The sequence below is a fragment of the Phaethon aethereus genome, assembly GCF_964289735.1.
Source record: "Phaethon aethereus genome assembly, chromosome: 3".
NCBI lineage: Eukaryota > Metazoa > Chordata > Aves > Phaethontiformes > Phaethontidae > Phaethon > Phaethon aethereus.
In genome coordinates this window covers 47120252-47191170 of record NC_138576.1, presented here as the reverse complement: position 1 = coordinate 47191170, position 70919 = coordinate 47120252, and the positions used below count along the sequence as shown (strand labels likewise).

At 46.8% G+C, this 70919-nt stretch overlaps 3 protein-coding genes across 3 annotated transcripts; 1 reads left to right on the top strand and 2 right to left on the bottom strand.

Moving 5' to 3' along the window:
* Positions 1-14801: 14801 nt before the first annotated feature.
* On the bottom strand, positions 14802-22121 carry PRDM13 (PR/SET domain 13; the record flags this gene model as incomplete). Its single annotated transcript, XM_081997548.1, has 4 exons — positions 14802-16700; positions 19952-20072; positions 20172-20303; positions 21981-22121. The coding sequence occupies 4 exons, from the start codon at positions 22119-22121 to the stop codon at positions 15223-15225; spliced, it is 1872 nt and encodes a 623-aa protein (XP_081853674.1). The 3' UTR covers positions 14802-15222.
* A 17600-nt stretch (positions 22122-39721) lies between these two features.
* On the top strand, positions 39722-56213 carry CCNC (cyclin C; the record flags this gene model as incomplete). The annotated part of the gene is made up of 12 exons (XM_081997703.1): positions 39722-39753; positions 40531-40637; positions 44365-44449; positions 44693-44762; positions 46211-46262; positions 49121-49176; positions 50444-50479; positions 52217-52308; positions 53038-53105; positions 53369-53448; positions 55401-55519; positions 56159-56213. The coding sequence occupies 12 exons, from the start codon at positions 39722-39724 to the stop codon at positions 56211-56213; spliced, it is 852 nt and encodes a 283-aa protein (XP_081853829.1).
* Positions 56214-61015: 4802 nt separating this feature from the next.
* On the bottom strand, positions 61016-64064 carry TSTD1 (thiosulfate sulfurtransferase like domain containing 1). Its single transcript, XM_081997186.1, has 4 exons — positions 63415-64064; positions 63062-63232; positions 62688-62847; positions 61016-61346 (listed from the first exon to the last, which is right to left on the bottom strand). The coding sequence occupies exons 1-4, from the start codon at positions 63497-63499 to the stop codon at positions 61283-61285; spliced, it is 480 nt and encodes a 159-aa protein (XP_081853312.1). The 5' UTR covers positions 63500-64064; the 3' UTR covers positions 61016-61282.
* Between the last annotated feature and the right edge of the window lie 6855 nt (positions 64065-70919).

Below are 70919 nucleotides of genomic sequence, written 5' to 3'. Positions count from 1 at the left end.
CTGTAGTGCAGAGAAGTCAGTGTTACAGATTTTCAGTCTGTTAGTAGGAAAAAAATCACAACATATTGATGAGATTATATGATACATATACTAAATATTACAAATACATGAGTACCTGAAAAGGTATTCACAGGTTTGTATGGACCTCACAGATTCTTCAGCAAGAGCCTTTCACTGAGCTCACATCAAACACAGTATTAACTTACAAATTAATGTCTCTTTCTTTGTTTGATCACAAAATGCACCTTATTTACATGTTTGGTTTTGCACTGAATTATTTACCAGTCTTCTTTAGCTGGTATAAGCAATACCTGGTACTTGCTGTTTGACATAAGACACTTACCAGTGAGTACAGCTGAGGCTGGGGGGGAAGTTTTATGTAAGTGGAGCCTGGATACAGTAAGTAAGTGACAGAAAAAAATGAAACAGGAAAGGTGGCAAATCATTAACAAAATAATGTATATGTGAATATGAAGCTGTCTTTGAAAAATGCTCATTCTTGCTCTTGAGCCTAAGTGCCAGACTTCAGTTTTCCGATGAGTGTTCAGAGTGCACTTTTGCATGATCACTCCTTTTTCTGTTTCAGTTTGTGACCATTGCCTCTCGTCCCGTCACTGGGCACCACTGCGAAGAATCTGGCTTTACCTTTTTTACTCACTCCGATCAGGCATAGGTACACATTGATCAGATCCTCCTGAGTCTTCTCTTCTCCAGGTTGAACAACCCCAGCTCTTCTAGCCTCTACTCATATGCCAGATGCTCCAGTTTCTTAATCATCTTCATAGCCCTTCACTGGACTCACTCCAGTAAGTCCCTGTCTCTCTTGCACTGGGAGGCCCAGACCTGGACCAGATGTGCCTCACCAGGGCTGAGTAAAGAGGAAGGATTACCTCCCTGCTGGTGATGCTTCACCTAATCCAGCCCAGGAGACTGTTGGCCATCTTTGCTGTGAGGGCACACTGCTGGATCACATTCAATTTGCTGTCCACCAGGACTCCCAAGTCATTTTCTGTAAAACTGCTTTCCAGATAGTTGGTCCCCAGCATGTAGTGGTGCATGGAGTTATTCCTTCCCAGTGGCAGGACTTGACATTTTGTTTTGTTGAATTTCATGAGACTTCCCTCAAACCATTTCTTGCGCCTGCCAAAGTCCTTTTTAATGGCAGCACAACCACCTGGTCTATAACCACTCCTCCCAGTTTGTATCATCTGCAAACTTGCTGAGGGTGCACTCTACCCCATCATCCAGGTCATTAATGAAGATGTTATTGATGAACATTATTGGCCTCAGTATTAACCCTTGGGGCACACTGCTGGTCACTGGCCTCCAGCTGGATTTCAAGTTGCTGATCACAACCTTTTGAGATCATCAGTTCAGAAGGTTTTCCATTTATATAGTTCATTCTTCATCAGTTTCTCAATGAGAGTGTTGTAGGAGATGGTTTCAGATGCCTTGCTTATGTCAAGATAAACAACTACGCAAGACATTCTGTTCTCATTCTTTTAACTATGATCAGCCACAGCTCTATTGCATTTACCGTCTCCCAAGCCCTGGGCAACCTGGCCTGAACAACCCGGCACTGACCATGCTGTGAGCAGGAAATTTTTCTGGATGGCCTCCTGAATGATCCCATGATTCGTTATAGCAAAAACAGCTGAATATCTCCCCATCAAGAACAGGACCCAGGGTTAGGCTCCTCCTGCTATGGAAAGGAGCTGGCATGGGAGAGCCAGGGAACTGCCATTAAGGATCAGGCTTGCTTCTTCTGTTGGACAGAAGAAGGACAGGAGAGATGAGGGCAGTGAATGCTGCTGGTGGGAGGGTCATTTCCCACATTCAGCACTGAGCTACTGCACCAGCCCAGCTTCCCAACTCCCCAGCGCCCGCTACACCACGCATGGGAGCCTCTCATGTCAGCCTTGGCAGTCTGCTGCTCTGGGTGAGCCCACCCAATAATTATGAGCTCTGGCTTACAGTGCTCCTTTCCGGCTACCAAAGAACATTTCCTGGTTGCAGAAGTGAAGGTAAAGCAAAAGGATTAAATCTAGAAGAAAAAGGCCAGAAATGGGTGAACAACAAGAAAAGAACAGCTGGTCATGCAGACATAGCAGTTGCAAAAGCTTTTTTTTTCCTAGTATTTTTCTATTGTTTGCTCAGAGATGCTAGAGTTTCAATAGTCTACAGTGTAGTGGGGAAAGAATGCAGTTATTAGATTGTGCTAAAGAAACTTGACGGATATGAGATCTTAGAAAAAAAGGCATGATTTTAGTTCTTATAAAATCTCAAACTGGTAATTTCTTTTTATCGTTTAACATGCCTGAGATTGTTCAGGCAGATATGGAGCATTGTGGTGCCTGTGGCAACATTAACTCAAAATCCATTTATAATAAGGATCAGAAACACAAAATTTAAAAACTGTTAGACTGTTCTCATCTAGATTTCTAAAGGTTGCAGAACCAGACTGTAAGTTTTAAAGGGAATATAAATAATGGTACAGGGAATTGAAAGGCAAAGGCAGAGAAGTTGTTAGCCTGAGGAGTCCATAAATTGCAAAACTAGGTATCTGGTGAACAAATTAAAACATTACAGTGAAAGTCTCTATAAACATGACCAAGTTATTTTGAACACAGACAGATAAGACTGAGATAATGGAGAAGTCAATAAATCACTCCTTACTGTGGTAAGGTAAAATAAAATCTCAGAAATATAACATTTGTAAGAGTTTTGGGAAATGGAGCACTTCTTTGCAGGCTGAAAGTATACCAGATGTTAAATCCTGTTGGTCACTTTAATATTGTTATGATGTTGTTAATTTGAGTAGTCCTTGTGAGCGCATCCAGGACTAAATTGTCCTTCTCCATCCACACTGCATGGCGCTTTTGGAGGCTCCCAGTCACATCCATACTGCCCCAAATGTCTCTCACCTGTCCTGTGAGGTCTTACTGCACACTTGGCAAGCCTCCTTCTCCTGGGCTCCCCACAGTCATTGCTGTACCATGTGCATCCTTCACAGCCTTTATAACAGACATGTCATGACTTTTGTTATAAACCAGGGGCTAGGAAAGAGGACCTTGGAAACAGGACAGTTCAGTGGGTTATCAGCCTTTTCTGTGCTCTTTCCATGCTTTCAATTATTGACAAGATATACAGAGCGGTGAACATCTGCTCTGTAGGACCGGCTCATCCCAATGCAGGAGGCTCCTGCAGGGATGCGACACACTGTCACATCTCATGGTCTTCATTTGTCATGTTCCCAGCATGTGTCCTCAAGCCTGGGCTCCCTTTCCTCGGAGGGAGCCCGTGAGCTTGGCTCAGCATCAGTAGCACTCGCTGTTACCCAGGGACATGGCCAAGGCTGGTGGGGAATCAGGGGCCTTCTCTGATTAGTGTATGTTCGGTTGAATCTTGAAGCTAAGGTCCTTCCCCAGGGCACTGATTCAAGAGACAAGACACATGTCAACAAATAAGACATATTTTATTTTTGCCACAGACCTCTGCTGCAGTCTGATACCATAATTCCTCCTCAAAGGGATCATGGGCAAAGAGCAGGCCCTCTTAATATCCCATGATTATCTACCTCATTTCATAGAGTGATCTGCCTCTCAGTTTCTAACACCCTTGAAGTTGGCCGCTTACTTACAGTCAGAGTCAGGCTTAATCCACTGAGCTGAGGGCAGGAGACTCGGGGAAAGACAGCAATGTCCGGAAACGTCTCTCAAAAGAAACAGAACCCACAAAACCCAGACCTCTCCTGAGCCATTAAAACTGAGGACGAATTGCCTAGGCAGCCAGGAAAAAAAACTGTTAGAACAACCTCAGACAAGCTGCCCTCTTACCCAAAAACCCTGAAAAAACAATTTTCCTCAGACTTAGGAATCCTCAAATCTTTGGGCTGTTTTTTTCTAATTGAATCTACAAAGGAGAATGGGCTTCTCTTACGGGGAGGGGCAGGAATGGGCGTAAAGCAAAGGATGGAGCTGCAGAAGGGAAGAACTGAAAATTAATCATTCAAGCATAAAAAACTTCATTATTGTGAGGATTTAAGACATCTTCCTGAGTAGGCTAACTTTGAAGGCATCTGAGAAAACCAGAATGACAAAAAAGTGGTTATTGCAGTCACGTTTGCAGTGAAATTCTTGTGAATATAAAACAATTTTGTAAAAACAGTGTTAAAATTGTTTAAACAATGTTTAGAAAAGCTGGAGGGTCCGATATGGATCCCTACTCAATCCTATACAAGGCCAGAGCAAAATGCTCGATGCTGATGTCATCAGACATTCTGGAATATTTTGCAATATAAAATGTGGAAAGAGATCATCTGGCATGAAAAAGTTTAAAAAATGGTTTGGAAATAGATGAAAGGGGGCAAGTGCAAGCTGACTTTGGTTAAGAAGGTCTGTATGTGTATTGGCGATACAAAGGACCCAAATTAATATATCCTGCTCCTCAGGACTCAAAAGTTGACCCAATAACTCAAGTGAGGACTACAAACTGGCTTGGCTTCTTCAAAAGAGCTAACTCTACTGAAGAGTTAACTCAACTTAAGCTCTACTAAAGAGCTAAAACTCAAGTTAAACTCTACTAATGAATGAACTCAAGTTGAGAGCTCAAAAGAGCTAATTCTGCTAAAGAGCACTGAAGTCAGCTATCAGTGATTTCTATTTAGGATTTGAGAAATTTTTCACATATGACATCCAGGGTCTAATCAAATGATGCTGTAACTCCTCTACAACATCTCCACCAACTAGCTTCAGCTCAACATCGTTGCTGCTTACCATTTTTCTCATAACTTTTGTTTTCTTCTGCTTGATTCAGTTTCTGTGACACCTTCCCTGTACCCAAAGGCCAAGCCCCTAACAAGGACTCGGTCCAGCAAGGGGTACGATGCATTTCCTTTATTAGCAATATAATATGGTCCAACATGAATATGTTGCACAGTTATTTTACCCAGTAGGGAGGTGTTACTAACATACAGTTCATTCTCAGTATTCAGTCAAGGTCCATAGAGAGCACACAGAACTGGCACATTATTCTTATACGGTTTCTTTCTTTTTACAGTTTAATCTTTTCCACTAGGGAAAACAAGATGCTTGTGGTCCCATAAGGCTTTTAACTAGCGACTTGCAAAATTAAAAAAAAAAAAAAAGATTGCCAGAAAAGAAATTGGAGGTGGGGAGTAGGAAAAGAGGGCAGCTTGAGTCAAGCAAGCAGGCAAGAAATGGGCTAGAAGATGGAAAAAGAAAGACAGATGGGAGCTAATTTGCACAAGGCCTTGAAGGAAAGAACAAGGAGTCTGAACTGTATGTCAAAAGCTAAAATACAAGAGACTTCTCCATAAACATTCACACTGAAGGAATCATATTTAAAAGACTTAATAAGATATGAATTTTGGTAACACTTTAATTGTCTTTCTGAGAGAATGGCTCAGGTGATCCAATCTCAGGACTGTTCTTCATATTGTTTTCCCCATCTGCTGAGTCACTAAATAATTATACCATTATTGTGATCGAGGCCTCACTTCTGAGGAATTTCAGCAACACCTGGATATACTGACATTAACTGCGGTTCAGTGATTAAACTTCCTGCAGTTGCTTTAGTAACCACTTATTTGATAGGATTAAACAATTCTGTCATTCATTTGGAAAACCCACTAGTCTCTACTTTACTAATCCACTAATTTAGTTCTTCATACTTACCAATGCAGGGACCACCAGAAAACAGCACTGATCGCAGGACACGCCTTCCGGGGTGATATTTGAGAATGTCTTTGCAAACATAACCTGGTTTTCCTCAGTGTTTGAGCAGGCTTTTTTCCTCTATGGAATATCTAATCAGTACTGGATCAAAGACCCCAAAAGGGTATTTCTACATTCCAGAAAAGACCTCTGGAAAGGCTGTGGTGACACTGCCTCATTCATCGTCTGGGTCTTGGATAAGGCAAATGATCTATAAGTTTGCATGGCTCTTGATTTATGCCTTCCTAAAAGCAGAATTGTCTTTCCAGGATCTGAGCTAACAGACTCTAGCAAAGGTTCTTACCATCAAGGGACAAATCAGCCTGTTTTGCAAACTATTGCATCTGGAATTTTCCAAAGAGCCCCAAAAAGTTACACACCAAGAGTCCATTGTAATTCTTCAAGAGTCAGACACTGAGTTCCTTGAGTTCATCCAACAAATTCACTTCTGCTGAGATACAGGGGATGTGACTAGATCTGACTGTACTCTATCAATGTCTCATGCTGGATGTGGGCAGGAGAGCACAAGGGCAGGATAACATTAGAAGCCATGTAGCATGCTACGCTTTGATAGTTGTGTATGGTCACTTCTGCAGCTCTTTCACCTCTAGCAACTTTAGGTGCCAGGTTGCAAACAGGCACTTTAGGTGAGCCCAAAGACGTATTGAGAGGCAGTCCAAGTGCAGATCTAAAGATGCACCCTTCTGTGGATGCCCAAATACCTCTTTTTCATGGAAATGCATCATATAGCCAGCATATGGTAGACAAATTCACTCAAGAGCCCACTCCAGAAAGGACCCTGCCACATGTGAAAGGGGTAGATGGGATCTGTAGGCAGCTGGAGTCTGGCTTGTCTTTTTAGCAGCATGGCTGTGCCTGCCAAAGCTAAGTCCAGCAGTGTTGACATATAGACTTGGATTGGGAAAATTACCATGCTTTTGTGACAGAGGCTCTAGTACAAAAGATAAACTAAATTTGTGTAAACTCCTATTACCTCTGCTATACGTATTCTTTAGATAAAGGGTACCTTTTAGAACCGGCTGTAATTCTGTCACTCAATGCCTTGTTAATTTTGGCATCTTTCATAAGCATGACAGATAGAAGCAGTTCTGAAAGTCTTGGAAGGGTGCAGAGGAGACATCAGGAAAAGCATGCACACCACAGAAGACTGTGCCAAAACAAATGAGTTTATAACAATCACTTTGCTATGTAGTCTATTTGAACATTGTACATACCATGTCTTTCACCGTATATTCTTCAGACTATAAATAAATCAAATTGACATATATTCACAGTCTAGCACCATCTGCTGCATAAAAGAAGACTTTTTAAAAGTGAAAAAGGATCTGTTCCTTTTCTTACACGATACATCATATTCACTGAAATGTGTTCCTGTTTTTTCAAATGCATAGCTTGACTTTAAATATAACAAGCATTTGAAATGAATCATTTGAGGAAACCCTTCTAACTATGGATTCTCATTTACTATTAGATTCTGCACTGCATTAAAATTAATTTATTTCCAAAACACTAAACTGAAAGCAAGAAGCAGAAAGGTCTCATTTGAAGTGTGATGACTCAGACCTTTGTGGAAGAGATGCATATAATCAGAGATAAGGGTTATGTTTTATACATAATTTCATTTAATTTAAGAAAAATATTGTATTTAAAAATTGCGACTCATAATTCTGTGCATCATCATATAGTGTTTCAATTTGCAAATTATATTTTTCAACTGTTTTATATATATCTTTAAAAGAGGTCTTTTTTTTTCATTGTCTATCACAAAAGCATGAGATATTATTCCCAACAAATTTCATTCAGGAACAAAAGTTACACATTTCTTTCCAATTTATTACTCAATTAAATATATATATATATATTCCTGATATTCTAATTCTCTCTATCTCTTTTTAAAGTTTTTGGAAAATTATGGCAAATCATAGAGACATATTCTAAAATTAATGCAGGCTGCCTCAAAAAATTAAGCTTAAGCAACTTTGTTGCCCCACATAACACTAAAATTAACTCCTTCAGGAACTTAACTGTCCTTCATTTCTTCAATAGCTAAGCCACTTCATTTGATTTTAACATACAATCTGTTATGGAACCAGTGAAATCATTTAATACAACAAACTTGTTTACAGTTTCTTAAGTCTCTCACACTAAAGCACTGAAAAATTATTTTGCTTCCTCCCTCTGCTCTGTCCAAAAGACCTTATTCTTAGCAAGCTGGCTGTCAGCAACACAAAACAAAGGGATGTTAAATTAAGTTTGTACTTTAAAAACAGAAAGGAAAAAAAAGAAAAATAGTCCACAAAATTTCAGTGTATTGATGCTGTGAATTCTGGCCTGTGAAAAGCTGAAGTAGTTTTCAACATGGGCGGTGGCCCAAAGACAACTATCACTGTGGGCCACAGGGTGCTGTGAGCCCCAACCAGAATCCTGTCTGAACTCAGACAAGAGGCTGAAGACGGTCCCCAGAGTCCTTTGTTTTAATCAAAAATGTCTACTTTGCTTATTTCGACAAGGAGGGGCTTTCTCAACAGATAAAAAGCACAAACTGTAGGCCAACCATCAGTCACACAGAATCATAGAATCGTAGAATCACAGAATCATTTAGGTTGGAAAAGACCTTGAAGATCATCAAGTCCAACCATTAGCTCAGCACTGCCAAGTCCACCACTAAACAACATCTTTAAGCACCACATCTACATGTCTTTTAAATACCTTCAGGGATGGTGACTCCACCACTTCCCTGGGCAGCCTGTTCCAATGCTGGACAACTCTTCTGGTGAAGAAATTTTTCCTAATATCCAATCTAAACCTCCCCTGGCACAACTTGACGCCATTTCCTCTCATTCTATCACTAGTTATGTGGGAGAAGAGACCAACACCCACCTCATCACAACCCCCTTTCAGGTAGTTGTAGAGAGCGATGAGGTCTCCCCTCAGCCTCCTCTTCTCCAGACTGAACAACCCCAGTTCCCTCAGCCGCTCCTCATAAAACCTGTTCTCCAGACCCCTCATCAGCTTCATTGCCCTTCTCTGGACACGCTCCAGCACCTCAGCATCCTTCTTGTAGTGAAGGGTCCAAAACTGAACACAGAATTCAAGGTGTGGCCTCACCAGTGCCGAGTACAGGGGCACAATCACTTCCCTACTCCTCCTATTTCTGATACAGGCCAGGACGCTGTTGGCCTTCTTGGCCCCCTGGGCACACTGCCGGTTCTTATTCAGCCAGCTGCCAACCAGCACCCCCAGGTCCCTTTCCGCTGGGTAGCTCTCCAGCCACTCCTCCCCAAGCCTGTAGCGTTGCATGGGGTTGTTGTGGCCAAAGTGCAGGACCCAGCACTTGGCCTTGTTGAACCTCATACAGTTGATCTCGGCCCATCGATCCAGCCTGTCCAGATCCCTCTGCAGAGCCCTCCTACCCTCCAGCAGATCAACACTCCCACCCAACTTGGCATGTCTGCAAACTTACTGAGGGAGCACTCGATCCCCTTGTCCAGATCGTTGATAAAGATATTAAACAGAACTGGCCCCAATACTGAGCCCTGAGGAACGTAGCTGTTTGGACACAATTTTAAGTTGCTCCTTAGCTGCAAATGTACATTCTCAACAGGATGCTTTAGCCCTGTGCTGTGGCTAACAGGATCTTTGGTGAGGTATCTCTGAAAAATCTGGAGTATATAGCCTCTTTAATTTTTCAATAAATATCCCAGAAAAATACAGTCTGCTTTTTTGATCGTTTCTCTTGGTGAGCTATTGCATAGTTTAGAGTACTGGAAAATGGAAAAGTGGAAGTTCCACACAGAAAAATAGGACTTAGAGCTGAAATGTATTTTTAGTACTCTAATCTTCTGAATAGAGCTAAAAAAAAAAATTGCCCATGCTATCAAGAATCAGTCATATGCTCCAAAGTGAAAGATAGAATCCAGCTGTTCTGACTCACCAGCAGGTTTTACAAACTACGAAGGAATATAAAGGCTTCGCTTCTGCCCATTCTTCCTAATGTTTTCCCCATGCAACTGTTTATTCATCTGCAATGAGGCTAAAGTGATGCAAACAACAAAAAAGCTATGAATTATTCCTTAGCTCTCTGAACATTAGTTTATTGATGTTGTCTTTCGAAATCACATTTTCTCCATTTCAGATGAGGACTTCAAATTACCTGGTACCAAATCACTCTTCTTGGAAGCAAGCTAAAAAAGAATATATTCTTTCTAAAAAAGAATATAAATACAAGCCCTTGTATTTAATAAATAATTAATAAATATTTAATAAGTAAATATTATAAATAATGTATTTATTAAAATTAATAAATACATTACACTTGAAACAGGATAATACATTCCAAAGCAGGATAGATTATGAAAAATAATTATGAAACATTAAACATTATAAAACACACCCAGCTGTAATTCTACAGAAAAACCTTGTGAACTTTGCTCATAGATTTCCATAACATTTCAGAATATCAGCTCTAAACATAGCTGAATATGTACCTCAGATCTAGTGATCTGTTTCTTCAGCTATGATTTTTAAGAAACTTCTTTCTCCTGTTTCTTCTAAAACACAAGTTTATAACATCCGACATACTGTAAGGAATCATTCTTCATTGGATTGACTTTGAATATACCTGAAAGCATTTTGTTGCTCCTAGATTTTATCTGCTATGGTCCGATGAACTCCAGTGAGCTTGAGCCCGACCTTGACATGTTGCTCTTTACCTTCAGGTGATAATTCAGAAAGTCACTGCTCACAGTCAAGTTTAAAATCATTCTTTTCAGACAGTTTTGAGGAAAACAAAAAGATCAAAAACAATCCTTGACCTTCACCATTCCCTGACCTGAAGCCGAGTGCAGTTAGATTTCCTCCTATCTTCATGTCTCCCTGTCACATAGGAAGTTTGAATCCAAGGCTTGCTGCTCACTTCACCAGGTGCAGGTCTGGGGATTCTTTTTTGTATTGAAAATACAGCTTACAAATTCAGCGACTATTTCAAAAGGTACTTCCAATTCCAGGCACATAACTTCTAGTGAAAATAGAAAAACAGTTCCCTCAAAATATTTTCAGCATGAATGCACCCAAATAAATTCGTAGGCTTTTCTGAATCAATAAATCATTTCTTTGCCACATCAGAGTTGCGGCTGTAGAAAGGGACCCTTAAGAACATGCACATTTTCATACCTGTAGCAGAGCTTTCTGATCAGATCATATCTGTGCATGTGTGAACTTAAAATACGAGCTCAATGCAAAAAGCTTTGAAACTATATCTTTTTAATTATATAGAGACGTTGCCTTGCTCAGAAGTTATCGAGTCCTCCGTAAGTATTGTACTAGCAACCAGTTCAAAACCTGAACCCATTTGCATTAAAGCAGACTACATCTATCTCACCTGTATGTCACAGAACTTGGCAAACTTTAAATTAGTCCCACTAGCTTCACTAGGAAGAGCAAATATTCAATGCTTTTGCCAACTCAGGTAATTTGATGGGTTGTATAAAGCTGTAAACTCGAGTTTTGTGCTCAAACCCATTCAGCAAGCTTAGAAGAGTAAGACCTAGACCCTGCCCTACAGCTCGGTCATTCACAGCACCATTGATTTCCCATGCACATACTTGGACTCTGGACACGACAGCAATTTTACAGCATAACCTAGTAAGATGTATGGCAGAGTTTCAAACAGAAACCAAGATCAGTTGGAAACCAAAATTACCCCCAAGTTCCCTACAATCTGCTTCTTGGCAACAGTTTGCACCTCCTGCCAGATGCACCCAGACTTCTTGATGCTGTTTCTGTGAGCAGGCTAATATAGGGCAAGTCAAAAATCATCAGAACTGTTTCTCAAACTTAAAAAATGGGAGGTTGCTCAAATCAATTGTTCTTACAAGAATACCGGAGGCTGAGCATGCATTTTTGGAAGCTGAAAGACCAGTTTCCAAAATGTTTAGACTAATGTCTAATAATGTCCAAAAGCCATCCCAGTGTATGTATTCTTCTTTGCTCTTGACTTCCAGCAAGCAAATAATGTTCTACTCTTCACTTGCAAAATGCAGCTTTTCATTAGTCCTGTTCAACTTTACTCAGAAAACCTGAGCTCTCCCATAGACAATAAAATAGGGAAAGCTTGTCGTTTAATCTCTATGGCCCTTGAGCAAACCAGCCTCTCAAGCAGTAATATTTAAAGGAGATAATTCTTCTCCAACCTCACCACCACTCTTTCTGCCTATGCTTTCCACTCTGCATGGACCAAAACGGTATGGGATTTTTTCCCTCTCTTTTCCTGTAAGCGTAGTTAATTATTTTCCCCATGTTCTAAAACACGGAGGACATACTTGCTTTCCTGCAGCTATCAATAATTACATATCCAGAGACTAAAACCAGTTGTTGGTTTTGGGTTTTTTTTCCTAGTCACAAATGCTGATCACCGCGGCAGCCAGCAGTGGCGGACCTAGAGATGCGAAGGACGCAGAAGCCAGAGCACGTTGTGCCAAGGCTGCGTCTGCAGTCGGCCCCGCACGCAACCCACCACCTGCGGGTTTTCCATCTACTTTCAGACCCAAACTTGCCTCCAGGGAAACCGAAGGAGGCAGGAACCGCCATGACTGGCATAGGACTTAATGACCCCACGGGCTGCAGTCCACCAGGCCACTGGCAAACCCGCCGAGCCTACGGGAGGGGACGCTCCCCGGCCTCCCCCCGCGCGCGCCCGCCGCTGCCCCCGCGCCGCCCCGCTGCGTCCCGCACCGCCCCGGCTCCGCCGGCACATCGCGGGGGCGGGGCGCGGGCTGGCCAATAGGAGCCCGGGCCGCGGGAGAGCTCAGCCAATCAGCGTCCGCGCCGGCGGTCCGGGCCCGTGCTGCGGAAGGGCGCGGAGGCGGCCAGCGGAGCCCGGGACCCGCTGCCCGCCCTTGGCCCCCGCCCCGGGACCCGCCGCCCGCCAGGGCCCGCGGCCAAGGAAAGGGCGATCCCCGAGCTCCGCCCCGCGCCCGGCTGCGCGGTGCGAGGGGCGTGCCGGAGCCCCGGTGCGTCCCCCGGGCCGCTTCTTTCCCCCGGCCACGGCTGCAACCCGGCTTCCCACGCTGCCCCCATCATTTCCCCCTGTATTTTCTATTTCCACTTAGCCGCTGCATAGCAGTTTAAAAAAAAAAAAGAAAGGCAAAACACGTTTTGTTCTATTTTTTTTTCTCTTGCCGACTTTCGTTGTTCACAGTTGGTTTTAGTTCGGTTTGTGTTTTGTTTCCCAACTCAAAGACTACACTAAATTTTAGATGCGCAGACCGTTAGTTCACACCAGTGACCGCCCGGGATACTTTTTTTTTTTTTTTTTTTGCAAAGGTAGCCCAAATATTACGATTTGATGGGACACTTCTATTAAAACACACGAACTCCAGTGACCTGTAAATAATTCCCGGATTACAGTTTTATTATTCTACCCTTTGCCACGACCTCATAGCGTACATGACACAGCTCTCCCCGGCAGCAGCTCCATGGCGGGTGCCTTCCTTTGGGAAGGCAACGGATAAATATTGAAATAAAGAATTGGCCGGCTAAATCCCGGGTCCGGTTGCTGGTACTATAAGGGGCAACAGGATTTTCGACAGATGAACGTTCTCTGCAGGAGAGACCTTTTCCATTTACTTTCATGACAGAAACATAACCTGCATCCTGGGATAAAAAGCAAATCAAGTAGGTGGGTATTTAGTGCACTATCCCAGAAAAAAAAAAAAAATCTTAATTCCTACAGCTTTTGAATCTAAATTAAGCCTTTAAAGGAAATCCAAGCCTGGCATTTGAATTTCCACTTCCTATTACTGTCAAGCGCGTTTAGCCTTCAGTGAACAAGAGGAGGATCAGTTTTGTATCTGAGGTTCTTTCAGTTTTGTACCTGAGACTCTTTCCGACGCTGGAAGTAATGTGTATTTTACATTGCTTCACCTTTACACCGGACTGAAATAGGGCTCGATCCTGGAAACTCACAGCCTTCTGACTATCCGCATCGATCGAAGAGATTAATCATCTACTTGAGAGCTGGGGGCCATGCAGAAGAGAGGGGGGTCTCTCCTGTTTATTGTGCCTTCCCGAGTGCAAGCTCCCTCCGAAAGCACCAGCTCGGACCAGGGCGGGGAGAGCCGCGCAGCCAGCGGGTCACTGTCGGCAGCGTTGCACCGTTTCGCGGTGTGACTGGGAGGATTTTCCAGGGGAAACAGATACTTTTCTGACAGTTCTTTTTAAGTTGAAGGCGTTTCAGGCTTTCATACCAACAGTACAATGAGATTTTTCCCTCCGATAAAAGAAATAACGATTCTAAAGAAGAATGTGTGCAAAAGGGGCACCTGGTACAGAACACAATTAAAGCAGACTAATAACGGGCAGCCTTTAACATCTCTGCGCTGGTCCTGTTAAAAAAAAAAAAAAAATGTTCTCCAAAAGGCTTAGACATAGGGAAGAACGGATCGGAATTTGTTTGTGGTTTGCTGGTTTGCTTTGCTGAGTGAGAGAAGGTAAATACTCAGACAGCAAATTCTTTAGAGCTTGGTCCAAAGATGCTGAATACAGCGGGATCTGGGCTGGGCTCCCGATCATCAGAAGCGTTATGGAGAAAAAGGAGATCCTGCTGATAGCACTTCAGTGAACAGCTAGACAAACTACTGTTTGTCTGTAACTTTATTTAAAAAAAAAAAATCGCATGACAAACTGGAACCAAGACCAAAATACTGTATCCACTGTACATCATTCATTAGAAAACAAACATACACCACATTTGTATTCTACCAAACAGAGAGTGTATCTCCTTTAAAATTATATAGTGCGTGCTTTTAGATTCATGCTTTTCAATATTTATTTTACATTTGTTACTCAAATATTATCTGTTATAAATAATTGCAACGTGATGAAATGGTGCACCTGTTATCATATGCGAACCTCTTCAGTGCTGCAAGTGTGGCTTTTTCTTGCCTTTTTTTTTTCTTTCCCAAAAGCTGTTGGTATTGCTTTATTAGGACCCGAGAAAGCACATCTGAGGTGTCAGATAAAGTGTACAGATGCCAGAGGCGCTTGCAGACCCGTGCCTGCTGCTGAGCCCCAGGGCTCGGGCCGCTGGAACAAGTGACGGGAGAGCACATGGAAAAAAATCGTTTCCAAAAGGCACAATTTCCTCGACACAAAGTTACAATAAAAATATATGGCCAGTGAAATACGGGCGCCTGTGGGGAAGCGGTGCCTGTCCGGTGGGATCCCGGGCCCGCCAGGGTTTCAGTAACGCCCCGCCCTCTCCCGGCACGACGGGTGCAGCGCCAGGGGTCCGGGGACGCCGGCAAGGAGCGCTCGCTCCCGGCTGCCCCGCCACCAGCGGGGGCCTGCCAGCCCGCGCTCCCCGCGCGGCACGACCTCCCGTGGGACCGACCCGGGAGGCCGGGAGCTCAGACTAGGTGGGAGTGGGGGCTGCAAGCGCGTCCCCCGCCCCCGGCCGGCTCCTGCATCACTGCTCGCGGTTTCTGCTGCCGCTCTCCGGGTCGCTCTGGTCGTCGGTGAAGCAGACGTCCACGTCGCTGTCATTGTCAGTCTTTTGCTCCTGCTCGGGGTGCGCATAGCCAGAGTCACTCTTGTCCTCGGCCGCCTTGCCGAGGCTCTGCCCCGGGTGCCGGGACTTGACGTGCCGCTCCAGGTCGCGACGCCGCACCAACACCTTGCCGCAGTACTCGCAGCGGTAGGGCGTGTTGCCCTCGGCGTGCAGGCGGATGTGCTTATTGAGGTTGCTGGGGTCCCCGAAGGGCCGCAGGCAGACCTTGCACTTGAGCGGCTTGTAGCCGGTGTGAGTCCGCATGTGGATCTTCAGCCCGTACTTGCGGGAGTACAGCTTCCCGCAGTAGAGGCACAGGTGCCCGGTCTTGGGCTTCCCGCCGGCCGCCCCCGCCGCCCCCGCCGGCAGCGCCTCCAGCCGCCCGCGGCCCTTCTCGGCCGCCAGCTCGGAGAGCTGCTGGGTGTGCATGGCGATCTCCCGGTCGATGCTGGCCAGCGAGCCCAGCTCGGCGGCGTGCAGCCCCGCCGCCGGCCCCCCGAAGTACGACACGGACTCGGGGTACTTGAGGAGGCCGCCGAGGTGCAGCTTCAGCGGGTAGTAGGGCGCGGCGCCGTAGACCAGCTCCCCGTTGTAGACGGTGAGCGGCATCACCGGCAGCCCGCACTCCCCCGCGTACGCCTTCAGCCCTTCGAAGGGCGGTGGCAGTGCGAAGCGCTCCAGCGCGCCGCCGGGCAGCGGCGGGTAGCGGGCGGGCGGCAGCGCGGCGGCGGGCAGCGCCCGTTCCACCTGCCGGAAGGCCGAGGCCTCCTCCAGGGGCGACAGCAGCGGGAAGGCGCGCAGCCCGCCGCCGCACGCCAGCCCCGCCGCCGCCGCCGCCGCCGGGGGGACGGCCTCGCCCGGCAGCGCCCCGCACTTGGGCGGTGCCTCGGCGGCGGCGGCGGCGCGTCCCGCCTTCAGCCCCCCCAGCAGCTTGGAGAAGCCGAGGGCGGCGGCGCCCCGCGCCTCCTCCCGCAGCGGCCCGGCGGGGCGGAAGGCCGAGCGCGCCCCGGGGCAGAGCGCCAGCCCGTTGCCGCCCGCCGGCCCCAGCAGCGGCCCCGGCCCGCGGCCGGCCCCCACGCTCATGTCCAGGGCGCGCTCCTGCTCCTCCTTGCCCGCCGCCCGCTTGGGCAGCCCCGGCTTGGCGAGCGGCGGGGAGGCGGCGGCCGCGGCTTCCCGCTTGAGGGCCTCCCGCGGGCCGCAGCCGGGGGGCGGGTGGCCGCGCAGCGAAGCGGCTGGCGGCTCCTTGAAAGGGAGGCCGAAGGCGGCGGGGCGGCTGTGGTCGTGGTGGAGGAAGGGGCGGCCGTGGCTCAGCGCGCAGTGGAAGTGGACGTGGGCCTTGAGGCTGTTGGGGTACTTGAAGGTCCTCCAGCAGTACCAGCAGATGTACCGCTCCTCCCCTGCGGAGGCAAGCGGAGGGGCCCGTCAGCGGCGGCCGCGCATCTCCCCCGCATCCTCGGGCCTTCCCGCACCCCCGCCGCCCCGGCCCGCCCCCGCCCTGCCCTGCCCTGCCGCGGTGCGGTGCGGTGCGCGGCCGGGCTGCGCTCCCGCGGCCGGGCTGCGCTCCCGCGGCCGGGGCGCCGGGGGGGAGCAGCTGCTGCCGCGAGTCGTCTGTCGGGGGGCCCATCTGTTGGCGTTTGCGGAGGAGGTAGCGTATGTCAGGGAGTCGGCTGCACCGAACAAAGGCCAATCTAATGATCGTGAGCCCCTCATTACGCGGCGAGACAATATCCGATATGTATGGGCCATATGTAATCGTTCCCTTTCAGAGGACAATGCCCTTTGTGCCCCGTCCCCTAAACAGTTCGGCTTCCCTCAAGCGGAACAGACCTCGGTGGCCGCGGCTGCGGTGGCTGCCTGGCACGGCGGAGACACAGGCCTCGCCTTCCCCCTCCCGGCCCTGCCTGCCAGCAGCGTCCTCCCCTGCCTCGACAGGGAAACGCTGCCTCCGCGGGCAGCCTGAACGTCTGGGGGTCTCTATCTTATCTTTACCTTTAGCTTTATCATCTTTATCAATTTTACCATCTTTATCGTTTCTTTCTGTCTGTCTTTTCTGTCTTTCCATCTTTGTGTCTGTCTTGTCTATCTTTCTGTCTCTTCTGCCTTTCTTTTCTTTTTTCTTTCTTTCTTTTATCTCTTTCTATTCTCTCTTTCTTTCCTTCTCTCTCTTTTTCTGTCTTTCTCACTACTTCTCTATTTTTCTCTCTTTCTGTTTTTTCCTTTCCTTTCCTTTCCTTGCCTTGCCTTGCCTTGCCTTGCTTTGCCTTGCCTTTCCTTCCCTTGCCTTGCCTTGCCTTTGCCTTTGCCTCTCCTCTCCTCCTCTCTTCCTCTCTTCCTCTCTTTCTAAATTTCTAAATTTCTTTCCTCTCTTTCCCCTTCCCCCTTCCCTTCCCCTTCCCCTTTCCCTTCTCTCCTTTCTCTTCTCTCTTCCTCCGCCTATAAGTACCCACTGCTCCCTCTCGTCCCTCCCGGCCACCACAACACACCCACAAGACGTTTCAGTTCCCACCCGCCCCAGCTGACCCTCACTCATCATCCTCACTCCTCATCCTCACTCCTTGCTCCTCATCCTCACTCCTCACTCCACGCACCAAAATGCCCACGGCCAGGCCAAGCGCCACATGGCAACGAGAGGCCGCTCCAGGCCTGGGGGCAGCTCTTCTTCACGTTTCGAAGGGGTCCTATGGGGGACGATGGGGCGGAGGTGAGGTGGGGCACAAGGTACCGGGGATGGGGGGCGGGCTCCGGCCCTGCGCTCCCTCTGCGGCAGCCGGGGCCACCTGAGGGGCGGCGGGTCACCGGGGCGGACACGCTGGCCGCGACCAGCTTCCCCAGAGGGCTCTTAAGGAAGCATTTGGGCCAAGGATCAGCCGGTGGCCGCTAGGGGTGAAACACAAAGTCTTCGCTCCCCGTGGGGGAACTCGGGCGCGAACTCGCGTGGAAGGATCCAGCGCTGGTGCCCTTGCCGTCGTGCGCAGCCCTGATTCGCTGGCCGTGGAACGGCGCTACGGAGTGGCGGGACGTGGGTTTTCGCCCCGTCGAGCAGGGAGGGAGGGAGGTGCGTGTCTGCGCGGGGCCGGGTGGGGCGGCGGCCGAGGCAGGCGGAACCACGGCCGCCACCCCGCCGCCGGGCGCCGGAGAAGGGGCACAGGAGCGGTGCGGGGCCAGAGGCACGGCCCTGCCGGCTCCCTCCTCTTGCCGCCGTTTGCCCACGGCAAAAGCGTGGCGGGACCAGAGATACCGGCGGGACCGGCTGCCTCCCGAGCGGCACCGAGCCCGGCCCGGCGCTTTCCCCGGCCCAGCGCCAGTCCAGCACTACCGCTCGGGGTGGGGAAAAAGAAAAAAAAGAACAGCGAAAAACATTCCTTTCTCATCACGGTAAACCCAAAGAAATGGGGTCAAGCAAAGAAGATTTCCAAAGTTTTGGTTTGGGTTTGGGTTTTTTTTAAAAAAAAGCTGTCTAAATTTCTTCCGCCCTGGTTTTTTGTGTTGTTTCTTTTTTGCAGCGTACTATCCTTAAAAGGAGAGCCCTTCAGCGTTTTCATACTCTTATTCTGAGTCCGTATTAATTAGGCTGGAAACTGTGTGGCCGGAGACACAGCAGATCCGTAGGGTCAGTCTGCAGCTAAGCCTGGCTTCGACGGGAGGAGAAAGATACCACACGATGGCTGCCTCCGGCAGACCTGAGCTTCCTTGACCTTATTTACCCGGAGCAGCGCCGGTCCCCATCCACAAGCAAGGGGTGCTGGGGAGGTGGGGGGCAGAACCCATCCCCATGTCCTCCTTCCTGCAATCTAAACTTCGCCAGAGCCCGGGCTTTTCGAGGGAGTGACCCTCCACAGACCACATAGCCTCATTGCCTTTGGCGGGGGGGGGGGAGGGCACACAGATGTGACCAGGGAGCGGGGCCCGGCTTCGGGGTGCCCGCCGCCGGAGCGGCCCGAGGGGTGAACACTGACCGAGGGATTTCGTCTTCTCCCCCTTCCTCTCCCGCCCCCGTTTAATGTGCTGCCACCTTGTCACTTGTGGTCACACCGGTGTCATTCCCGCTAAGAATCAGCCTGCGGAGTGAAAGAAGCACTCCCAGGTGTCTGCCCCTTCCCGACACCCTCGGAAATCCTCATCTGAGGCTAATTTGATGCCGACTTAATGCTTTACCTAACGCACCCGTATTTGCAGGGACTGCCCAGTAGCCGTTTTGACGCGACCACACGAGTCTGCCCACAGAATAACCTGACAAGAGGCTCTGCAGCTCTGACCGAGAAACACGCACGGTGAAAGCGGTATTTTGAAAACCTACGAAGCCAAACTGCCGCCGCGCATTACAACACTAGCCTTGTTTCATAGAAATCCCATTTGCCTATCAAAAGATCATTAAATCGTGCCGATGACTCGAGGCACGGGGGCCTTTCCATACGCTACCGAGTTAATAGATCACCCTTTAAATATAAGCAGATGGGCGTCTTAGTTTAGAGGGTGGCAGGTTAAAAGTCACTGCAGCCGCGCTGGTATTAATTTTTCTGAGGGAGCGGATTTGAAGGGCTCATGTTTGCCTACCCCAGCTGGAGCTCCCGTCCAAGGGGTCAATCAAAGAGGGTTTGTTTTGTTTCATTTGATTTTGTTGCTCTGAAAGGAACGCCCGCATCGGTACCTTTCTCGTCGTGCGTCGGGGTGGCCGTGACGGGGATGTCGAACCACTGCGCAAGGGGGTTGGAGTACCAGACGGTGAGTTCTTCTCCCGGCTGGACATCTCGCAGCGCCCGGTAGAATATCTGGGAGGGGGAGAAAGGAAACTTCTTCAGGAGGCTTGAGAGGGGAGGCAGGTGGCGGAGAGCGGTGCGAGGCCGGCCCGGAGCCGCGAGTGGGGGTACCTGTCCTCCTGGCAGATCAGCAACAGCCTCCAGTGTCTGCTCTTGGGAGTTTCGGGCAGCCCGGATTAACCCTATCCACTCCAGAGATGAGCTCCCGGCTTCATCCACTAACTCCCCTCTCACCATCCGCACCTGGAAGACAGGCGGCACCGCTGTCACTTCCACGCGAGACGAAACAGAAAGCAAGCCAAAAGCTTACCCGTTCCCCTGCCTGCCCGCCCGCTCTTCCTTGCCCGGCCAGCGGGGCGGGCGCCTGGGCATCGCCGCCCGGAAGCGGCGGGGAGAGCATCTCGTTTTGCCGCCCGTTTGGCTCTTCCATCCTCACTCATCCTTCAGGTAGGACATTCCTGGACTCGGGGGTCCCATTCGGAGAGCGGTGGCTGGCCTGGAGGGGGCTGCTGCTCTGCGGGGTGAGGATGGAAGAGCCCCGGCCCGGCGGGGACCCGCGGCATTGCGAGGGAAAATGGGATTTTAGGGAAAAGGTCGCACTGGCCCAAACGCACTGTGTTCAGCCGAAGCTGCTATGTTTAGCTTAACGTTGTATTAAATGCCCAGATAAGACTTTTTTTTTTTTTTTAAGGGTTTGTGCAGTCTCTGAGCCCCTGCAAAACAATTGCGACATACACGACTTGTCGGGAGACAAGGGGAGGGGGAAAGGGGAGACGGTTCTGCTCAGCCACAAAGTCTCTGTAGCACCATACTTCATAATCTGCCTGGCCATACAAAGAGAAAATAAAGTGTCCGTTCCCTGAATGACCGTGCAATAAAAGTCATCGGAACAAAGCAGCCTAAAGCGAGAAACCAAGGGAGCCAGATGAGAAATAAATTTGAGTGGGCTGGCAGAGCGTTTAAAAACAATTAAAGGGCATTAAAAATCCGAGCGGAACGCGTGAGCTGCGGCTGCCCAGGGGGTGGAAAGAGGGCTTCTCATCCGCAGCCCCCTGAAGAGCCCCGAAGGACGGGGCGAGCAGCCTTCACCGCCTCTTCCTCGCTCCTTCCCAGCTCAGACACCGATCGATCCCGGAGCCTGTCTCCAGGTGGCCGTCACCCCCTCCCGCTCCGGCTCTGCCTGTTACCTGCGGCGCCGGGGGTCGGAGCCGGCCCGGGGCTTTGCGAGGGGGCCGAGATGTGCTGGGCTGCTCCGACACCCGCGGCGGCCGCCGCCACTCCGGGAACCCCCGGCCCGCTCGCCCCGCGCTCCCCGCCGGCCCCAGCCAAAAGGTTCGCGGCCGAGGAGAGGGATGGGGGAAGGTGGGGGGCGCAAACCCGAGCCAAACGCAGAAATAAATCTGTGCACCTGCTCTCCCCCTCCTACTTCCCCGGACAAAATCCGAGGGCGGTGGAAGCCGCATGCCCCCGTCTTGCCGGGGCTCCAGGAGCGAGGAGCCAGCCGTGGCACCTCCTGGCCCCGCTGGCAAAGGGGCAATGCCCTAGTGAGCGGCGGGACCAGCGCCCTCCGGCACCGGGCGCCGAGCACCGGGCGCTGGGCGCGGGGCTGCGGCGGCGCTTCCAGCACCTCTGCGTCCAAGGCGGGGGCGCGCCCGCTCCTCCGGGAGAGCCCTCGGACCCCCGGGCTGGCCGCGGGGGCCAGCCGGGCGAGCGGAGGACAGGGCACGAGCAGGCAGGCTTTCCTGGCAAAGCCAGGAGGAGACATCTCGGGAGGCTCTGGAAACACTTCCCTTTCCTTTTCTGGCACGCTCTAAGAAGGGGGGATCGAAGAGAGGCGGGGAGCAGAGCAGCCTCTTCTCCCAAGCCGGCTTTCCCCGAGTCAACCGAAAAAACAAGGTCCAGCGGTGCAGGAGAAAATACCTTTTTTTTGGGTCCTGGCTCCCTGCGGTCTGACAGGTACTTGCCCAGTTTGAAGATGCCCGGCACAGGCCCCAGCCGCAGCCCGGCCGGGATGCAGCTCTCCGCGCTCACGCTGATGGCCGGAGCCCTGCTCGTTTGCATCGCTGCCTCCGCGGCTGTGGGCGACCGGGGACCCCAACTACTTAAAAAGGGGGGCCGGAGTGACAGCGGCAGGCGGCGGGGAGGGTGAGCACAGGCGTATCTCCGCCCGCAGAGTGACGCGGCGGTGTGTGGACGCCGGCTTTTCAACGGGAGCAGGAGGGGTACCCCTTGGCAGGGGGATGCTCTGGGGCGCAGAGTTTGGTGAGAGAGTTTGGCTCCTCGAGCAGCTGCGGAGTCCCATCCAAGAGGGTCACATGGAGCCTTTCCCTAACCCTCCTGCATAATCAGGCGGAGTGAATGGCTGGCAGACAATGGGCCAGGCGACCTTCCCATTCCTAAAAATCCAATTTGTCAAGGGCAAAGAAAAGGCGCTGGTGAATCAAAGGTCTGGAGGGACCATTAATCCTCAGCATGGGGTATTGTCCCCGAGACAGTTACGATATTTTAAGTGACAAATCCACTGTATAATTTCTCCATAAATTTTACTTCCTTTTATTGTTCCTCGACAAACCAGTTTTGGAAAATAAGTGACTATTTTAAGTCTACTTGGCTGAGCCTTTTGAGGTTTAATATACTTCAAAGATTTTTAATTCTCTTCCCTTGGCTTTATTGTAAAGGAGATTAAACAAAGAGATGGGGAATGTTTTGAGGACTTGTTAACTTCTATTGATTCCCGGCGTGTGCCATACAGAAATTGGGCAGGTACTTGATGGGAAAACACCAGAAAATACCTACACTTTTTTTTTTTAAAGAACGACCATATTACCATTTCAGTGGGTTGGTTTCAGGCCAGTAATCTGTTCAGAAGAGCTTTGATCCTTAAGGAGGATGAATAGCACAAAATATGAGCCGCTGTAGCCCATGTAAAACACAAGCCGTTGCATCTGCAAGCGCTGGGGAAGCGGTGTCCGTAGTTCGTGCGATTAAGAAATAAAGACAGGAGGAAACAGAGACACACAGCCACCAGGAAACAGAGAGGCACGGCCAGCGGATAACACAGATGTCCAGCGAACAGCGTGCAGCTGGATTCCTCCTTTAATACATCCACAGGTTCCGCTCCCACACCCAAAATCGCTTGCCCCGAGACTGCTTGCGGAGGTGGAACCTACAAAAAAAGACAGTAAATAAAGCCAGAACGAAGCGATTCGAACCAAGTGCGTCTATGTCCCTCCTTTTCGCATAAATATTTTAATTAAGACATAACGAGGCTCTAGGATTAAGCCAGGTTATAATTCAGGCTGGGTAAGTGTCCCAAGAACTTTCCAGGAACTGAAAAGGAAAGATGTGCGACTTTTTTCTTGCGCACGTGCAACGGTCCAGACGTGCCTGTCAGACCAAAGAGTACAGTAACAAATTCGATTTTCCACTTTCGCTTTTATAGCCCCGTCTAATTCCCGCTAGCAGGTTTTCTCTGCTCCATACCTCGTAACTCTCCAAAAAGATTTCTGAGCCTTTCTCCTGTGGAGAAGTTGCACAGGCAGATTTTATCCATTGCTTTCAGAAGCAATTGTAGGTATGAAGCTGCTTTTTTTTTTTTTTCCTGTGCCGTTTTTCTAATAGTCAGACCTAATAAACTTCAAAAGAAACGCCAAAAAACTCCGCTTAGAGGTGTATCTGCCGATAGGCGCCAGGTAACGGAGAGGGCTCTTCTTAAGTAACCCCGCTTTCTGCTAGACAAACGTTGTCACGTCGCTTTCGATGTGATCGTTAGTGTGGGCATTAATCTGGATTTGTTTTCCGTCGTCAGGCGTGGCACCGTGGGAGCAGAGGACACAGGGATGCGCACGGGGGACAGCGATTTTGAACCGGCGCGTCCCTACGAGCTGGCGGTCCCAAAGACGCTTTTTCCCCTCTCCCTGCCCGGCACCGTGCCGGGAGCTGCCGGGAGAGCAATTAAAGCTCGGCCTGGCAAGTCGCCGCCGCCGCCGTCACGACATTTTGCCCACGCCGGTCGCTCTTTGCACCGGCCCCGCCGCTGCCGGCCGGCTGGCCCTCCGCTTCGCACCGGCGTACACCGGCTCACACAGTCGGGGCGATCCCTGAAATTTCAGCATCTTTGCTGAGATCGGCGGGGAGCGAAGGGCTGGCCGCATCCCCCTTCCGCCCTCGGCGCTGGCCGCGGGGCTCCCGCGGCCGGGCGGGACCGCGACGGGACGGGACAGGACGAGGCCGGGCCGGGGCCGGCGCGCTGCCCCACCTGCTCCGGGGGCTGCCGGCCGGCACTGAGGCCGCGGATGTATTTTGGAGTTAATGATACCTACGGGCGCGCGCACGAGGTAAATGTCGCGCCTGCCCCCCGCAGCGACAGTGCTCATCGATCCCGTCTCTCCGGGGTGCAACGGCAGGGACCCGCCCGGGAGCGGGGAGGGGGGCGTGGGCGGCGTGGGGGTCTTTTTCACTTTCAGCAGGGACGGGAAGGGGGGAACTGAAGATGACCCCTTTGATCAGCGGCCTGAATGGGGGAAAAGAAGGATAAACAAGAAGTTGAGGGCAATAAATTTAAGCCATGAAGATGTCCCTGTAACCTCTGGCCTGGCCGCTTGAGGATGAGACCGGGTTGGAATTCCGAGAGCCGCAGAGGTAGAGAGAGGGCTTTTAAGGCGACCAAGGTACCCTACTGGTCCGCCTCGGGAGCCGCTCCCTCCCAGGCCTTAATGAGTCAAAAAGCGTGAACGACACGCGAACAATTTTATCAATAGGACCATGTAAAGGCCGACTGTGAGGAAAGTTATTTATTAATATAGCCGATTGTGGCTGGTTCCCATCCACTCAGAAAAGAAAAGCCCTTGCTCTGGAAGCATTCACACCAGTTCTCCAATTTTTATTCTGTCCTGTGGCTCAAAGTTGAAGTTCCCCAAGTGAAATAAATTGTCCACAAAAGAGGAAAGGAACCACATTTTCTTTTATTTTTCCTTCCCTAAAAAGGAAGGGTGAAACCGATCTAATGTGCCCACTGGAGCAAGATGCAGCATGAAAGGCCGGGTGTTAAAAGTAAAAGCAGCCTTTGGAGCAAATGGGATGGAAAATTAAATGAAATTAAATAGCTTGAACGACCGTATTGTCCCTTATTAAAAAGACACATTAATTACATGGTTTCAGCTTTATTCAAAGACAATGTTTAGACTCAATCAAAACATTCCACTATCGCTCTTTATATACTTAAACCGGGCTACGAGAGGCACCATTAAAGCGAGATCACTTTCGCCCAGAGATGCGATGAAAGTTATTTTCCTCGGCGGCCCTTATTTATGCCCACCGCTGAACTGCCGGTGCCCCTGAGTAACGCTCTGGCACACTGTTCTCCCTGATTTAACAGGTTGCCCCATAATGAGGCATGAATGTTAAGGAACAACAGTCGTCCAAAGAGGCACAGTTGCGGAGAGCAATGTCCCACCAGGGAGCTCCATTCAAACCATCAAACCGCTCCGGCACAGAGAAGGTTCAACACCACATTCAGACCAGCATGAATGCCTGTATACAGGGCCCGGCTCATTGTGCCGCCGAGCGCCGCAGCGGAGCCCGGAACAAAATGCTGCAAGTTCATCCAGCAGGCCCTGCTCCGGCGGCGCGGCCCCGCCGGCGGCGCCCGGGGTGACCTTCTTCCGAAACGGCTTCGCCCCTTCGCCGGGGCGGCCCTTCCCCAGGGCTGCGGGGCGGGACGGGACGGCCCCGGGGCTGCCTGCCCTGCCCAGGGCTGCCCGCCCTGCCCGAGTCGGCGCCGGAGCTGCGCCGCAAGGCGATGGGGATGCAAGGAACCGGACGGAGGGCAGGGGGGGAGTTTTGCTGAGACCCTGAAACACGGAAATCCCCTTTAAACCGAAAAGACCAATATAGTTTGAACGTCTTTTCCTTTTCCTTTTCCTGCTCCTTTTCCTGTTCCTTTTCCTTCTTCTCTTCTCTTCTCTTCTCTTCTCTTCTCTTCTCTTCTCTTCTCTTCTCTTCTCTTCTTCTCTCCTCTCCTCTCCTCTCCTCTCCTCTCCTCTCCTCTCCTCTCCTCTCCTCTCCTCTCCTCTCCTCTCCTCTCCTCTCCTCTCCTCTCCTCTCCTCTCCTCTCCTCTCCTCTCCCTCCTGCCTTCCCCGTCTCTTTTGCAATTTCTTTATATCTCTTCCTCGATTTTGCTCACTTTCACTCTTTCAGCCACTCTCTCACACACCCTCTTCCCTTTACCCCCTTTTCTTCCTTTTTTTTCCTTCCCACCACATCAATTCCTCCCCCGTGACGCCGCCCGCAGCAGTAACAGCATCACTAGAAGCACCACTAGCACTCAGCAGCAGCAGCACTAGCAGTACAGCACTAGCACTAGCAGCAGCAAGCAGCACTAGCACTAGCAGCAGCAGCAGGAGCAGCACTAGCACTAGCAGCAGCAGCCACAGGAGCTGCACTAGCAGCAGCACTAGCACTGGCAACAGCAGCACTAGCAGCAGCAAGCAGCACTAGCAGCAGCAAGCAGCACTAGCAGCAGCAAGCAGCACTAGCAGCAGCAGCAGCAAGCAGCACTAGCAGCAGCAGCAGCAGGAGCAGCACTAGCACTAGCAGCAGCAGCAGCAGCCGTTGGAGCTGCACCAGCAGCAGCACTACCACTAGCAGCAGCAGCACTAGCAGCAGCAGCCTCAGGAGCTGCACTAGCACTAGCAGCAGCACTAGCACTAGCAGCAGCAGCAGCAGGAGCTACACTAGCAGCACTAGCAGCAGCAGCAGGAGCAGCAGCAGCATCAGCAAGAGCAGCAGGCGGAGCAGCCGCCCCGTTGCGGCGCTGCCGGTGCCCGGTGCTGCGGGCGGGCGGTGCCGATCGGCGGGGCCTGGCGGTCGCGGCCCGGGCCGGCGGCCCCCAACCAGCTGTGCGGTGCAGACGAGATGCGGGTGGGATATTAAAGCAGCTTTTGAATAGTAATTCAGGTTCTATGGGAACCCGGGCAGATGACAGGAGCTCGATTTGGTATTCGTATTGTGAGCCGCGAGCGTCAGCCCAGATCGGATTCAAACATGTTTTGTGCTCGTTAAAAATGCCAGTGTAGGGGCTGAGATTTCTTTTTTTTTTTTCTCTTTTAGCCCAGCTTCAATTGGAGGCGCAACTTGCCGCATAAAGTATTCAAAGTCTGTCTAAAGTTGCCTTTTAACCGGATTCTCCCCCTCCCGCAGCCCCCACCGTATCTCTTGGTTCTTTCGGTTGACATGGTGCAAATAAAAGTCAGTAAACTTGTTGCTGAATTGCAATGTTTCGGTGTACCTTATAAATTCATACCTTTTCTCCCTCCATCGCCTCAGAATGAGCCCCTGCCTCAATTCGATTTTCCTTGCTGTTGGGCACATTTAGGAGAGAGTCTATTTGTGAAGTTCATTTCTAGGCAAATGTATTCAAGAGCTGATTGGGATGAATAGGACCGTGTGTCAGCCGCCCCTAATTGGGATTAAAGCACTTCGGACCATATGCAGAGAGTGACAGAAATTCTCAGGTTTCATTGTGCTCAGACTTCCACCCGCCTGGACACTCCCCCTGGAAAAGGGGGAATTTATAAAGATTTCAGGGAGAAACTGAGGAAATAAAGGAGATGTAGAAAATGACCGGGCTAATGTCCCTCTGTGGGGCTGCCAGCACGGCAATTGCCGCGGGCAGCGGCGGGACGCGGCGGGACGCGGCGAGGCGGCGGGGCGGGGGCCAGGCGGGCCGGGAGCGGACCTGGCGCCGGGTTTCCCTTCGGAGGGAAGGGAAGCAAGTCTCGGCTCTCTCACGCCCGGCTTGTATTCGGGCTTGGAAACGTAATGCAAAACCGTAACCCCGGGGTTGGGGGGTTATATGGGATGGGAATGAAAAACCCCACGGGGAAACCTCCCCGGGTGTTTCTAGCCTAAGGAACAGGCTCCCAGGGGAGGAGGAAGGCAGGGAAGCAGGGAGGGGAGATGTGAATCACCGGCAGACGCCGCTCCCTGCCCAGCCCAGCCCCGGTATCAGGGAAATGAGGTTTTTGGAAATGCGGCCCTGCTGCAGTGGGGGCTGGCTAGGTGCTGTAGCCAGGCCCGCCTGGCCTAGTGGAAGATGTTATTCCCCACGGCAGGGGCTTGGACCAGATGATCTTTAAAGGACCCTTCAAACCCACTCTGTGAGTCTATGAAGTTTTTAACCCAAAGCTGCCCAAAGTCCATGTCCATCCATCCCCCGTCTGCCCTCCTATCCACCAGCGTGCCAGCCGTGCCACCCTGGCAGGGCGAAGCATCCTGCTGCTGAAAGCTCTGCCCTTGCATAGCTATAGCGAGAGGCAATGTTCAAAGCTCAGGCTTGGCCTTCACACTGTGACTAACCCGGCTGTGAGGTTGTCTGGCAACCCAAAACATACTGAGAAGAACATTAGTTAGGTTAGTGATTTTTAAACTTTGTGGTCAGTTATCAGAAAGATGATGTTTAATCCCATCATAATCAGACAGAGAAGAGCCTGTACCGCTATCACAGCCTTTGTTTCCCAAGGCCACTTTTTCCCAGCGAGGTGACCCAGAGCTGGTGACCGTCTGCTGCTTTTGTCCTCTCTACGCCCCTCTGCAAAGCAACCAACCCCCCGACAGGGCGGTTTTGTGCTGCTCTGTCCCCAGCAAGCTCGTGTGCCATCCCCGTGTGCTGCAGGACCCACAGCCCTGGTGGAGCCTCCGGCAGGGTTCAACAACCCTGGAGCAATAGGGACAAAACTTTCCTCGGTGATACAGAGCTGAGTGTCCCCTCCGCACGGGGAATACCCTGGCACTGCCTGTAGGTCCATAGCGGTGGGAAGGGTCCTGCCCGCATCCGTGATCAGGCGATAAGGCCACTCACTTGAGTGGGCACCTCCCCATGACCCATGGGTCTGGCCAAGTGGGGAGATGAAATGGGGCTGACCCCAAGCCAAGGTGTGTTCAGTGTCCCGGGTTCAGTGCCCTATTTCCAGTGCTGAACTGGGCTCGGGATGCGACATGCAAAGTCCAACTGGCCTGGCAAGAAGCAGCATGAACTCTTGGTCTTTTAACAGCAAACGCTGCCAAAGGCTCAGACCAAGGACTGAGTCCATTCCCCTAGACGGCTGCCGCTTCACTCCCCAGCTGCCCAAAGGGAGGCCCAGGAGGTCCCACGGCCTGGAGGCCGTTCAGACTGCAGCTACAGCATCCACACATTATCAGGCATGTATCACAGAACCACGGAATCATTAAGGTTGGAAAAGACCTTTAAGCTCATCAAGTCCAACCATAACCCAACACGATCACCTCAGAGGCATGAGGGATGTGGCCTTGCCTGTGTGTCCGTACATATGCACGCGGGTATGTCTGTGTGTATACACACACATACAGATGTAAGCTGAACTCACTGCCATCCTTTTTTTCCATAGGTTTCATGACAGGAGCGCAGGGAGAAAGACCCTTCCTCCATCTCTGCTATCCCTGAGAGACAGGGCTGTGACTTACGGAAAAGCATACTGCACATATGGAGCCAGAGGTTACTGAGCTACCCGACCAACATGCTGGGAAGCATCTGCAAAGGTCTGCGTGGCGCTGAGGAACCGAGTTGTTCCTGTGGTCTGGAGAGCATCAGGGTGAAGCAGCAGAGGGTGCTTCTCTCCCTCCCCATCCTCCAGCATCAAAAGTATCCCCGGGAATCCAGCTCATGGAGCTATATTCTGATCTGAGCTCCCTCTGAGTCGGGCTTTGTAAAGACAGTGGTTGTACCACTTAAATCACATGGACCTTCCACCTCTAGGCAGGCAAGCTATCACTGACTTTTTATTTCAGCCTGGGCTTTAATTATTTGTGGATTGTTTGGGTTTTTTTTAAGTACAGTGGGAATCCGCTTCTCCGAGCATTTCCAAGGACTGCCTCTCTCCACCCTGACAGCTTGAGAGAGGACCCAGCCCGACCCTGAATCTCTTCCAGGGATGAAACTGTGCAGCGACAGAGGAAGCCAAAGCACGCAGGCAGAGCATGCAGCCCGCAGAGCTCTGCTCCTCCTCCTCTTCTTCCTCCTCCTCCTCGGACCCCTGTGCCGTGCTCAGCTCGGCTCAAGGTGAAAACAATTCTTTATACACAGTGTAAATTTGTTGCGTTTTCAAGAGTTTATGGGGGAGGGGGGTGTCATCCCTTTTAAAATCAGCCCTGGGTTTACAGAATAGTTGCAGCTGTAAAACGAGGCACTTAATTCCTGTAAATCCCCCCCCTCTCCGAGGGGCAGCGTTGTAGCGCGGTAACAGCAGCCGGCTGGAGCTGAGGGAGGGGTGCTCCGTAGGTAGGTGCCGGGGCGCTGGGAGGCGGGGGTGCCGGCCGCCAGTGCCGGGAGGGCAGCGGGGAGCCGGGGGTGCCGAGCCGCTGCCAGCGCCCTGGGGTCGGGAGTCGGGAGGTGGAAGAGGACACGGTGGTTTCGCCCGTCAGGCTCCCGCCGAACCCCGGACTTGGTCTGAGGAGAGGCAGGGAAATAAGCCACTGGCACGGGAGAGGGACGGGGAGGGAAAGATGGTAGCTGCTGGAAGGAAGGTCTCTCTCTGCAGCGGCCTCAGAGAGCAAGAGCTGGTCGTGGTGTAAGCGGAGAAGGAGAGAGGTTTCGCCAGCAAGGCGAAAGGGCTGTAAGAGAGCCGACTGCCTAATGAGCGCATATAATGCTGTAAAGGGTTTCAGTATTTTATGCCTTTCAAGATACGACTATCAGCAAGAAGAAAAAAAAATAAAAAGAATTTTAACACAAACGCAGCCATCAGAAACTGTTCGTTACACTCTGGTAAACATCCCCTCACGGTGAAATTGTTGGTGGGGGCGGAAAGCAGGGCAAGAAAACGCATCTTCTTCTAGTATATGCAGCGCTCTAATTAAAGAATTTGATTATTCTTTAGGTCTTCCTCTGGTTCCTGTGACGTGACTTCTTTTTTTCTTCTTTTTTTTCATTTTTTTAACCCAGTACAGATTTTCGAAACAAGTATTTGGTTTAGATACATAGAATAACGGAGGTTAAACCCACGTTATCTAGGACTTATCTTAAAGTACACCACCAAGTACAGCCCTTTTCCTTCTCTTTATTTCGGCATTACACATTCTGATGCTGAAATATGCATCATTTTTGACAGCTTCGGAGTTATGAAACCAAAGAAACTTGTAGGTGTCATCTGTCGGAAATAATTTTCGTTACCGCCTGTAGGTTTAACGCTGTCTTTCTATTCGTTGTTTGTGCTATTAAAATAAATTCTAAATAAAATTATTCAGTATTGTTGCCGGATCGCCCGTGGACCGCTGCCCTCGGCTTCCCCAGTGTCATCATCTTTCAGTTTAAATATTCAAATACGCGTTTGGAAGAAGAAGGCAGATTAACCTCAAAGTTTCTGTCTCACTCTATGTCTCTCGCACGGAAAAATAAGGGCACACTTCGGGCACACAAATTACAGAAGGATTAGCTCTTCCAAAACTAGGAGGAAAAATCCTATTTATCTTTGAATATTTCCATAACGGCTTAGTATTTGGCGGGGCCGTCTTTTTAATAAGCTGACCTCCTTAAGATATTTGCGGAATGAACCCTTCTTAAAATCGCGTTTGAATTAAGCTGCGCTCAAAATATCAGAGCCAAATTACCTCCCTCCTTTGAGTCACTAGTTTTAAAGTTAAATTATGACGCCCACCGTGTAGGTATTTCGGCCCGAGAAAGGCGACTTGCCACCATTGTGTTAAAAGAAAAAATCGAGCGTGCACATTCGGCCACTGCTGAGACGAGGTTTTCAGCAGCCCGTGTCAGCCAGGGCAGTCCCGGGGGCTTTAGGGCTCACCCCCAGGTACAGAAACTGCTGTACAGAAACCGCTCTTGTCCCATGGGATGAGTTCCCAGGAGGGGACATACCCGGGTTTTCATCACGGCACACCTGCAACTGTCACCCTGCCCCGTTGTGCCAGTGGTCACAGCAAGCCCCGCTATCCGCATCCCTTAATTCCTGTCCGCATCAGCCTCACCGGCTCCCCCGCCGCCTGCCCGCCGCGGGGGAAGCCGGCTCAGGCCCGCGGGGGCCGCAGCGCGGCCGCGCAGGCTTGCGCGGAGCGGCCGAGGGATGGCGGGGGGGGCGGTGGGGTGGCGTGCTGCGGCATCCCCGGCCCCAGAGGCAGGTTGTGTTGAAACCTGGGGCGAGAAGACGGTGGTTTCTCAAATTCCCTTTGGGAATCCGCAAAACTGGGTGGAAAAGATGTATGTGAAACCTGTCCGGGGGAACACAGAGAGGGAATGTATAACGCGGCAGTGATACATTGTCTGTCTTCGGTTATATAGTTTTCTCCTCGCTTATATAGTTTCAGACACACACCCCCCCCCCCCGAGCTTCTGGGTTGGACAGACACCGTTCGCTACCAGAGAGAGGGAGGCAGCGAAACCTCCCCTCGGAAAAGCGTCTCTCAAGCGTGATCCGGCCAAGATGCAACTAATTAACTCGCTTCTCTGTTTTCCGCTCATTTCTCCCCGGTAACGTCAGGGGCTTGCCGGGGAAGGCGGCGGGGGGGCCGGTGTGCGTGTCTCCTCGGGCCGTGCAGCACCGGGGAGCCGCAGCCCCCCTCCCGCCTGCCGAGTTGCTTCAAGGTTACCGGATACCTTTGCGAAATCGTGCAGAAAAACCCACTCCCGAGGTCCCACGGGACCGAGTCAAGCAAGAAAATACGTGTTCCTAATTTTATTCGAGTTAATAAAAGCGACACAACGGGTTTGCAAAGGCGGGCGGCTCGGGAATGAAGGTGGAGGAGCTGCGCTCGGCGGCGGGGGTGGGGAAGCAGATTTTTGGGTGAAAAGCTGGAGGAATAGTGAGAAAAGAAGGAGCGGTCCCGGGGGGGGCGGGGTGTGGGGAAAGCCCCTGTGCAAGCCTGGGGTGGTACCAGAGCATCCCTGGTGTCCTGCGGGGTGGCCGCGGGCCATTTCTATTTTACGGCAGCACCCCTTCCTCCGGGGGTGGGGAAGAGCTCAGCGCAAAAGCCTACACCTTGGGGGCAGGCTCGCTTTCTTCAGAAGGTGCTTAGGCTGTGGAGGGGTCCCCGAAGCACCCAGGGGTGCGGGGGCAGGTAGAGAGGGCCCCTGCCCTGAGCTGGCAGCCTTGGGCAGCCTCCTGACTTCTCCGGACGCCTTTTATCGCCCACAACGGCTTAACCGTTGTTTAACTGAACGTTTGCGAAGCGGTATGAGAGAGGTAACCTCTCCCTGCGAGGTGCAGGTTACCTCAGAGATCTTCAGTCCCCTCCTCTTGTCCCCGCGGGGTCCCCAGCGGAGCCACCCTCCCTTTGCAGCACCGACACAGGGAAAGGAGGCGCCGTGAGACTGCTCAGCGCTGGGATGGGGGGTGGCGGGAGAGGCCGAAATCCGCAAAATACCCTTTCAGGGGGGTTGCATTTCACCCTGGGAACTCGGTCTTTCCAGGAGGGAAAGTCCTCCCTGGTGGGAGGCACGCCCCATGTGAGTGAAGGGCCAGCCGGTGACTGGGCTGAAGGATGACCTACAGGGCTTGAAGGACAGTTTAAGCCTTGATCCAGCCTGGACCAGGTGTACTGCTCAGGATCCAGCCCCACACATGGGGACCAGGGATACCCCCTGCAAGGGAACCCTCACTCATCGGGGCAGAGGATGCATTTCCAGCTGTCCAGGCCAGAAAAACCAACCCAACCCAACCAACCCTCAAACCAACATTAACACCGGTTTGATACTCCGTGCTGCATACGTTCCTGCTGTGTACGTTTTACTGAGAGGAGGTGGGGTTAAATGCCACGGTGTCTGTGATCCAGAAAGGAAAACCCTTTGAAATAACAGGCTACTGTGTGGGAATGCTGGCAATTTTTAAAAATTATTTTAAGTGCAGGTTGGTAGGAGGTGGCTGAAAGCATCTTTCCGAACCAGCTACCCTCGCCAAGGAGTTCTCACAAACAGAGCTGATGGTTTTAATAATGCCTCTACCTCTTGTCGTTTATCCTTGCTTTGTAAACTGAACTGTCATTATTCTAAAGTCTTTCCCTCATTTAATGAAATTACTCTGAATGTCTTCTATGTAAAATATTAAATGGTTGCCTTTGTAAGAGTCTTTTTGTGTGTGTGCATGGTGGGGGGGAGGGTGCTTAAAAAAAAAAATTCTCCAACATAAATCCTTTGCCCCTGAAATTGTCAGTCAAGAACAGCAGGATCCTTATGTTCAGATATGTGCTACCGAACAGCTGAATTTTTATTTCATATATATAAACATATGAAATGTGGATACTTCCTACTGGTTTGACATGGGGTCACATCCAGAGTCACCACTCCTCCAATGCACGTCCCTCATTGCACAATATAGCCTAAAAGACCATGATTATTGGGAAAAATATCAGACAACTGTCACATTACCTAACTTACTGAAATCATAACAAAGGCTTCCATTAGAAGTGACATAACATAAGCTGGAAGGGGTTTTCAATTCCACTTACACTTCTTTTCCCCATTCCTTCCCTGAAATGTCTCACATTCTCGGCATGTTTTGTGGAAGCTTGATTAAAGTCAGGAAATCTGGTTTTGTACCACTCGTTCATTTCCTTAGGGGGTGTTAAACAGAAGAAGGCAAACAGAAATGCTTATTGTCAGATCTGTGAGAAGATACATACTGTTTTCAGTTATTAGAGAAATATGTAAACATAAAAAACCTGAGAGTATTAGTAGAAGCTATTTTTTGTGTGCAACTAAGGGAAAGGGCTACAGGAGATGTTGTTCGGAATTGTGGAGGAGGACCCATGAACAAAAAACTGAATGTGCATCATCATTCCATCATTTCAAATGCTATTTATAACACGTGGATTGGAAGAAGCATTTATTTTGTAAAAAAAAAGAATCTATCCAACCATCCTGTGTATATTTATATCTAGCGATGGCCTACTAAGTATATTCAATATGTCTGTGATGGGTTTTATTAGGGGGGCAGAGGGGGAAGAGATCAGCGAGAGCTGACAGATAATTTAATCTCACAAATACGACAAAGTATAATTTTACCTGCAGGTTCTTGGCTGCAATTTTTTCATCCTATATCTGGATGTCCCTCAGAGCAGCAGCCAGGTCCAAGGCTGAGCAGGAGACATCAGCACACACAGCAGCACTGCACATCTGTTTCATGTAATCTTCATTTGCCTGTTTTGACAGAAACACACAAAAAGGACATGGTAAATAAAGCGATCCTCCACATGGCTCCTGGAAAATAAAGGCTGCAAAGCAATGTCAAGGGGGAAAAAGCTCTGCCTTGTCTTCCCCCTGCCATGCCCTTGCCCAGGAAAGCACCTTCCAGCTGGGCTTTTGGGGAGATGGAGCCTCAGCAGCATCCACATCCTCCAGGAATGACGGGAAACCCCACATAGCCATCAATCCCCCCTGTGGGGCGTAACGTGGCCTCCCAGCTCCACACTAGCCGCAGGACTCCTTGGCCTGGCAACGGGCATCCCCAGCACACCCCAGTTGGGGGGAGCGCTGGCCCCTTTGCGCAGGGGATGCTGGAGGGCTGGGACGGACCACCTGGCTGCCATGCCGCAGGGAGGCCCTCCAGCATGGCAGGATGTCCCTTTGTAGGGCACCAGGAGGGTTTACTCCTTCACAGCTTTGGCACTGGTGTGGTCTGCTGCTGTGCTGTGAAATGGGGTCATGCAATACGAGGCCTGTTCTGCAGAGAAGACGACAGTCTGGGAGCGGGGCTGGCAAGACCCTGTGGTGCCAGGCGCTCTCGTTCCAGCAGCGTTGGCCAGCCCCTGCAGTACCAGGTGCTGGGCAAGCAGAGCTGTCCCTGGGGCCCAGTGTGCAGAGGAGCAACGGTATTTATCACAGCTATGGTAAGTCTCCTGCCCAGTACCAACTAATTATTTCCTGCCATGCTGCAGCATGCAGAAACGCAAATCGCCAACACGAGGTAACGAAATGCAGGTACCAAAGCAGAGCAAGAAGAAGGCAAAGGGCAGGTAGAGAAGGATGGTGAAACAAAGAGATGCCTGCTTGATGTGACAAGCAGCAGTATGAGGTTGCTCTAGTATGTTGAGTGAGGCAATGACAGGCTTCTCTGTTGTACAGCAGCTTTTCTCTCTGCTGGCTCCTGGGTGCTGTGCTAAGCTGGGTGTGATGCAGTTGTGGGTGGCTGTGAGCCAAAGGCATGTGCTGGCAATTTGGTTCCCCTCTTTGTAGCTGTGACATTGAAATAGTGGAATAAGGACCTTCTCTTTAAGTTTTCACATGCTCAGCAAGTCCTGCAAGGTCTGGACGGCTTTTTGGAGAAAGGTGTCAGGTCAGAGAGCCTCCATAGCAATCCCACAGAACTCAGCTTGTGGTATCCACCATGTCTCCTTGCACTAAGAGAGAAGAAAAGGAAACACAGACAGGGTACGCAAATTCTTTCTGCCCTACCTCACTCGCCACCCTTACCTTCCTACTTATAAACAGGGTCTCAAATCTAGACTCACTCTGACATGTCAAGAGCAGTGTCTCATTCTGCCAGCAGAGCCATTTAGAAACACCACTGTCTCCATCTTATCCCATGCATCTTCCCTCTCCGCTTCATAGCTCCTCATGGATCTCCAGCATCTTAGCTACACCATCAGCAACAGATCACTGGAGAGTCTTGTGGGACTGGGTCTGAAACACCTTTCAGGGGAATTTGGTCAGTCTAAGGACAACCGTTAGGTGTTTCTCACTGCTCCTGCCACCCAGAAGTTCTTGGTTTACTGGTTCCAGTCCCCAGCCCCTGCCAGCTTCAAGGCAAAGCCCAAACTAAGCACCCCTTGTACGCTGCAGGGACAGGGAGGGATGTTCACAGACCATCTCTGTCATGACAAAATCAAGATAGCATTCAGCTTCCTCTATGCAGACATGTACATGTATACGTATATGTATACACACCTGCATACCTCTAGGCTCATCTTTGCCTAACACAATGCTAAATATATTTATATATATATATGAATATATGAATATCCCAAAAGATACACAGAACTACATTAATTATATTCCCAATGGTTTGCTAATTGAATATGTAGAAAGTTCCTATGTTAAATTTTGCTGAATGGAGCCATTTCCTTGCCTATTGGTGACAGTGGTGTTGGCTGCCTTGCAGGATATTTACTCCTGGCTCTGCAGACAGCCTCTCAGTTCAGGCTGATGAAGCTGAGGGAGGTGTTTGAAGTGGTGGACAGAGATGGAGAGCATTTGCCCACTGTGAGGAGAACCCCTAGGGAGCAAGCAGGCTGCTCTTCGCACGGTACACTGCGTGCAGACAGACAAGGCATACTTACATTTCAGAACAAATAGGTTTTGTAACACCGTGCAAAAAACAGTACTCATGTGCTCACAGGTCTTGCCAACCATTAGACTAAGCACAACATTCCCAGCAGGATAAACCAGGAGTTACTTCAGTTCTCCAAGGATCTGCCCTGTGGCAGTGCTTCTTGCTGACCATTATCGCTGACAGAAACTCTGCTGACTTTTCTGGGCGTAGGGTTCATGGTGGAATGGGGAGGCCATGAGGGCTGCAGCTTTCCCCTAGCTGCTACCAGCTGCTGTCTGTCTGTCTGTCTTGTGTTCAGGCAGCCCTCCCCTTCTTGCCATGTTCAGCCCTGAAAACCGGCCTTGCAGGAGGGATGAGTACACACACTCATCTGGGTATAAAACCACACGTGTATGTCTCTGAGTGGGGAAGGAAACAACCCCTCGATCTACCTTCTGCTACAGTAGGGTACTCATTAGAGGTAACCAAGTCAGACTGTTGATTTTGCAGTAGAAGGTATGGAAATGGGCAATGCACCTGGGACTGACTTACTCAATCCACTAATTGTATATATGGTGCATGTGGAGGACAGCGGAGAGGAAGAAATGAATGTAACTTGTGGCACCAATGAACATGGGTAGAGCTTGCCTTCAAGACCGCAATGGTTTCACCTTTTTAACATTCTCCATTAATTAGCAAATTATGAAACTGTTCTGGAAAGCTGAGGCAATAAAGTGCAAGACCTAGTGATTTAGATAGCAGCTTTAATGCAAACGTCCTTGGGTGAAATATTAAATCTCATGAAACAAAGAGGTCCCTTTTACTGCATCCGTGCTGGCACACCATACACCAGCTCCACGTGCCAGGGCCCTAAAGTCACCCACAGCCCTGACTGTCCCTGTACCCCCTCCGGGGGTCACTTCACCTGCCCACGGCCCGGGACCCCATCTCAGCCCTCTGGGGCCATCAGGCACTGCTACATGCCTCCAAACAGCATTAATGAGCCCCCTCCCCAAATGTGGAGCAGGCTTTTCGCTGGTGTGTAATAGGAGTGTGGATACATGGCCTGTAACACTGTTAGTCCTGGCAGCCTTTCTCAGGGTCCTCGTTGGTGGCCGCGCGCTCTCAGCCCTTCCAAATGCCAGGTGGGCTTGCTCACCTGGGAGGCGACGGCTAGTATTCAGCTAGACTCCTTCAGACTTTCAAAATACGTCCTTTTTTACTGATCTCGCTGCAAAACTCAGGCGTACTTCCCTTAGCGATGGTGCTGCTTGAAGAAACGCGGGCACCATCCCTCCCTCCCTCCATGCTCCCCCCGATGGGAGTGCCGCATCCCCACGGCAGTGCAGGTACGGGGACCCACGGCTCCCGCCTTGATGCACCCTTCCCAGCAGTGCACGGATTAGTGCATCTCAGATCCCACTCAGAAGTCGAGAGCTGTGAGCGTTTCGTATGCCACCACAGGGAAGAGCATGAAGAGAAAGCCGCAAAGGATTTAGGCCCAGGTTCTTCCTGTTAAAACTTTAAAAAAATTCCCTCCAGAGGCTCTCTCCAGCATACCAGGTGGGAGCAAGCTGAGCCCTAAAACCTTGGGAATGGGTAAGGTAAAGGGAAATTTAGGCGAGGTGGAGACAGCGCAAGACACGTAAGTGGTCTTACTGAGACCACTAGCCTGTGGTCCCTGCTGGGACCTTACAGGGAGCGGACCGAATTTAGACAGCAGTGGTTTTACACTGAAAGAGAGCAAGTTTAGACTGGACATAAGAAAGAATTGTTTAAGGTGAGGATGGTGAGACACTGGCACAGGCTCCCCAGAGAGGCTCTGGGTGCCCCATCCCCAGAAGCGTTCAAGGCCAAGCTGGACGGGGCTCTCAGCATCCCGGTCTAGTGGAAGCTGTCCCTGCCCAGGGCGGGGGGGTTGGACCCAGCCCAAACCGCTCCGTGTCTCTACGAAGTCGGCCCCACGCAGGAAAGCTTTCCAAAGGCGGCGGAATCTCAAAGGGCTCCTGCCACCCGCGGCGGCAGCGTGCTTGCTGGGTGTGCACGGTGCCTCCGCGCCTCACCGCCACGGCGGATGGCTGCGCTCCGGGAGCCCGGCAGGCCGTGTCCGGGCTGTCAGGACGCGGCAGCAGCCGTGCCACCCCACCGGGCCGTGGACGGCCGCCGGGGCCAGCCGGGGCCTGCCGGGGGCGGCCGGAACTCGCGCGCAGGGGAACCGTTCCCAGTGCCGCGTGTTGCCGGCCGGCGGCGGCGGCGGCTGGCGCGGGGCGGTGGCGGCGGCGGCGGCCGCCTCCTTCCTGCTGCCGGCGCGGGGGCGGAGGCGCTGGCGCGGCGGGGCCGGGGCATCGCGGGCCCGGGCGCCTCCTCCCCTCTCCTCTCCTCAACTCCCCATGGCCGGGAACTTCTGGCAGAGCTCGCACTAGTGGGTACCGTGGCCGCGGCGTGGGCGGCGGGGGGGCCGCGGGCCGCCGCGGCGCTTTGTCCATTCATTGCCGGGGCGGCGAGGCCGGGCCGGGGCGGCGGGGCACGGCTCTGTCGGGAGGCCTGGCGGGGGCGAGGGGAGCGCCGCGGCCCTGGGCCGCGTCTCCCAGCGGCGGCGGGCGGCGGGGCCTGGCTCCCCGCAGAGCCCCGAGGGGAGCCGGGCTGGAGTGCGTGAGCAGCCGGAGCCGCTCTGGCCGCCGCCGCCGTGCCAGCCGGCCGGCCGGCCTGCCTGGCTTCGCCGTGGCTTTCAAGGTGTTTGGGCTCTCCGGGAGAGGCGTCGCGTCCCGGTGTCCGTGCCCGCGCTGCCTTGTCTCCAGCGATCGAGCGCGGCCGGTTGCAGTCCCGGGGGGATCGGTGTATCCCCAGCGGCAGGGCAGCCGAGGCCCGGCGGCGTTAAAATCCCTTGTGCGGAGCGCGTCGAGGTGCCCGTGGTGTTCTAAATATAACGTAAACTTTGCGAGTCACCGACAGTGCGTAAGAGCTATGCAGCCGGTTTAGTGTACTGTAGGTAAAGGCTAATCTAAGTCCCTGCTAGTTAGTGTGTTTTTCTAGATGTCTAACTTTGACAACCCGAGTGAACATTTACTTGAGAAGAGGGCATGCAGTTTGGTTAAAGGTCACCAGACCTCTAGCCCCGGCCTGCAATCTGTAGCCTGTACAGGGGTCGCTCGATATTATGTTGACAAAGAGTTGCTGAAATAATTTTCCCTTCCTGTAGTTTACAATGGATTTTGGATAAACAGGATCTATTGAAGGAACGCCAGAAAGACTTGAAGTTTCTGACTGAAGAAGAATATTGGAAACTACAGATATTTTTTACTAATGGTAAAACTGTTTTATTTTTGCCATAAAATCTGTACAGTATCTGCCATGTCTAAATACAAGTTCGAATTGCTTAGAGAATGTAGTGTTCTCGTGATCTTACATATGCTTTCACAATCTATTTTAAAAAAGAACTGGAATATCAATAACATTGGCATTTGTTAGTTGTATTAACGCAAGTTTAGGAGAACTTGCAGGCAAATTATCTGCATATATAACGTTTTAAGCTGTGATGGTACAAAACATAGTACATTTTCTTATTTTCAAGAAGCTCTTGCCAAAAACATAAAAGGAGGAGAAGCAGGCAAAAACTGCTAAGCTAATTAAACTGCATGTTAAAGGCTCAGCGTCAAGCATTAATACTCAAACTGGGCTTTTGGTGGGCTCTGTGGCTGTGGTAAGTATTTTAGCTGACCTCTGCTGTCTGTTAAACAGCAAAGCTTGGAAACTTGTTACTTGTGTTCAGCTAAGTTCTTTGAATCCTGCATCACAGCCTGTGTCTTGCCTTGTGACTGATTCCTCAGCACCGGCTGGTTCTCAAATTGTCTACAAGTTTCTGAGAGCTGTTGGCAGACAGCCTGTTTTCCCAAAGAGTTTGAGGCTTGATCTAAGACTTACTTGATCCTGAAAGCATTTAACTATATGAATGGCCGCGCTGGAGCATATCAGATTACGCAGGCACTTAAACTCTTTTCTCTGCAATTGTTCAGCGTTTAAAAAAAATTTCCCTAAGCAAAGGATATTGCTAAGTAGTCATTTGTTTGCAGACAGCTCTTTAAATATTTTTCACAGCAGTCCTTTAAAGTACAGAACGCTTCTTTTTTCAGCTCTCTGGCCAAACTTGAGACAGAGAAGTTAAGTGACTTTCCCAAGGCCACTGGAAGATCTTATGTCAGTGCTGGAATGATATCTGTGGAAGATACTTATCCCAGCTTCTCTCATAGCTTGGTTATTTTTATAATAGATGCGTATGCTGCAAATCTGATTGCTGTGGATACATCTGTGTTGTCGCTGATACAGCACCAGGAAACCAAGCTAGCAATGATTTACCTATTCAATCAATTCCTGAAATTCCTTGAGGTTAAAACACAGTGTCATAGCTTCATAATGCAAAAAGAAAAAACGGGGTACTGATATTTCTGAAGCTGTATTTCTGTGCTAATTTTCACTAGTATTAATTTGAATTATGAAATACGCTTTTAAAAAATGTTTCACAGCAGTGTTTTTCTTGAGTAAACAAAGATTTACAAAGTAGACAAGGCAGTTTCAGTTTGTGATTCTCAGGCTCCTTTTCCTTGGCACGCCTTGCCTGCCCTGAAGGTACAGTGTGTGACCTGCGACAGCTGGAGAACAGCTCTGCCAGCATCTCCCTTGTGCACGTACGAACACAGCCGACCCTGGAGGAGAGAGTGGTGCTGGGCTTTCACCCCTGCTGTGGCAGAGAGAGGCACCTTCATGAGGAGGACAGTCAGGGGCTGCTCTGTACTGGTGGGAGCTCAGGCAGAGCTTGCAGCATTCAAGCCCTTGATATGTGTTGTATCATCTCCGGCCTCTGAATAGGGACCCTGCTTTGGGTTTATAGACCCTCCCTCTCCCGTCTCCCACCTCCTGCATTACCTGGGTAGGGGCACGAGTCTTGGCCACTGCTTGTCACGTTCAGCATGTGTCTGCCCAGGAAGATGGTTGTTCCCAAAAGCAGCCAAAAAATTGCCTGGAGAGAGGCAGTTCCCTGCTGCCTCCGTGTTGGAAAGCAAGTGCAATAGATCACCAATGGATTGTATGGCCACGCACAACTACTCAGAATGTTAATGCTGTAGAGAAGGAAATCTATCATCTTCTAAAATAGTTCGAAAAAGGAAACTGATGCTGATTTCTTTCTTTGGATTACCGAGTCTTAATAGAGTTTTTGGTTGAAAACCTCATTAATTGATTTCTCTTTCTGATTTAGAGCAGAAGCTGTAATGTTTGTGTTACAGGCTTCAAGATACTCAGATTTAAAACAATTTTTATTGAAAAAAAACCACTGAAACCACTTATTTTGTAAATGTAAGGGAATAAATAATCCAATAGTTTATTTTAAAATATTAAAAAAATTAATTACAAGTATTGGACTTTTCCCAGCGTATACAAGCTTCCATTTCATTAAGTCTCTCTAGGCTCTTGTCCATTTTTTTCTCTAAATCAGACTTGATTTTTCTCTGACAGCAGATGGCCTAACCGTTCCTGAAAATCCCATGGGAGTGAGAAACATATTTGGAGAATTCTGTTTAGCTTAATACTTGAATTTTTCTGATGCCTTAGTAGTAGGACAAATGGTCCTACAAGTAACCCCATGGTCAAATCAAAGGGAAAAATCCTTTCAGACCTCCCAAGATATGCTGATAAATACTTTAATATTTGTACAGACATTGCATAGCAGGCTTAACTTCCTTTCTGGCAGTGTTGCTTGTCCTACTGTCACTGGCAAGCTAGTCTCAATTTGGCATTCTTCTCTTTAGGAAAAGAGTGATATGACACGGACAGGGACTTAATGTTGCTTTGGGTAATCATAGTGGGTGACAAATTAGTTACCTTTTCCTGTTTTAAAAAAAAAAAAGTTGCCAATCATCAGTGCTGTTCAGGGTGGTTTTGTCCTTTTCTCCTACGTTCAACCCTTTTCTAGACAACAATACCCTTGATACTTGCGTATTTTAAAATGCTGTGATGTTCCTTAGAAGTGAGGGTAGGGTGTACCCTGACTATTCCCAAGGGGTACGGCATAAGAGCAGAGGGAAAAAAATCTGGATTTGTGTGCTTAAGTAGAGACTAAGAATTTAGCAATTACTAATAACAGAATTGTTTGCTTTTCTCATCAGTGGTTGCTATCTTGATCTTGCTGTACATATTCTAAATATAAACTTAAGTGTATTTTAAATTATTGTTGTGGACATTTCTGGTGAGGGAGGAGAAAAAGAAGAGGGAGTCTTGACACAGCTGAGTCTTGCTCAGAATAACGGACGCAAAGAAGTATGGGAAAAATAACAAGTAACAACCTTATGTTTCACTGTACCATTCACTGTATCCAATCCCCGCTTTTAATCCCAGCTTGATGCATCTAATTTGCTTGGCACCTTTCCTTTGCCTGGGAGGCCAAACAAGAGCTACCTGCACAGATGACACCAGGGTTGTTTCTTGGCCAACTGGCAGAGGACCATTGCGATGGAGCAGCTGACTGCGTCCTCTGGTCTCCCACCCCCTCTCCCTAGACTAAATATGTTACTTTTTTAACACCTGCTGCCTCTGCCAAATTTAATGACCATGTTTGTATTGGCAGCTTTAGTTGTTTGAAAAAAAACATCCATTTTGCATGGCACTGAAAAGCCATAGACTTGTATTTTACGTGTTTGAGTTTGCTTTGCTCTAAAATGGAATACCCAAGCTTTACCCTTCTGAGATTTGTGTTGTCATCTTCTTAAAGGTCATAATCACTTTGTACACAATGAAGTCAAGTTACCTTTCCCTTTTTGAAGGTGTCCACAAGCTTCAGGATGCAGTGCTGCTTCTTCACCTGCAGGTCTGTAGGTTTACAGCAACATGTTGTCTCACCAGAACAACGTATCTGAACTGAGGGAGAAGACTGTGCTGCTGCTCCTTAGAATCCCCAGCACTAGTCGTGTTTTGAGATCCTTTGCTATTTGGTGTCAAACTGTTGTAAAAACTCAACTCAAGCTTTTGTTCATTTTTTTTTAAGTTATCCAGGCTTTAGGTGAACATCTTAAATTAAGACAACAAGTTATTGCCACTGCTACAGTCTACTTCAAGAGATTCTATGCCAGGTAGGACTGTTTACTATGATGGTACAAGAATGAAACATTTGCTAGGCACATTTTGGTAGCCCTTTAAAAATGCAGCTCTGTATTAAAAACAGTGCCACTTTTATTTTCTGGATGGTGTAAAGCTTTTATGCTAATAAAGTTAACTTAAGCTTTGCTTTTTCAAAAGGAGGTGTGGTGCTCTTAATAGATTAATCGTTCTACGTGTATGAAACAACATATTATAATTTTGTTATAACATTTCAGATATTCCCTAAAAAGTATAGATCCAGTATTAATGGCTCCTACGTGTGTGTTTTTGGCATCCAAAGTAGAGGTATGAAGTATTACAATTTTTTAATGTAAAATTATGTGATGTATGAGAGAGAAAACGTTTAGGACTTTTAAATTTTTTTGTCGTTCTTCATGCTTTGGGGGTTGAAACCTTCTCTTTTTTTGTGTAGATTTCTATAGCATTTAAGAAAAGGAGATGGAGAAGGTCTTTAGACATGTTATTTAGTGTTTGATCTTTCACAGTTTTGTCCGAATTACTAACCCTGAAGGGCCTCTGAAAATTCGGAAGAGTCTTTTAAATGGCCGTTTCACTGTGATACAGTGTTTACATATTTACATACACTATATCTTAATTTGTGCAGTGTCTCCTTTCTGGTGTGTTCTTCCTTATTTATGTTTACTCAAACTTTAAAACATAATTTGAAATATTTTCCTAATTATCCTTTTCCCTTTCATATAGTGAGGGATCCTCAGAGTTTACCACACTTTCATTACTTGACTTAAAAGTATGTTGTAGCTCATATGCTGTCTTCGAGACATTATCATAAGGAGAGTTAGCATCAGCTGGGTGCTGCTCTTAGTCCTCTGTAATGCAAGAAGTTTTTCAGCTGTTTGAGAAATGTCTGCGTAATGGAAAAAACCCAAATTGGCCAATTTGTGATATGTTGGCACTAATGAATTTTACAGGAGGAACTCCAATACCTAGTGGGTGGTAGAAGCAGTCCTACTAAACCAGTGCCCACATGTGACACTGTTGTCTGTACAAATACTGCAATACCTTTCAGTGTTTGGAAGAGATGAAGGAAAGGAGAAAGATGCAGAATATTGGCGAGAGTATTTTTTTATCAGCCTGTTAATTAAGTCTTTAAGAAAGTACAGACATTGACTGTATATATACAGATATACCTTATATTTTAGAACAAATACTAGAATTCTGTGCAGCCTTCCTTACGCTAAAGCTTCTGCAACTTTAGAGGGAAGCTATAGCAGTAATGATTCACCTATGCACTTCTCTAAAAGAACATTGTAAACAGAAAATTTTCAGCTCGCTGATTATGTCAGCAGAGGAGCTAAAGCTTCATGGGAACATAAAAAAAAGAAAGGTAGTTATGACAGGTTTCTAAAGGCAGTTTTCTCTCCAAGTCGGTTAAGGAAAAACAACATACCTTTTTGAAGCCCTCTTGTCTATTTTATATGTAGATTGTTAGCCAACTGAGCTTTTGTGGCTTTAGTACCTTTCATAAATGTTTGCTATTTCTCACAACTCAAACAACACAGTAACTAATCAGTGAAAAAACTCTTTACCTAAGAGTTTACCCTGTTCACCTTAAGAGGAAAAACAAAAAAAAGGAAAGAAAAAGGGGTGGGGGGAAAAAAGAAATACTGCATAAAGAAGCCCAGTTTAGTAAGAAGCCATTATTTTAATTTGATAACAGTGTGAGTATATGGTATTTCAGGTGGTTCACCTCATTTACCATTCTTTTTCTTCAGGAATTTGGTGTTGTTTCAAATACAAGGTTGATTTCTGCTGCTACTTCTGTATGTAAGTATCGGTGATTTTCATTATACTGTATACATTATAGTCATAATACTGTATTATCTCTCTAGGGAGAGCAGACATTTTCTTTGTGTGGGGTTTTTTTTTTGTGTGCTTGTTTTTAAAAGGTAGCTTTTTATCAAGTCATGGGGGTGCTTGCGTGTTGACTGCTAGGAGCCAGTTAAAGCCATTTAGAATAAAACGGAAGGGTTCTTTCTGTATTAGTTTTGGCTAATGCTCGTTGAAACTTATGCCAAACATAAATAAAAATGAAGTAATAAAGTTAAACTGTTGAGGTTCATAAACAGTCTTGAGTAGTAAATGGAATTCTGAACTACTCAAAGATAGAATTGGAAACTTAGGGCTTTATTTGTATGTTTTATAAAAAGTATGGTTTCATGGAAGTACCTTTTTTCAGAATTTTTGGTAGGCTGTATACCTTCTAATTTTTTTTTACTCCTTTTTTTCACCCCGCATCATAAAATTAGTCTTTGCACATGATATAGGTTATAAAATGTATTTTTAGAAATAAATATGTTATAACATAGGTTCACAAATAAATGCAATAAAATCATGCTGTAGTTACTTAATTCTTTATCTTTCCCACTTGCCTTATATATCGCAGTTCCTGTAACTTGCATCTCCTCCATCAAGGTCTTAAAGTTATGGCTTCCTTAACTGGATGCTATAATTTGACCCAGAAGGTCCAGCTGCTCTCAATAGGCAGTTCGTGGCTGTGCTCTTCAAAATGTAGGTCAGCGCTTTCAAAATCCCTTTTAGCCATTGAGGGGACAGGTGACTGGCTGCATCTGTAGCCTCCACATGCAGTAAGTATATCAGTCCATGGGGCTGGCTCTATGACAGTTCCACCACCAGAAGCTGAAATGCGTCTTCAGTGCCAGCGTGACCAAGACCAGTACTGGACTTAGCAATAAGAGTTGCTGTTTTTACATCAGTAGCATGTCAAAGCACAGATCTGTGTGGGAGTTTTAATGCATCAGTGAGAAAGTTAAAAGGATTTTGGTAAATATGCAGTAACTGATTTTACTTGGACTTCTAGTCCTGAACTGTGCTGCTTCTGAAAATCCCAAGCCTCAGAATCCTGCAGAAGTTTTCCCCCACAGTTCTTCCTTCAAACCTAGAAGCCCTGCCTGCCCTGATAAGTACTTTGCATTGCATGGAAGTGGGGACAAAAAGCAACAGGCTTTCTCCTAGCTTTTATGTCTTTTATTCTACCTGGTCTTCCTTTACCAGAGTTGCTTCAGTAGCACACAGCAATTTAGGTGAAAGAGAGAGGCGAGACAAGTGAAAGAAAGCTAACAAAAGGGGTGACTAGCATAATAGTAGTTGGTTGAAAAGGTTTGTTTGCTTTTAGTTAGGTAGAAGTATGAAGTTAGTAACACATACTTCCTTTGTAAGGAAGATAATCTCAGGTTGGTTTCTGGCAACCTTTTCAAATGCTTTTCACTCTGTTTCCACAGCTCACTAAAAGGACCCCTCTGTATGGTTGTTTCTGCAGCTTGCTTTGTGGTGAAAGATGTTTTGTTTCCCCATCTTCCCCCTGAAAGTGGTTTATTTTTTTTACTATGTATCTCTTCAGTTTGCATGCTTCTTGAGAAACCTGCTTTATTACTTTGTCTCTTTCTTGAAATAATTGAGATTTGCAACCAGTAGCTTAGTCTTATTGTCCTACAGCAAATTTTCTATCGAAGTCTGCCATAGGTCTAAATGTTGAAGTCTTTAGCCCAGGGGACTGATGCTGTCTTTTCATCAAAGTGAATGACATAATGATTTTCCGGAAGTAGTATCAATTCATAATATACTATGTGTCATTAATATAAGGAATATTGTCCACTTCCAGGATGTTAAATGTTACCTGTTTTCCTTGGAGGACAGGGACTTAAAATAGATTTTTAAACGCTTCACTTGAACAAATCTCAAATCCACATCCTCAAGTTGCTTAGTTTTTCTTTGCTCAGCATTCTAATATAAGATCACTCTATTTTTGCAACTTAACATAATTCTTAGCAGTGCACTCTTTGTACCTGTTCTCCTTGTAAAATGCATAAGGATAATTAGATAACTAAATCAGGGATCATCATAACTAGAAAACTGAGGATATATTTGAACATTCTTTTGGAGGCATGTGTCTTGAATCATATCATATGCCTAAGCAGATGCTTAGGTGTCTCTCTAAAGGAGAGAAACACCCTTGAAATATCTGATAATCCAGTGCCTAGGACATTTATCTGCCCTGATAATCATGGAAGTGGGGTGAATTGACTTCTTGCTTTGAATTTGAGCCTGTTTTTTGCATATCCAAAATCTTTACATCGGGACATACAAGATTTCTTGGCTGAGCTCCCTCACCCTGCCCTCAGTCTTGCTCTTCTAAGACTTCATTATGTGGTTTAAAATCTTGCATGTTGAAGGATCAAGCCTATGTAAAAAATCCCACCTGAAAATTCCATTTGGATTTAGTGTTGGACCTGAGATCCTGAAGAGATCACCAGATTTGGAGTGACATCAGTAGGTAGATAGCTCTGTGAATGATAACTTGTGGAAAGTTAGTTGCCCATAAACTAGTTGGTGGTTAACCAGAAGATTTAATAGTGCCCAAAGCAGCAGACAAGTGTATCTGTGCAAATCTGGGTTTCAGGTGAAAGCAAAAAAAATCCTCTTTTGCTTTCAGGATCTTAAATCTTAACTTAACTTTTCTCTTTCAAATACAAACCTTTTGTACTGCAAGCAGTTGTGCTGCCAAATGGATGTGAAGGGATATATACCGATGAATTAACAGAAAGGAAAAGAAGGAAAAGTATTAATTGCATCATTTTTAACATACTGATTTCTCTTTACTGTAGTGAAAACTAGGTTTTCGTATGCCTTTCCAAAGGAGTTTCCTTATAGGATGAACCATGTAAGTATGCTATTCGAAATACAACTTGATCAAATAAGTTAAAAGACTTAAATTTGTCAGCAGAAAATCCTGTCTTTTAAATTCTAAGAAAGAAATGTTTTCATACTCATATGTCAGGTGAGTACAACTATCCAAACATAATTAGTTTTGGATAGATTATTGGGAAAGTTATTTTAAAAGTAATAAATCTTATATAACCTCCTTCCCTTAAATTATTGACAGGACTGCTGTGAAGAGAAGTGACATGACTGGGTGACTGAAATAGTAATTTTTATGTAGTGTGTTGATAAAAGAGATTTATCATTTTTGAATGTTCTTGTTTACAGATATATTGCTCCAGGGAAGGTAAATAGCCCTTGCACCTGGGATGCTTCCAAGCTTGCACACAGGAGCAGTTGGCTTACAGAAAGCAGTTTTATTTTTGTCTGTGAAATGTAATGGCTTTTGAAAAATAATTTTTATATGTTATTTAAAATTTAGATTTACCAGTGGTTTTCAAGGCATTCTCAGTCACAATGCTGGGAAGTTTTGTAGTTTTTCTTGAAACTAGTTTTGATCTGTGCTGTCGTATTTTGGAAGTTAAACAGATCTAATTATTTTTAGAATGATGGTGACAAATACTACTTTTTTATTGGTTTTCTTTTCACCCAATCTAGAAAGGCAAATGATAAATAAATGACAAATAAAACTGCACTGCTATTTTACAGATAAAGGCAAATGGAAATATATTTAGGAGTACTGCTTTCCTATAGCCAAAGCAGTCCAATCTTTTGCTTGATATCACTAATACATCACTATCTCCATGGAAAATGAGAGCTGATTTAATTGCTAAAATTGGACAGAATATTTCATATGAAATTAAATCTGAAAACAATTTAAAATGTGATTTGGCATGTTGATGGCCTGATGAAGAGGCTCTAATTCTACAAAAGGACTTCTCTATTGCTGTTAAGTGTTTATACACTGTGAACATTTTGCTGCTGCTGGGTGTTGAAACAAATCAGACAAGTACTGCCAATGAAGTAGTCTTACACCTTAAACTTGATCCAGAATGTTTAAATGCATTGTTATTGTGACTGGTGGTAAGGCAATGGCTAATAATAGTTTGATTTTGTTTGGTTTTGTAGTTTCAGGTGGAATGCATTTAGGACTGTTGAAAAATGTGTTGAGATTTCTTGTGCGTTTGTGATGTTAAACTAGATGCCAGTTAATTCTTTCTGGTGTCTGAAACATGCTGCTGTTTAACTGTGATTTTACTTCCTTGCAGATACTAGAATGTGAATTCTATCTCTTAGAATTAATGGTAGGTGGGTTTTTTTTTCGTGATTCATTTTTTCCCCTGTTGCGTCAGTTTACATTTTACTGATGAATATTTTGAATTTTGTGCTATGAAATATGCATTATGCTGTATTTTTTTTCCCCACTCCAATTTTAGAATGATGTCCATGCAGGGCTAACATGCAGCAGAATGGCATAATTACTGTGCTGTCATATAAGCTGAGTGAGGGCATTCTCACATTGCGTTGAAGCTGGACTTCTCAAGAGAAAGAGGGCAGATTGTGGGAGCAGTGGGGATGGGAGGAGTGTGTGTCGCTCTGCATCCTAGTGGTTAGAGCACTGTTGGGAAGAGTAAAGCGTAAGTTCTGTTTCCAGAACTCTTCTGTTTTTAAAAGAAAGGTAATTGTATATAAGTCCTGATGCAGAGACTAAGATGTCAGTGTCCTTATTTCTCCAGATAAATGGCCAGTCAAGAGCATAAAGAGTTTTATTTTTTCTATGCATCCTTCTTCTTGCCTGGAAGAATCTGGAGCTATATATTTACGTTCCAGCTTCAGCGGAAGGTGTAGTATCCCACTCAGGCTACTCTGTAACCTGGTAATTAGAGGAATCTTCTAGGAAGTGAGATGTGGGTTTGAATCCTTTGAGGAAGAAACTGAATTCAGGGCCTCCCCTTTTCTGAGATGGTGCTATAACATTTAGGCTGTTGGATGAAAGGAGTGCAATGTGACATTTGCTTCCAGGCACTTTCAAAGAAAGGAGCTGTACCTGCTTTTTGTAAGAGTTACTATCCCATTGCTGTGTTTTCTAAGGCAGCGGAAAGGTTGCAGCCCAGGCTTCTTTGGGGGCTTGGGTAAAGTGGTGCCTAATTTCTGCGTATTGCTTGGACTTGGATGGGTTAGGCACCAAGCTCGCTGTGCTGGAGTGCTTCTGCTTAAGTGTGGAGAGAGAAAGCAGGGCGGAGCTTAGTGAGTTAGACAGCAACTGAGAAAGAATATGTTTTGGGAACAGGACACAGAGGAGGTCAGATTGAAGTTTTTGTTTGTGCCTACAGTTGTTATAACCCCTTTTTAGATATCCTGTTTAGATTTAGTCTTTGATACCTCTGCTATACATGGCAGTAACTCTTGAGTTTTGTATACAGGAGTTTTATCACAAGTAACTGCATTTACAAGAAGTTACATTTTGTGGTTAACTTATTTTTCCAGTACATTATGCAATACATAGTATGTATAATAACTGTGTCTCACTTCACTGTTCAACACATGTAATTTATTGCGTCTTTTCTCTATAGTATCCATAGTGTTGGCTGCATTCAGCGAAAGGGTTATTCCTTCTTGTTTACACCAACCTGGGCCTGAAAAGTGGGGATTTGAGAGCAGTGGATTTTTTTCTTTTCATTCTTTCCAAATCAGTGTCAATTATTTTGGCATGCTTTCCATGTATGGTATTTAGTGACAGACTGTTTTCTGGCAGTGTTTTGTATTTCCAAGTGGGAATTACGGGTTTGTAAGCAAATGAGATTTCAGTGTGCTGCAGATGTGGCTTTCTCTGTCTCTTAGGGGAAGGACATTGACAGACTGGCAACCATGCTATGTAATGGTATTCTAGAGAGAGCACTGCCCTCATTAGAGCAGGGTTAGGTGTCAGAATGCTACTTAAAAAAAATAGTAATTGACTTGTAATCCAAATGTTTTTAATATGAACTGACAACACATTCTGCATTGTAATCTAATTTTTACCCCGTTGACATTTTTCCTAGGACTGCTGTTTGATAGTATATCATCCTTATAGACCTTTGCTCCAATATGTGCAAGATATGGGCCAAGAAGACATGCTGCTACCTCTTGCATGGTAATGAAGACAATGATTAACAATAGTGCCTCCTTTCAGCAAGAAGGCAAGCAAGTGTTTAACAGTTAGGCTTCAAAGGTGATTGAAAAGCAAAAGCAAGCTTAGCCATATTTGAATACAAAGGGTGCCGTAGTTAACCTATGCGGGTATATATCCCTGACTTAGCTTATTCTGTCTTTAACGCTGTAATGATTTTATTTTGTCTAATTTTTATTTTTAGACTAGCTCTAATAACACAGGTTTTTACACTACTGAATGGTGACTGTAAGTCAAGGTAGTACCAACGTCGGCTTTGTGTTGTATCTCGACATAGGAGGTCAAAGCAGTAAATAGGGATTTTTAGCTGTGTTGGCAGAACTCTTATTCTTTAACTGTTTCTCAAATACAGAAAGACAGTAAAAATACTACTTTTATGCTTGCCCTTACTTATTTGTGAAGCAGGGATAATTATTTCATGGTATACATAAACATTCTCTGCAGAAAGACATTTACGGTACTGTAATAGTGCTTCCAAATTAACTTCTGCTGTGACTACAAGCAAAAAAAAAATGAAAGGCTTTTAGAGATTTTTACAAGGGAAGAGATCTCTTCCCTTGCTGTTTTGCCCTGCAGCCTCACTGCTTCCACCATCTGGGAAACCAACAAAATATTTATAAACTGACAGCAGTTTTTGAAGTCATATAGTCTAATGGTGAATAGGAGGATACTTACAAGTTCTTTTTTGCACAGGAGGATAGTGAATGATACATATAGAACTGATCTTTGTCTGCTGTACCCTCCTTTCATGATAGCTCTAGGTAAGTAACACAAGCAATGTCTCTTGTCATGTTTAAATGGATGTGTTCTGTGTGCTATCCCATCAACAAGCATTCCCTGGAGTGCCCTCATAAGGTGCTTCAGTTTGCGTTTCATACAGTGCTGACACTGTAGCCTTGCAACTTAAAAAAGTCTTGAAGAAAAACCAGATAATTAATCCAAAGTTTTCTCTGTTGACCTGTCTAGTGTTTATAAAAAATAGAATGTTCCTAACTGTATCAAGAGTGTCACCTGATCTTTGCAGCTTGCCTACACGTGGCCTGTGTTGTTCAGCAGAAGGATGCAAGGCAATGGTTTGCTGAGCTGTCTGTGGATATGGAAAAGGTACTCTGTTTTTACTCCCTGCCACCTGTTACGGACTGACCAGGAATGTCAGTCATGGTTATAAAACTACTGTCTTACATGTCCACAGTACTGATTTGAACTTCATTCAGTGATCATATGCGAGGTGCTGTTGAAATTAGGTAGATCTCTCAGGGAGGGAGACGATGTCAGGTCATTCGGTTATCACCCTGCTCTGGAAGCCAAGACAGAACCATTGCATAACAGCATGGTGTTGCCGTTTTTCAGATGGAAATACAAAAACACTATCCTTTGCATTTTTTGCCAGAAAAAGAATTCCCAATTCAAGATTGCCAGCACGATTTTGACTTTTAAATTCTAGTGCTTGTGATTTTCTGATTCGCTTTTCAGCATCGTGCCTACATACTGTTCTCATTTTCTCCCTATAAATGTATGTAGTATAGCAGAGTGTAAAACATTCTTGACACTTGCAGGATGTGACTGTACTGTTTTCAGTACTGTGACTTCAGTCAATGTTAAACAGGGGGATGCCAAGGTCATTCAGTTGAGTTCCTTGCTATTGCAAATTCCGTGTCAAATAATCCCTTCATAAATTTATCAGGTTCCACAGTGCAGTTGTTCTCGAGCCAGCAATGTTCTTCATCTTCACTAGTTCCTTTTACTTTTTATGTTGACTTCTTTAACCTTTGTTTAGCTCCAGCAAGCAAGCCAAACGAGTACTAATGCTCCTTATCGCACTGTTTCACTCTGCACATATTTTTCAGTCTAGCTCTTTTGAAACTGAGGGTCTGGAATTAAGTAGCATATTATGGACGAGACATACCTTTGCCCTCTGTGCCCTTGGTATTGCCCTTTATCCCACTGATGATATCCTGGCATTGTATTTGTATTCCAGGATTCATCTTCAAATTTAAGCACAGTGTGGATGCTCTGATGCATCAGGAGCTTTGTGAATTATGCTGTCATGCATGTAAAAGCAGGGAGATAATAAACTGGCAGCAGAGGAGAACCAACCTATATTTGACAGATAAGGTTTCCATAAGCTTGATACTGAACATGTGTGAATATTAACATGTCTTGGTTCTCAGGCCAGTGGTACAATCTAAGCTTGATTTCTTTTTTTTTTACACCATGGACCTCTTAGCCAACTATGACTTTTTGTTTCGAAGATATATATTGTTCTAGCACTTAATCAAAGTCCATGTATTAAACAGAAGAAAGAAGTCTAATTTAGTAATTAGAGAATGACGAAATAAATTATGAACCAAACATTATCCACCTCTATATAGAATATTGCACTAGAAATTTAATAGGAAATTAAGGTAGTTGAGGTGCATTAGATAGAAAATGTCTAAACTGGTAGAGAATGTGAAAGTTCAAGAATTTTTATTATATGTATATAAGAATAGAATAAGAAAATATAGGAATAGAATAACAGTAACAATAATAATGTAAGTATTTAGACACTCCTTGGCTTTTTATTTCTTGGAAGGAGAGAATTCAGACCAATGTTTTGTGGTTTGGGGCTTTTTTTTTTCTTACACTGTGCCTCTGATGTGTACAGAACACTGATAATCATCAGTTACTGTATTGGCAATCCATGGTCATCTAGCTGCAGTCATGCTGCCAGGTGTCCGTATTTTTCCAGTTGCATAGTTACAAGCTGTGGCAGTAGTTGCAAATAAATAAATAAAAAGTCATTTAGCTTGTGGAGGAGAAGTGGTATATACAGTTGAATGGGAGGAAAAGTATTCTGTTCAGGCTTCCATTCACAATTAAATAAAAAAACTAATTAGAGAAATGGTTGATTGCCAGACCAGATTAAATGTGAGACAGCTCTGTTTGTAATATGAAAATTGTGCTGCTTAATTTCAGTTTGGGGCATGTTTAATTAATTACACACTTAAACTGATTATGACAAAGATAAAATCACTATTGTGTCTGACCTTAGGACCTCTTTTCTTTCTAATCAGATTTTAGAAATAATCAGGGTTATTCTGAAGCTGTATGAGCAGTGGAAGAACTTTGATGAGAGGAAAGAGATGGCTACTATTCTTAGTAAAATGCCTAAGCCAAAACCACCTCCAAACAGGTACTGTGGACTGCTCTCTTAAGAATGAGTAAATGTTTAATTTGAGGTATAATGTATGTTTTTACAGCGCAGACCTTTCTATTACAAATAGCCAGTCTGATTGTTCAGGAGCTAGTGAGAAGCAGAACATCCATTGTTTTATGAAGAGTGTTAATGTGATTAGAACATGATCAATACAGCTTAGCAAATGTAAGGAACCGCAGTGTGAGGCTCTGTGGCTGGGCCAGATTCGTTGGAATCAGGCCTGCTTGATGTCGCATTTAATTACTGGGATTAAATATCACTGTTGGGAATCTGCACATGCAAATTCCTCTGCACATGCTTATGTAATGTGAACTTTGAAATGTTGACTTCAGAAGTGGATTCAGCAGGCAGCTGCATGGGGATATATTGAAATTTTTATTTGAATAAATACGCAGAAGTTATTTATGCATGCTGAGAATAACCTTTGCATTTTTTATGAACCTGAGCAGAATATCTTAACCTATTTGTGTATATGTTGAAGTATTTTCCTTCAAAAGGTTTTTAGTACTTTCAGAATACTGTATTTTTTTAATTAAAAAAAAAGACAAAAATATAATATGATGCTGCTTTTTGAAGACACCTGTTTTTGTTTGTTTGTTTGTTTCTTCCAAACAGTGAAGGAGAACAGGGTCCAAATGGTAGCCAGAACTCTAGTTATAGCCAATCTTAAGACATTCCAAAGAATTTCTTCATGGACCACTTTGACTCAAGACATCCTGGGATCCTTCCTGTGTTCATGAAATGGACAGAAGGTTTTAGTAACATCTTTGACAAAGAACTTGAAGAATAAATAGCTTGTTTGTGTCAAGCATTTTGAAAGCTTTTTTTCTAAAACTGCATCATTTTCTCTGACGCTGGAGCAAATGTACTAAGATTTTTCAGTGTAAGGAATCAAACGTTAAACCAAGCTGCAAAAGATTAACGCTATCCACTCAAAACAAATAGTTCATTATTGGTTTTGTTTGCTTTGAGAAAATTGTAACTTGCCGTTGAAGTGAACTATTTTTAAAGCGACAGTCACCTGAAGCGTAAGTGTAACTATATTAATAACTTGTGTTGTCTTCATTTTGTTTGTGACTGAAGGAAGATGGTGTACTGTACGTTAAATCTATTCATTACCTTGAGTTTTGTTGATTAAAAAAAAAGGGTTCTGTAACAACTAACACAGCAATCCTTCAGAAACAAAGCCTAGAAGACCCTGCAAAGACTATTGTTACAGTTCTTATGAAAGCTGCAGGAAAGAAATTCAGTTCCTTTTTTGGATTAGAAAAATACAGTTTTACTCAGTAGGTGTACCTGGTTGTTTTTGCCACGAAGCGTAGTAGCCCAGCTTACCAGAGAAGTGCAATATGTATAGTGATTCTGCAGTTTTCTTAAACATTTCAAGTGTTAGGAATTAAAAAAACCCAACATACTAGGTTTGTTTTTTTTTTTTTGCAAGTAAACGTACTGTATAGTACAATTGGAATATTTCACAATCAAGTACAAATCTGGATATGATTGCTATTTTTTATGGTGGATTTTTTTTTTTTGTACAAAAGATATACACTGTTAGTCTGCCTTCACTGTTAGTGTGAATTTGTGTGGTTCATTAGAGAGTTTATTTAAGAGGATCAAGCTTTCAGTGAGCTTCATACAGGCTAATTTTAATTGTGATATTAGGAAAAACTCTTTAGAATAACTGAAATGGGATTCCTTGGTTAACTATGTGCTGGAGAAAATGAGATTCCTTCAAACAGAAGGCCATATCCTGTGTTCCTTACTCAGGCAGATATCCCACTGAAATCAGGAATTGGCCTAAATTGAATTTCTTGATTTTTACATAATTTTGTTTCTAATTAAGTTCTGTACAACTTAATTTTGATTGACAATGCCAACTTGCCCAAGTGTAAAATAAAGTGCAGTAATATTGTTCTTTTTTTTTTTTTTTCCTGAAGCAACACATTTCACTGGTCTGAAATATTGGAGAGAAATTCTTGAAAAACCTTGCTCTGTGATGCGTCTTGGTTCAAAAAACTGGCCCCTTAAAAAAAACAACTGTTTTTTGCAAACATGTCTTTGTAATTGGCTGGTCATTCAGTGAAATACAACTGAAGTGTGTTTGTACGTAGCCCATTAGGCTACTAGCATTTATTTCTGTTCAGGTTATTTTCGTAAAACATTAGGTAAACAGGCCCAAACCACTTTGGTGAGATAGAAAATATATACATTTTGGTCTTTTCTACTTTTATTGCCATTTGATCCATACCTTTTATAGACATTTGATTGATGAAGTGGAATTTGGCTATTTGCCTTTGTTTCTTGAAGTCTAAAATGTGCTATTTGTAATGTGGACCTGGGGAATAGAAATAAATCAATGCAACTTGACCACTGTGTGAAGTTCTTATACAGGAACTGTTCTTCAGGTAAAGATCAGTCTTCTCCCATATACCACAAAACCTGCTAAGAAAGCCGATGTTTGAAGTTAGGGGTTTCACACTATTAATGAAGAATTCTGGCTGGAGTGATTAAAAGTTTTCTTGCTGCTCAAAAGCCTTTGCAGACTTTACTTCACACCTAAATTACCTACGTGACCTAAACCTCAGAGCAAAAATATCAGGCACTTCTTGATGGTAAATAGAAGTATCTTAAGTCATTCCTCTCCTAGAGAGGTAAGGGTAGTTTTACCAGCTCTGATGCCAGTGTGAACAGCGAAAGACAATAAAGTGCAGCTGGAGGAACTGGATTCAGTGATGACAGTTATAAAAAGAAAGATGTAAAGTGGAACAACAGGAAATGGAACATATGTGAATTCAACAGCTTTGCTACCAACCAGACAGAAAAAATCACTTTCACTGTGCTTCATTTCAAAGGAGAGAAATGCATAAAAATTAGGTATCTCATTAAAAGAGAGGTAGCTGAAAGTCTTCGCAGATTATATGCTTATAGGTGTCAGCAAACACAGGCCATCTATGCCAAAAAGACTTGAAAAATCTAAAAGGAAGCAAACTGAACTGGATCAGACAAGTTATTTAACTCGAAGAGCGTAATTTGAAAAGCAAGTTGTATCCACATAAGGAAGATACAGAGGAAGACGCAGAAAGGATCATTGTCTTTGACCAGCTACAGATAGGTTGAGAAACACCTTGCAAAAAACTACCCAGACTAATAAAAACTAAATCTGCCAAGACTAATAAGAACTAATGAAAATAAAAAAGAGGTATACAGTGGCTTTCCTATTAAAAAAAAAAACCCCACAACTCTTCAGCTCAGAGAAGATAGCAGAGCTCTAGAAAAATCATGAGTGGTGTGAAGACTGATGAGGTGACAACTGTTCATCACTTCTGACAGAAGCAGCAGGAGCATCTGGTGAAAACAATACATGCCAAGCTGAGACGCATCAAAAGGGAAAGACGACTTCTCACACAGCGTTGTTAAACCCAATGCAGCCTGCTGTGACTGCTGGGAGTTTGTGTTGAAAATTTACAAATACACAAATATACAAAGATGTGCAAAGCCTGAAGGAAATATCAAAGCACTCTTGAGTTGTAAATGAGAATAATCTAGGGACTGTACTGCTACATACTTGTCCTGTTCTACGCTCTTCCTCGGTTGTTTATTATTGGTTGCTGCCAAACAGAAAGTAACAAGCTAGAAAGATCTTGGTGTGACCCAATATGTCTGACTTTTTCATTTTTTGTGGCTGTGTAGTTTTAGATATTCCCAACAAACGTAGCTACAAAAGGAAGCATTGGCCATGTATGACTAAATTGTGACTAAGTTTAGTTGATTAGATCTCCTTGCTCTTTGTTCATCTGTATACAAAGTTTGGTGGCTTGGTCAATACAGCTAGGCAGGATTAATTACACATTTAGCTAAATATTTTCAGGGTGTCTCAAATTTTCTACACAATCTGACCTTAATGATCTGGATCAAAAGGCATTGTTAGTCCTGGTAAGGCCTGGCACAACACAGCCAACAGTGAGCTTCAGTTGCGCCTTTGCCTGTGTGCCCACAGCATTGTGAAACTGTCAGTCTAGGTCACGTCAAACAGGCAAAATTAATAGATCATAGGATTTGGCTAAATACAACAAAACTGCTGGCATCTGTTACTCCTCCCGCTCCAGTCTGAAAAAGACTTTTCAAGAGCGAGAGAGTGAGAATTGCAGAGTAATTGACCACAACAAGGTTCATCCTGGTGTTTTAATTTCATCTTACTCCCATTAATTCATCAGTTAAACTAAACTAGTATTTTGGGAATTAGTCTTAAATTCTAGTTCTAAAGTTGTGGTTTTTTTATGGATTGGAAATAAAGTATAGCAATAAGACTGCTAAAAAGTCAATGATACTTTGAAGAAAAATGCACTCATTACTTGCTATTATGACAGCTACGCTACAGGGTCTCTAATGGCAAAGACGAGAGAACAGAAACCCCTCTAAGATACATGGTCAGGGCAGCACAACTAACACAGCTGGCTGTGCCAACTACGGCAGTTCTCTAGAAACAAATGGCTCCGGGACTCATTAGAAATAAAATTCTAGTAAGATTAGTTAGTTTTTCTCCTCTGTTCTCTAAACTCGAGAGGGTATGTTCTTTAGGTTCTCTTCTCACCGTGCAGACTGCAGTGTCAGAATGGAAGAGCAGAAGGGTAGGTGCACATTGCCTGCAATACTGATTAGAGCAGAACCAGAAATTTAGATTCCCTTTTCCAGACATCCTGCAGAATTCTGAACTTGTGCCGGGACTCAAATTGTCTAGAGGCCAAAGCAATTCACCTTTGCTAGTTCCCCTGAACTGCTAACAGCATTAAAAAAAACCCACTCACCCACCCAAAAATCCTTAAAATTACGCCTATGCAAATTTATAGGTGGGGATGGGGTGGGTTGGTTTGTTTTTTAACATCTAAGACATGCAAATTAACATACATAAAAGGAGGAACGGAGTTTAGTTACTTCCTTGGACACCTCAAATTTTCTAGCCTAAAATGATTACATCTCTGTAATAATAACTTCAAATATAGGCAAGTTCTCACTTGATACTGAGCTGCTGAGGGAACAGAAGTTGTTGACTGAATGCTGTAGCATTTTGTGCTTAGAAGCAGATCTGCATATAAAAATAGGTGTACTTTTAAAATAAAGAATTGCACACCACCTTGAACAGCGAGTATTCTAGCATCAGGTGTTTCCCTTTGTATTTTCTGACCGGTAGTGAAGTTTTTGTCTTACAATCACACAGTACAAACCTAAAAATCTGTACTCTACTTGTACTCCTTGAAAAAACAGCAACTACTTTAAAACTCCAGCCACACATGAAGTATAATAAATCTGTGCTTAGGGCAGTTACCTCAATTCTGTTAAGAGTATCTGCAGTTTAACTATTCTAAACAAACTACTCAACACAGTTACTTGGGAAAGGGTAATTTTATTTGTCCCATCATCATTAGTTTAAACAGTCATAAACTACATCATACAAAAATCTTGGTAAACATAATAAGCACTTAGGTTCTCTTCACGTACTTTCACTAGAAACACAGCCCAAAGTGAAGACTGAACAAATTTAACATCCTCTGTTCGTGTCGTAGTCTTTAGATATAATTTAAACCAAGCAGTTAATATGCATGGCTATTTGCAGGTGAATGTCTATTGACTCACAAAAACAGTAGTGGGCTGTATGCTGGAAGTGGAATGCACGTAATTTGAATGCCAAAACCTACAAACCACCCTGAAGCCTTGATGCAGCCAGGGCTGGGGTAGTCATCTTCATTTTTTCTCTGGAGGTTCATGTTTTACCCAATCCTCAAAGCCACCACCATATTGCTGAACTCTGAAAGCATGCAGAAGATACAACGTTAAGGACTCTTCTTGAAAAAGGTATCTAAGAAGACATGGCCAAAAGAAACAACCAAAAAACCAAAAACCCAAAATAAAAAAACAACAACAAAAAAATCAGAGAAAAAAAAAAGGCAAAAAGCATACAGAAATTCACTGAATCAATGAGCCAGATGGACATTCCTTGTACTCTAATACTGCCTGCTTCCATGCAGTGTGTTCTGTAACTCTTTTCTACCAAGTGACACAATGCTGGGGATCAAACATTGAGCAAGTAGTAGCAGCCAGATCAATGAAACAGTGTGCCACTTCCTTTTTTAAAGGGAGAGAACAGACTCACCGTGGTGGGAGATTTACATGTGATGTCTAATACTTCCGATGTCATCAAATAAATGCAGCACACTGATACTGACTTTCTTGCAAACCTACATGCTCTATAGACCTGACATAAGCCTGCACAAAACCAAACTCTGGAAAATAAAAACCCACCACACAAAACAATACTGACTTCTTCAATTGGGCAGCATGAAAAACAGGTAATGGAGGATATTTTGCACTTATTAAAACAATATATTTATAAAGCAAGAACATGGTTCCATACTTTTGACTAGAATTAGCAGGGATATTGAGGTTCATGAATTGCAGTTCAGTGAGAACATGAGCAAACAACCAATTTTTAAAATTCTATCTGCAGTCTTCAAGCCAGTGAGGCACCTTCTGGCACAGGCGTAACAATTCTGCCAACCAAACGCTGCTTTTGTTTTCACTCTATCAATCTCATTGTCTTTTTAGCTACTGCCTTCACTGCTTTACTCCTGGCAAACAATCCAATGCTTTACTGAAAACAAAGGCATACTTTGTCAACAGTGAACTGTACAGACAGAACTGCAACTTAACAAAGGGTGTGGTTTCATAAACTATTTAATCTAATTTAAGATTGTACTTCCACCAAAACGAGCAGTTCTCCACCTTTCCAATTGTCCTGCATCTCAGGACTAGTGCTTATGACGCTGTATAAGCAAGCAACGTCTCGGCGAGGGAGCCCAAAGAGGCAGAAGGACCCTTCAGTGGCAGCGTGGTCTTGCAGCAGATTGTGTCACCTGCGGCACGTGCAACCTGCAGTTGTTTTGCAGAGCAATACACCTCACTTTGCTGGAACAGCCAATGGCATCTTTCAAGGTTCAGTAGAGACAAGAGGGTCTTACATACTCAAATACCAGTCGTTTTTTTGATATTCCATACTTAAATTTTTACCCTTGCCCACAAGAAGCAGAGTGGAGTTCTGCTTCATGGAGGGAGGCCATATTAATCCTATCTTTACACACACAAGTCATACCTGCTGAAACCCAAGGACATGGCAGAAGCGAGTGCTTGTTTACTTCTTGTTCCTGCCAAACAGGAAAAAATCACAGGGTCTGACTTGGATGGCATCTTTTGATTGTACTGCTCCTTGAACTCTGTTGGGTCCATTTGTAGAGCTTCCACTAATTCACCCACTGGGAAATAGAGAAGAAAGAAAGTTTTATTTATTCTCCATCCCCAGACAGGCTTACACTGTAAGGCCTCCAATTCCTCTGGAGGAAAAGTTCAGCCTCACAACGTACTAGCAGCTGTCTAGCACAGCTCCTCTTTGCTCAGTCACCGCCGCTTGTCCACAGACTTGACCCAGGGGACGCCCAACGTCTCCACATAGCAGCGTTAATAACTTACAGGGTATGCTGATGGACGCTGGGATTTTTCCGTATCTGTCGATCTCCCACCTCTCCCGCACGTCTATATGGAGGACGTTGGCCTTCTTCAAGTCTTTGAGCTCCCGGTAGGAAAGGCTCGGCGCACCGCCGGCACAGCGGCTGCGGCTGGGGGCACCCGCGGCCCCGGGACCTGCCAGAGAGGCGCAGCCCCTGAGCCCACAGCAAGCCCCCGCTCTCCCGGCCCCTCGGGGAAGGGCATCGCCCCTAATTAAACGTTTAACATATTCACACGGGGCAACCCCCGCCCCGGCAAATCTCACCCCACCGCCCGCCGTCGGAGCGGCCCAGCCGCTACTCCGCCCCCCGCCTCACCGGGCGCCGCCGCCCGCCACCAGCCGCCGCTCGCCGCCCGCAGGGCCCGCGCCGCCTGCCACCAACCCCAGCCCCCGACTCCCATCAGCCCGCCTCCGAAAATGGCGGCCGCCCGGGCCAGGCCGTCCTTGCCGCCTGCCGCCAGCCCCCGCCGGCGGGGGAGGAGACGGCTCCCCGGGCGGCACCGCCTTCTCCTCAGAGGCGGGGGCCTGGAGGCCTTGAGCCGGCACTGGCCCGCTCAGGGGTTCGGGAAGCACTAGCGAGGTACAGGCTGGATTAAAACCCATCAATTTTTTTTTTTTTTCCCCCTTGTCAATCCCTCTGATTTCTGACAATTTATGACTCGGCATCGATAAAATATTTGCACGCTGGCATCCGATGAATTTACATCTCGGCATTGCGTGCAGCCAGCGACGGCATCCGCCTGGCTCAGGAAAGGCCTGGATTTCGCCGGAGCTATAAGGAGCCGAGCGGCCGGGGCCGATAAGCCGTAGGCCAGCTGCTCGCCGCCATGCGTGGCACCTGCCGCGCCGGGGGCAGCCGGGGCAGGCAGCCGCTGCCGTCCGTTTCGGTACATCCAGCAACTGCCACTTTCCCTGGGCAGGGTAATTTCCACAACTGAGGCAGCTGTTGAGAAGCCTTAAAGTATCAAAGGCTGGGAGATCAAATAGGGATGAAGAATTTTGATGCCAAATCCACTCAAAGTAATTAAAAAAAAAACAAACCCTCAGTGTTGCACCTGAGGAGAAAAGGTGATGCTGGCACTGGCCTGCGCCACTTTTACCCTTGCCGCTGTCCCCTGCAGCCGCAGGAGCTGTGGTCCAAGGGTAATAACCACATCCCTAGTTTTGACATGCTTTGGTTTTGAAAGCTGTCGGTCTTCCAGCCCCAAGGACTGATGGCCAAGACATGTTTTAAGGGGAGAAACGAGGGTCCCTCTTTTCAGTATGCCGTATTTACTACATACCTTTGTAGATACATTATGTACCAGCAGTTCCAGTCTTTAAAGGCAGGCGTGCTGGATCTTTTCTCTTCATAGAAGATGCTTTTTGAGGAGTATGTTGTTGAAGCTTTACTAATGAGAGTTTTCCTCCTCAAAACGAGAACAAAATATTTCTCGGTACTGTAAAGTGTGACAAATCGAACCTGGCACATATAACTGGTTCACTAGCTGCCCTTCTGCCAGCCTCTCCATATGGCCTCCTTGACAGGCATTTGCAAGTTGTCTCTTTGAAGCAGTGTATCTACATACAAGTCAAAGTTTTATGTGTTTTCCATTTTCAGCAAGGTATGAGTGGAATACACTACTTCTAGAAATTCTCTTTTGAAGTATAATTTACTGTATATTTTATCTGTAGTAAAATAACGACCACGGTTACTCCACATTTATATTCACTATAAGGACCATAAAGCATGCGATGTGGAGCGTCAGGATACTTGTTGTATGAAATCCATATCCACATGAAATTGCATTTTTATAAATTAATTTATGGTTTTAATTTGACCCTGGATCATACATATATACACACAAAGAAAGAACATCACTAGCTCGCTTGCAGAAATAAGAATGATCCACTAGCCATCTTGTGAAAGACTGAGAGTCTGAAGTCAGAGGAGATCAAGCTAGGCAAACTCTCCCGGTTGGTGAAAGGGTGGGAATTCAATTCCCCTCTTGCATTCATGGCACTGTCATCCAGCACTCACTCAAACCCTCCTTAGCAGCTTTCTTCATTTTACCCAAATTAAGATTAAATTAAATTAAATACCCAAATTAGGATTAAGATCTCCATTTCATCTCTTCTTCATTTCACTCTCTCCATTTCTGCCCACCTCCCATACTCATCCCCAGTGGCGTCATTTCCCAGCCAATTACCCAGCTGCACTTACCCTTGCACATGCTTTATCCTCATCTTCTCAGTTGACTGAAGCCTTTGTTGATTGAAGAAATGGTTCACAGACCTTTATCAAGTCTCACTGCCTTTCTGATTTTTTTTGTTACATCTTCTTTTTCTGACTATTATCTGTTTTTTTTCCCCCTATAAACTTTTCAGCCTTCCCATAGTATTCTTCACCACGCCTTACTATTTGCTTTTGGCTTTCCCTCTCTGCTTTCTCTTTTCTTTCTGTAATGCCCCTGATTGCTGATGCTCTTGTGTTTGTTTCTTCTTTGCCCTTGCCTCTTCATTTTCTCTCATTATCAAACCCCAGACATGACTCAGTCTCAACATTGGCTTTCTTTGGCTCTGCTTTTGCGTTGTTGAGTGCTTCTGGAGGAAAGCTGTGAACCTGGCTGATTCCTGTGACAAATCTGTTTTCCTAACATGCAGCTCTAATTTCTATCCCATTTTTCCCAATACAATGGGAACCTATGCATAAAGCCTGCTGTCCTCACTCTCTGCATAGAATTCAAAGTATTTCCTTTGGGAAACATTTTCTCACCTCATCTTTTCCATCTCTTTTGCTTGCCTTCCCCTTCTGCCAGTGCCCTGACGTTCTACCTCTTCCAGATATTCCTCTTCTCCTCTCCTGTGCTAAATGAACATATTCCCCTTCACATCACACTATCCCCCTTTCACACACATTCACTTTTCCTTCCTTCTCTTTAACCTTTTAATCTAGTTATTGCTCTTGCACTGCAGAAATACTTTAATGTCTTCTGTGCAGAGAGGAAGGACCCACTTCTCTATCCAACTTGTTTCAGATTATTGTCCCGTATTCTTTCTCCCTTTCACAGATTCCATGAACAGTGTTCGGGGCTCCTCTGTTACGTGGTCTGTAGTCTGCCTGCAGATCTTTGTGCTCAGTTGTCACCACTGTTATTGAAGCACCTAAAGAATTCCTCCTACCTAAATCAAATTCTGCTTAATCTGTCAATGTCTTTCAACAATAGTCTTCCTGACATCTTTTCTTTGCTTGGTCCAATGACTTCTACATGCTTCTCTAACCATTCTTTCAGCCTGTTTATCAGTAGATCCACCACAGGTTCTCCACCCTTGGTTTTTCAGGGGTGCCACAGCACTATCACCTTTTCTTCCTTTTTCTCTATGCCTTATCACTGGATAATCTTATTCCAATAAAACTACGATCTCTCAGTCCTTAATTCGGATTTACCTTCTGACCAAATAAAGCCCCCCTTGCTGCCTTAGCCACATGCCGAGTTTAATTTCAGTCCCAGTCTCTACTAGCTCTTTGCTTGTCTGCTGGACACCCCTTACTCTGCCTGTCCCTCAGCTGGGATACCCACCTTTGATTCTGATCTCCCTCCAGTCCCTCCCACGGTGGCAACCCTGAAAATCTGGGGCTCAGGCCCTTCTGCACAACCTCTGTGTATGATGATCCACACTCTTGTGCACAGGCAAACCTGTTCGCTTGCTCCCCACGTGCACAAATCCAGTGCAATAGCCCCAGCTCTTTCAGCCAAGACCCTGCCAAATTCAGATGCGAAGGTAACCCGATCACGTCCCCCCTTCCTTTGCACCTCCTTCCCTTCTCGGCCTTGAGCTTCTCGTGTGCCCCGCAGCCAGGCCTGCCGCTGCCTGTTGCCTCTCCGCGGGCCCAGGTACGCTCCCGCCCAGCCGGCAGCCACGGGCAGCCCCGCGTCCCCACCTCCCTTCCTACCCGGGAGACGCATTTTGCCCTCGAACAGGCACCACCCGCCCTCCACGCTACCTGTGCCCTCCTTGCCAGCGCGTACGGCGCCAGGGGCAGCCGACCTGGGGCCAGCGGGGAGCCGCCCGGGCTGAGGCTGGGGCGGGGAGCGGCGCGGCGAGGCCGGGGGCGGGCCGCGCCGGGCGGAGCGGCCCTGGCTGCGGCCCAGCTTCCTCCGCCGCTTCCTGCCGCCGCACTTGCTTGCCTGTCTGCCTGCCGCCCGCTGCTGCGTGAGTGTGGGGCGCTCGGGGCCGGGAGTGGGGAGTCCGCCAGCCCAGCTCAGGGGGCAGGTCGGGGGCCGCGGCGGGCTCCTCGTGCGGAGGCTGGGGGGCCGGGGAGCCGAGGCGCGGCGGCCGCGGCTGGAGGGCCGGGCCGATCTGCCCCGCCATGGCGGCGGCCGGGCCCGCGGCCTGCGGAGCCGTGTCCCGGGGGACGCCGCGCAGGTGCCGCCGACGGGGCGCGGGGAAGTGGGGCGCGACGCTTGTGCCGAGCTGAGCCGGGCGGACCGGGGGGCTCTGCCCCGCCGTGGCCTCGGGCCGGGCGGGCCGCCCTCCCTGCTGCCGGGGGCGCCCGGGGCAGCCCTGCCCGGCGCTTCTCCCGCGGAGTCCTGAACTGGTGGCCGAGTGGGGCTCGCGTGGGTCCGTTTTGGGTTGCCGGTACTGGTGCCGACGTTCGCTGTCGCTTTGAAATAGGTTAACCCTACCGTGACACGAGAACGGCAGCACCGGCCGTCTCCCTGACCCGCTGTAGGTTTTCTCGGTCTGTTAAATTAGCGACAGTCGGTAGCGTCGCCTTCGGTTTGGTTTAAGCATAAGCTGCGTTCGCTTCGCATTAGGGGAGTTAGCAAGCGCGTGCACTTATAAAATGGTCTTGCGGTTCTGTGTCATGAGGCTGGCGTGATTATTCCTGCCCCACTCTGACAGCGTGGCATATGCCGGCCTGGTGATGCCACCGCGGCCTGCTGCCACGGCGGCGCGAAGGCAGGCTGCGGGCTCCCCACCGCAAGGGTTGTGGCAGGCGGCGCGTGTGGCCGCAGTGCTGGCGCTCCGCTACCTGAAGTTGAGTTTTCAGCGAATGCAGACCGGTACGTGCCTGCTGATTAGATGACAGCCTGGTGACGGTCCTCTCGGTTAATAGGAGATGTGGTATTTTTAGACCTGTCACTGCAACTCTGCACGTTGTATCTGAGTTAATGTTTTGATTCTCTGATTCCTGGATTTTTTTTTTAATTTAGAACTTCATTCGGTCTTTTGCTCTTGATGTCCTTTACTTTAGGACTTCATCCTACTCTTGCTACGGATATGTTGCTGCTGATATGGTTAAACAGGATACGCACGATGGCATATTAAACGCAGAAGAATGAAGTAAGGCGTCAAGAACGTAGAAACAGATGGCAATAACTCCCGGTGTAGCACTGTATTTTGTTGCATGTCATCTTTAGCTACAAGTGTTTCCCAATTCCATTAAATAATCCTCTCATATAAGCATATAAAGCAGAGTTGTGTTTAAAGGATTCTTTCCACTCTCATTTTCTAGGTTTTTAAATGGGAGCATAGTAGTGGTGGGAGCATGTGCCAGACTGATAACAGAATATGCCTATGTGAAATTGCTCTGCACTTTACTACAGTTGTAAACGTTTTTTCAGATTTCTTCATGAAATATTGAAGAACTGGTGCTCTGTAGTTTTGTCTCTGTGAGCATCACAGAAATAAGCTAGTGTCTCACGCGTTCTGCTGTGAGCATCAATCGTAGATCAAGGACAAGTTGTTCCACTTTAGATGTGTCACCAAAACAAACTGAGGCAGTTTGTGTGGAGGAAGAAAATGGAATGAAATTTTTTGCTCTTTGTGGCAAGACTTTGGCTTTCAAAGAGCTCAAACTAGTTTTCCATAGTCCTTTACCATTTTTTTCTGTTTTACCCCCATTAATTAGCTAACTCCCACAACACCCTCCCAAAGTAGATGGGAAGTTATGTGCAGCTGTTGTCTTCCTTAATCTGCTCCGACTCAGCCCGGTAGGCAGGGGTACAGCATGAGTCTCAGCTTAATGTATTATCTTGTGTGGGCGTCAGCCTGCTATCTCACACACTGTGCTGCAACTACAGTTCCTTTTTTTTTGTTAGTATTCACAGAATTAGCATTTCTCTGAAGTTCATTCTTTGCTCGTATTGTCCTCCGTGTTCTCTTATGACATCTGTACCACTTTTTTCCCAGCTTTTGTCCACATGGTTATCCTGCCAAGATGCTATGAGTTCACTGGTTATTCTCCAGCTGTTTCAGTTGTTACATCCTCAGATTTTCTAGTGGCGGTGGCACTGTTTACGTCAGTGTTCATATCACGCAAGTGCATAGTCTGTCAGCTCTGTCATCTGACTGCCTTTTCCCATAAAAAGTTTTCACTTGTTTGCCAACATCATTAGTTATAAGCCATGGCTCTTTTTATGATACTTACGTGTTTACTTTTTAAAGGATATCCATGAATATTTAGGAAAACCCATGTTAGAATGTCCTCCCAGATGTTTTTCCCTTTTAATGCGTTCATACTTTTTTTAAATACATTTAAGTTGGGATAGAGAACATAAGGAAAAGTTAAAATTTGCTTTATGCGTTTGGATATTAACAGGGATCCCTGAAATTTTCCGTAAGACACTATCAAAACATTTGCCATAAAATACTACCAAAAATATGTCATCAAAATACTTGTCCTTTTACCCACTCAATCCTTTTATTTACTTTAGTCATAAACCCATTTACAGGGTCTTTTCATTCTTGTTTCTGGACACATCTGGTTTCTGCTCATCCTTAGAGGTAGGTTTTTCTGTGGTAGGTAGGTTTCAGTAGGAAATCTGAGGGAGATTGTGCAGGATGCAAGCATGAACATTGACAGACAGACTGTGTTTAACATGGCTGGCTGGATAAAAAGGGTTAATAAAAGTGAGAAATGCTATGGGTTTTTTACTGTCACTTGGAAAGTTCTATCTAGTGGTCCAAAGGCTCCGTCTTAGTCCTTGCACAAAAAGTACATAGAGTCTCACCCTTTTAGGACTGTAATGTAATGTCAGGATTGGTGTTTGAGCTCCAGTGATGGTGTGTAGGATGTGTGATGTGCCTTTGGGCTAGGAAATCTTGGAGATGACACTTTCAGAATTTCAGATGACATTTTCCAGGGGAAGAAGTGTTGCTGCCACTACCAGTCAGCAGTTCTGGTCCTTTTACTGCTCTAGCAGGCAGCGGGGGCTTGTTTGCCGCAAAGGTTTCGGTGGCTGTCAGAGCGCTGAACCTCCTGGCCCGTTGATGGGTGACACTGCCTGGTTGCTAACTGTGATGGATGCGGTTCTTGCTCTGATTGGGTGACATTTGATCGAGCAGCGAGCAAGCCAAAATGCCACAGGTAACGCTCAGAACAGATGTCCAAAATATATCAACTTGCAGCTTGCATCAAAACATGTAGCAATTCTGCAGAGGATCTGGCGTTACTGACTCGTACAAGACTCTTCTTTTTGCACTCTCACAGTTAGGTGGAAGCTCAGAAAGCCCCTTCACAAATGTGCTACAGAGCATCTTGGCCTTTGGATTTATCTGCACATCTCTGCTGTTCCTCAACTCCTTGCTTTGGTGGTAGGCTGCTGTTGACAGCTGGACAGTTCTGTTAAGTTACATGGAAGTGCTAGTTTTTGAAATGTTGTATTCAGTCTGTGCTATGCTTTTTTGGTGTGATGCAGTTGTGTTTTTTTTTTTCCATTAGCAACGTAAAATCATACCATTTTAATTGGAGAGTTTGACTACAAGTGGTGAGATAGTTGGTATTTCACAGAATCACAGAATCACTAGGTTGGAAAGGACCTTCAAGATCATCAA

Coding starts and splice junctions, on each gene's coding strand:
- TSTD1 (XM_081997186.1), bottom strand. CDS start 63,499: ATGGGAGTCGGGGGCTGGGGTTGGTGGCAGGCGGCGCGGGCCCTGCGG. Junction 63,233..63,414: donor GTGGCGGGCGGCGGCGCCCG/GTGAGGCGGGGG, acceptor CCTCTCTGGCAG/GTCCCGGGGCCGCGGGTGCC. Junction 61,347..62,687: donor ATGTCCTTGGGTTTCAGCAG/GTATGACTTGTG, acceptor GCATGCTTTCAG/AGTTCAGCAATATGGTGGTG.